The 70,580-nt window shown below is 51.7% G+C and overlaps 3 long non-coding RNA genes across 4 annotated transcripts; 2 read left to right on the top strand and 1 right to left on the bottom strand.

Moving 5' to 3' along the window:
• The first annotated feature begins 36,516 nt into the window (after positions 1 to 36,516).
• LOC109255521 (uncharacterized) lies at positions 36,517 to 45,883 on the top strand. Its single transcript, XR_002075278.2, has 3 exons — positions 36,517 to 36,791; positions 38,268 to 38,432; positions 43,960 to 45,883. It is a non-coding gene; the product is annotated as an uncharacterized LOC109255521 (long non-coding RNA).
• Positions 45,884 to 51,323: 5,440 nt separating this feature from the next.
• LOC109255518 (uncharacterized) lies at positions 51,324 to 63,891 on the top strand. 2 transcript variants are annotated; one of them, XR_008420357.1, is made up of 4 exons: positions 56,287 to 56,377; positions 59,145 to 59,257; positions 59,396 to 59,549; positions 63,177 to 63,891. It is a non-coding gene; the product is annotated as an uncharacterized LOC109255518 (long non-coding RNA). The 2 variants fall into 2 exon arrangements; XR_008420356.1 differs by lacking the exons at positions 56,287 to 56,377; positions 59,145 to 59,257 and adding an exon at positions 51,324 to 51,578.
• LOC109255517 (uncharacterized) lies at positions 63,883 to 65,842 on the bottom strand. The gene is made up of 2 exons (XR_002075273.2): positions 65,491 to 65,842; positions 63,883 to 65,042 (listed from the first exon to the last, which is right to left on the bottom strand). It is a non-coding gene; the product is annotated as an uncharacterized LOC109255517 (long non-coding RNA).
• Positions 65,843 to 70,580: the final 4,738 nt, after the last annotated feature.

The following is a 70,580-nucleotide window of genomic DNA, read 5'->3' as shown; positions in this document are numbered from 1 at the left end:
GTCCAAGCTGTTGTGTGGACACAGGTCTTCTATTCTCCTGGGTATGTCCTTAGGAGTGGAATTGCTCTCTATCTTCACTTTTTTAATGGCCGCCTAGTATGTCATTGCTGCCTATAACCACAATTTGTTGAAGCAATCACCAGCTGATTCAGTCTCTCCCTCCTTTTCTTTAGTATTTCAAACAATGATACGAGGAATAATCTTGTATATTCACCAGTTCACACACAACCATGTGTATCATTTCGTATAATTCCCGGAAGTGTAATTGCTGTGCCGAGGGGCACACGGATTTGCAATTTTGACAGATGTTGCCAAATTGCCTTCCCCCCACTCCAGACTGTGCCAATGGCAATATCTGAGATGTCGATTCTCTCCCGATCACCAACACAGCGTGCTAGCAGGCTTTTTGATCTTTGCCAATCTGGCCAGTAAGAGGTGGATTAGGGTAGTTTTATTTTGTGTTTTCTTATTAGGGGTGAGGGTAGGCGTCTTTTCCAATGTTTAAGAACTATATTTTCACTGCTGTGAACTATCTTTGTATTCTTTGTCCATTTTTCTGTTGTGCTGTTGGTCTTTTTCTTATTGATTTGTAAGAGCTCTTTATATAAGTAGGAAGTCAACACCCTACCTGTATTCAGCACCAGGTATTACTCCCAGTTTGTTGTTTTTTGACTTTGCTAATAGGTAACTTTTTCCATGAAGAGGGTTTCTATTTTTACATGGCCAATTTATCCGTGTTTTTCTGTTTGGCTTCTGGGTATCTTGTCAAAGATCTTTCCTATGTTAAGATTTTTTTTTAAAAACTCCCTCGTGGTTTCTTCCAGGCCACTTATTATTTCATTAAAAATGTTTAATCCTCTGGTCCATCTGGAATTTATTTCAGTATAGGTGTGAAGATTCATTTCTAATGGGCCTAATTTAATATTTTGTCAATGGCTTCCCAATTGTCCCAATATTATTGAATAGTTCACCTTTTCCTCAGTGACTTAAATCCTGCCTTCATCACAGACTAAGTGCTCACATGTTTTTGGATTTACCTTCGTGATTTTTTAATTCTGTTCTATTGGTGTGGTTGTCCACTCAGGAGCCACTACCACATTAATCTAATTATTGCAGCTCTAGAATGAATTTAAATAACTGGTTGGGCTACTAGCTTCCCCTCATTATGCTTCTTTTCAGTGCTCCTGGTTATTTTGCATGCTCAGTCTTCCAAATGAACTTCAGGGTCGCCTCATTTCATTAAAAATTACCAATGGTATTTTCATGGGAACATACACATATTACAGATTAACTAAGGGAGAACTGGTACAGCTTTATGACGTCAGTCCTTCCTATCCAAGAACATGGTATGCCTTTCCATTTGTTCAAGTCCTCTTTTGGGTTCTTCAGTGGCATGTTAGGGTTTTCTTTATGGTTTTTTTTGCACACTTCTTAACATTGTATCTTTTTCATTGTAATTGTAAATATCATATGTTCTTCCATTATATGCCCTAATTGGTTGCCATTTTTAAGAGAGAAGGCCATTGATATTTGTGTATCAATTTTGTCGCTGGCCACATTATTGAATTTCTTTATTGTTGGTCATAGTTTGCCAGTTGATTCTCTTTGGTATATCAGGCATATATTCATGTCTTCTGCAAATAATGATTATTTTGCCTACCGTTTTCTAATTTCATATAGTTAAGTAGTTTCTGTTATTGAATTGCATCAGCTTGTACCAAGAGAACAAAGTCAGGTAATAATGAAGATACTGGGTGTCCTGACCTTCTTCCTGACTTTAATGGGCATGCTTTTAAAATTTCCTCATTTAGGGTTAAGATGGATATATTTTTATCATGTTGAGAGGTATCTATTTATTCTTATTTCCCTAAGAATTAAAAAAAATTTTTTTTAACGTTTTATTTATTTTTGAGACAGGGAGAGACCAAGCATGAACAAGGGAGGGTCAGAGAGAGGGAGACACAGAATCTGAAACAGGCTCCAGGCCCTGAGCTGTCAGCACAGAGCCCGATGCGGGGCTCGAACTCACGGACCTCGAGATCATGACCTGAGCCGAAGTCGGCCGCTTAACTGACTGAGCCACCCAGGCGCCCCTCCCTAAGAATTTTTAAAAAATTAAGAATGGTTGCTGATTTATGCAGGTAATTTATGCTTAGATTCCCCAATGTTGTAAGTTATGTTATTAGATGTCCTGACACCTACCACCTAACATTACTTAAACCCTACTCGATCTGATCACAATGTGTTGTTCTTTTTCTGATATATTGTTCTGCTGGATTCTGTATGCTATTGTTTTATTTAGAATTGTTGCAGGGAAATTCAGAAGTGAGACTGGCCGTTGTTTTTCTCCTCTTTGAGTGGATATTGGTATGACTGCTAGAGCTATACTCACTTCATAAAAAACAAAAAAACGAAACTAGAAATGTTTTTTCTTTTTCTATGCCCTGGATTAGGGAGAAATCGATCCCTCATCCGTCCATTAAAGATCTGGTTGAATTCGAGGGGGCCCACCTCAGCCTCCTGCTGGCCCCTGGGAAGAGGGTCTTGGGGACACAGATGATTCTATACCTCTCTAGATGGTCCAGCAGAACAAGTTTGGTGGGGCTGACCAATGGTTCAGAGGTGCAGACTCTGCATCCCCAGAGTGATACCCTCCCTCCTACCATCCCGGATCTCTATGCTGGGCACCCTTGTATGATTGATTGGGTAGGTGTGTGGATCCTGAGGAAAGGCTTAGAAAAGAAGAGCACTTCTTCAATAACAAACTACTTCTTCAGCATAGATAGGTGCCGTAGGCTTTCCTGAAGGGTTAAGGCTTTGCTGGGTCTGTTGAAACAAAAGGGTCACTTGATTTTTTTTTTTTAAATTTTTTTAAAGGTTTATTTATTTTTGACAGAGAGAGAGAGAGAGAGAGAGAGCATGAGTGGGGGAGGGGCAGAGAGAGAGAGGGAGAGAGAATCTGAAACAGGCTCCAGGCTCCGAGCTGTCAGCACAGGGCCCAACACGGGGCTCGAACTCCCAGACCGTGAGATCATGACTGAACGAAGTCGGACACTCAACCGACTGAGCCACCCAGGCACCCCAAAGGATCACTTGATTTAAAGTACCATTGGGGCGCCTGGGTGGCTCAGTCGGTTGAGTGTCCGACTCTTGATCTCAGCTCAGGTCTTGATCTCGGGTTCTGGCCCTGTGCTGGGTGTGGAGCCTACCTTAAATAGGTAAGTAAGTAAGTAAATAAATAAATAAAACACTGTTTCTATACAGTGTGAAAGTAATGATTTTTAAAAAATTGATATACTGGGAATCAGCGTGGAAGTTTTAGGAATGCAAGAGAGGTCATCTTGCAAATAGGGAGTGGTTAGGTAGGGTTTCCTTGCCCATCTGGCACCGCCCCTTTCCTGGTGACCTCAGGCTTGGTGAAGAGACTTAGGTTTGCTTAGTTATGCTGGTTCTATAGAAGCAAAACTGAATCATAACCCACGAGAAATGCTGACAGGACCTTTATCAGGATAAGGGCGTGTAGGTCCTTTTGAAATAAAGATAAACCTTTCTAAGTGGAAAAAAAGGAAAAAGCAAAGCCGGGTGGGCGGACGTAAACTGGCAGGAAAAGGGCTGGATTTGGAAGGGAAAATATCTTCCAGCGGGGCTTGGGGGGTGTGGTGGCTGCTGAGGTTGGGCTGGCTCCAGGCAGCCCTCCTCATCCCTCCCTGCTCTCAGGGCCTGCCAGAGAGGAGCATCTCTAGGCCGTGTGTGTGTGTGTGTGTGTGTGTGTGTGTGTGTGTGTGTGTGTGTGAGGCTGGGTAGCTGGGCTATCCATACCCATCCTCCACGGTGGCGGTCAGTCTGCTCTTTCTGTCTCTGGGTCTCCAGTGGTCCTGGTGCTTCTGCCAGTCCCTGTCACCTCTCCTGCTTCAGCGCTTTGTGACCGGTGACCAGCAGTGGTTGGGCAGTGTTTGCTTATTTCTGTGCGCCCGCCAAGGACGCTTCTTGCCGACACTCCATAAACACTACTTTATAAGCGGCAGGTCCTTCTCCCCCCTCCCGCTCCCACCCCTTCAGGCCTGCTGGCACGTTTAATTTCCAGCCCTGGTATTTCTCCCCAGCCCGTGACAACCTCAGGTGGAAGCAATTTCACCGTCTTGTAACTCACCGGGTCATTATAATTAGTATCCGGGCACCCGGGGCGAGGGCGGAAGGAAGGAAGGAAGGGTTGATCCAGCCAGGCGGAGAGCAGCCGCTGGGGGCTGGAGTGCCCCTTCCTCCCGCTTCAGCTTGGAACTCAGATTTTCTCAGAGATCTGATTCTGCCTCCCCTCCCTCTGTGTGTGTAGGGGAGGTGGGGTGGGGAGTTACGGAATGCTAAGCCCGGCCCTGGGTTCACACAGAGGAGAGGCACCTGACCTGAGGGAGGGACCCAAGAGCCCACATCTGAGGTCAGGGTGGGGTGAGGGCCCTGGAGGGAGAGGAGGGACCATACCTTACCCAACCCTTTGTCCCAAGGGCCTGGCATCCCAGCATGCCGCCCTTCCCTGCCTCTTACCCTGCAGTTTCAGAGCCAGAGCTCATCAGAGCTGGTGGCCCACCTGGACACCACCCCAGGCACAGCCAGGAGTGCATGTGACTCCAAGAGAAGTAGCTAGGTGGGGGAACAGGACCTAGCAGGAAGCAAAAGTTCTCATCTGTTTGGTGAGGGCTTTTTGGTTGCGAACAATGCAAACAGACTTAAGCAAGAAAGGGAGTTTATGATCGGGGTGTTGGGCCACCTCAGAGTTAACCAGAGGAGAACTAGCAGCTTTGGGAAGTCAGGACCAAGGCAGCCCAGAGGATCCTGGAAGTTGGAAGAGGTGGGTTTTCTCCCCAGGGAGCAGTTCATGTGTTCATCAGCTCATGCAGCTAATGTGACTCAAGTCCACAGCTTTCCGTCTCTGTGTTTCCAAGTTAAAAAATCCCAAGTTCCTCAAAGGGGCTCATTCATTCACTTATTCATTTGTTTGTTGGCTCACTTGTTCAGTAAATATTTATTGAGCCCCCGCCCCGCACGTCCCAGCCCCGAGTGGTAGGCAGAATTCCAGCAGGGATCACACAAAACACAAGTGCTTCTCTTGCGTCTTCCATTAGGGTGGGGACAGAATCTGGATGGCTCAGTGTGGGTTAGGTGTCCACCCTGAGCCAGTCAGCTGTGGCCAGGAGGCCACCCCAAATGAGTTCTACTATAATGACCGAATAGCCCTTTAAGACACACATCAGCTCTCGGTTGACATTACAGAAAGCAGGCAGTGGGCGTAAAAGACGCAAGGCTTCATGGAGCTTATTCTTAATCTAGGCAATAAGCCTTCGCTCTAGGCAGACTGGGCACTTTCAAGGAACATTCTATCCATGATGCATCTACCAGGCTCTCCCACTTTCAAGTGGGAGGGGCAGGGGCCTGGAGAAGGGAGACCACATGTACAGCTTTCTCTGTGCACCAGACCTGACTCTGCCGGCAGCTCTGGGTGAAGGTTGGATCTCTCTGCCTTCTGTTTTCCGTCCCTGCCCTGGCTGGAAGCTTCCATGGACAGGGATCAGCCTTGCTCTTTCTGGTGTCTTTCTGGTGTCTGGTGTCTCCCGGGAGCCAGCCTGGGGTTCAGGGCAGTCTTGGTGAGGGCTGTGACATGTCTGTACCCTCCCCCGCCCCCCCTCCCCCCCCCCCCCCCCACCGCCGGCCCCTCATCTTTGAGCACCCAGCATCCCTTAGGGACTGAGTCTGTCCTGTTTACTACTGCTCCCTCCATTTCACACCCAGGTAGAAAGCTCACAAGCCCCCCTCCCCCGCCCCCCGCAAACCCTCTGGATTCCCCAGCCTGAGCCCCGGGAGACCTGGCTTAGCTGTGTTTGGTCTCAGCAGAAAGTGCCAGGGACTCCCCAGGATGTTCCCAAATCAATCACTTGGGGCTTCCCACTTTAGGCTTCCCAATTCGTCAGGTCCTGGGTGACCACCCCTCCCTGGCTGGAGCCCTGTAAGGGGACCGCTTATAATAATACCATTATTCTCCTTAGCCGGGGGCAGGCTGAGCCCTCAGTGAAGCGGGCCTGCCATTAGAACCCTGCAGAAACAAAGTAATAGCCTGCACAGAAAGCCATTTGTAATGTTGCTATAATTCCCATGATTCATTAAACAGGAATGGGAAATGATAACGTTTCCCCTGGAAAAAAACTCCTCTTGGAGTCACATGCTGAGTTCACTTGGCTCAACTATTTTATTGACTAAGCATCTTGTTGTGCCGATGTGAGGAACACACGGGCCTGGCGCCATTTAGTTTTACAGCCGCTGAAATGGAAGCAGGGGAGGGGGTCCCGCCAGGCCGGGACTTGACCTTGGAAATAGAGCCGCTGCCCTCACTCGGGTGGCCCAGTCTGGCATCTCCTGCAGGCCTGGGGCCCTCTGGGGTCCAGGGTCTATTGAATGATCCTGTCTCCAGGACCGGGAGGGGAGCAGTGTGAGAGGGCCTGTTCTGTCTGCTGAACCCCGAGGTGGCATTGCCCAGAATTGCCTGCAGCAGGACCCTTCCCCAGCCCTCTGGGCACAGGTGATCTGTGACTCCCGAGTGCTTGCCCATCGCCCTGCTTCCGTTATATGGTCTTAGACCCTCACCGCTCAGCTCCCCAAATGGGAACCTGGGTGTCATCCTTGATGCCCCCCTTCCATCAGCCACGAGCCAGCTGTCAGCGCCCCGTCCCCCCTTCCCCCCAAACCAGGAGTCTCTGGCGGAGAGACCTCCTCTCTCTCCTCTGCCACTGACAGAGTACAGACCTCACCATCTCCTGCCCGCCCAGCCATGCCCTGACTGGCTACCTATCTGTGTCTCTGCCTCCAGCCTCCCCCTCCCCAGCGAATCCTCTATAGTGACACCAGCTGATTGTTCCAAGAAGTAATTCTGACTGTATTTTGCTTGGAACCTCGGCTGGCTCCCCGTTGCCCACGCGATCAATCCAGAATGTCCTTGCGTGGCACCCAGGGCCCTTTCCATGCTGGCTGTAATCCAGTCTACCTTCTCAGCTCTACCTCCAGCCCCTTTCCACCATGCATTCCAGGCTGTACCAGACCTCAGGGTCACTCAGGGTCTCCAGGGATTACACAGGGTGTCCCTGTGAGTTCACGCCTTTTCTAGGCTGTTCCCTTAGCCCGAGATGCCCTTGCTCTTCCTCCCTGGGGAAATCCTGATTTCCTCTTGCAACAAGCCGCTCCTGTGCTCCTCCCCATTGCAGGTAATAGCGCTCCACCTTGAGGCTCAGCCCCAGGCCTTGGAGGCCTCCCCTCCCCTTTCTCTCATACCCTGTATCCTTGTATCTGATCTGTCACCAAATCCTGTTGCCTCCATCTTCAAAACATAGCAAGAATCTGACTACTTCCCACCACCCCCGTCCCCAGCGGGCTTGTTGGAACTATTGTCGTAGCTTCATCACGGGTCTCCCTGCCTCTCTGTCCCTTTTCTCCTTCCCGGGACCTTCTGAGCATGCTCCCTCAACCTGAAATGGGGTCACAGTGCTGGCAGTAAGCTGGGGGGATGTGGCTCAGACTCTGTTGCAGATTAGGTATGCGGACTTTGGCATTTCTTCTCTGGGCACTCGGACCCTGAGCTGTGGGTCGTCCATTCTCTCCCCACCCCCTCGCCCCCACCCCCCATCATCCCGTATCATTGATTCCACCCCCCTCATCTCTGGGCCCTTCTGGCTGACCTTCCGCTGTCACCTGTCCCCAGCAGTTTTCCCTGTCTCCTGTCTCTGCTCACTCGTCTGTCTCTGCCTTCACAGCTGCCAGCATGAGCTTTCTAAACTCCTGTCGCTGCGTTTTTCACTCTGCACCTGTATTAGCAGGTGTTGATGTTACCTGCTGTCTAGTTAGTATCAGGTATATGTCGACTGAGCTCAGGAGGGTGGGATCCGGGGACCCTCCCCAGACATTCAGTAGGTGCTCAGTAAATGTTGGTTGAACCGAGCTGACTGCCAGGTTGATCCAGTCCCTCCCCTGCTCCACAACCTTCACTGGCTCCCCAGGGTCTTGAGTGGAGAGCCTGACGTAAAGGCCCAGCATGACCTGCCCCTGCTGACCTCTCCAGCTTCGGGTTCCAGAAACTTCACCGCACCCCCACCCCCCACCCCCAGGCCTCCATCTGATCATGCAGGAGCCTTGAGGAGCTTTGTGTGTCCCTCCCTTTCCTTGACCCTGGCAGGGCTACAGACTCAAAGCTGGCAGAGGACAGGCTAGAAGGCAGTACGTGAAGCAGGCTGCGTGTAGGGGAGCAGAGAGCGGAAGCTACTGCAGTGAACTACTGAGAGCTCATGACCTCTGAGCATTTATGCCCAAATGCCCAGAAAACTCGGTGCCTGTTGACTCCCAGCGGGATCTGGCTGAAGAAATGCAGCCTAGGCCGTGGGCTCTGCCCATGCAGACCTCCTTGTTAGCTATGGACCCCTTTGACCTTCTCCTTGTGAAATCTAGCTCCTCCTCCAGAGTCTGGTTCTGATGACACCTCCTCCATGAAGCCTGCCGGGATTCCCTCAGCTGGCAGGACTCTTTGTCTACTCTGTGTTGTCACAACCTTTGGAACTTTCTAGTATTTGTTTCCTTTTGAAAAAAAACAAACCAAACCAACAAAAAAACAATGAGCACTTACTATGTTCCAGGTCCCATGCCAGGGGCCTTCTACATATTTCATCTCATTTAATATATACTTTAAAAATTAATATTTTGTTACTGTTTAACAATATGACATATATGCAGAAAAGTACATAAAATAGAAATGTAAAACATAACAAGTAATTATAAAGCAACATCCATGTAAATACTGTCCATGTCAAGAAATAGAATTTATTTCATTGATGAGGAAACACGGGACCAGAGAGGCTGAGTGATTGTCCTCCAGTCCTACAGTCAATAAGTGGGAAAACTAGAATTTGAACTTGAGGCCATCTGACCCAGGTTTCTATCATTCCAAAGAGGCCTCACCTATGACTGGGGTTGTCAGATTTAGCAAATGAAGATATAGAATTCCCAGCTTGTTGTGAATTTCAGATAAAGAATGCATACGTTTTAGTATAAACGTGTCCCAAATATTGTCTGAGACAAATATTGTCTGAGACATACTTATACTGCAAAGTTACTTGTGATTTATCTGAAATTCAAATTGAATACAGGGCGTTGTGTTTTATTTGACAACCCCCATCTCTTGAGCTTTCTTATGTGATGGTCATTGCGTGTGTGGCTTTCTCCTTCTCTTTTGAGGATGCTCTTCTGTGCAGGGTAGACCTTTGCCTTGTTCCCCATATACACCCCGGGCCAGACTCAGAGGGTGCTTGGTAAGTGCCGCTTGTATGGAGTGGGGCTGTTTCTGCTGAACTTGGCCCTGCCTCCTTCCTGGGCAGGCTTTGGATGTTTTAGAGAAAGGAGAGGAGAGCAGCTGGGTCCCCCTCTTTTCCCACCCACCCAGCACCCCGCTCCAGCTGCTGAGAACTGAGACCCTGGCTGCCTGCTCCTGAGACCCAAGCCCACCCTGGGAGGACCGGCTGGGTGGCAGAGCCTGGAATCCTTGACCTGGAGCACCTCAGGAGCAGGGAGAGGAAAAGCTTGTTGTTCCCCTTTTATAGATGAGGAACTGAGGTCCAGCAAGGCTAAGTGACTGCCAGAGGTAACACAGCAGGTTTGTTTGCGTTTATTTGTGTTCTAAAGGGATTTGCGTAGCTTGGTGGAAGTGGGATTTAGAGCACACGCTTCTGAGTCCGGTTCTGTCCCATTCCCTCCCCAGCCCCGGGACTGTGGATCCCAGCCTACAGGTCCCCTTCCTGGGGAGGGGGCGAGTCTTACGCATCAGAGGGTGGCGGCGGGGGCGGGGGGGGGTGGCAGAGATGGAGGTCCCCCTCACAGACATAGGTGGGGAGGGTCTGGGGACCCATGGGGGACACCTCAGCCACAGACACTCCTGGACAGGGGCCATCCTGTCCCTCTGCGGCTTCAGAGAGGACCACGTCCACCAGGATAGGCCAGGGGCTCTCCGTGTTTCAGGGCAGACTCCAGGCTCAGGCTGCCATTGTTTCATTGCCATTACACCTCATTAGCCGAAAAAATAAGCCACTCGTCAGCCACTGCTTACAGTGACAGTCAAGTCCTTGTCTCTTGGCTTTCCAGCTCTGCCGGAGCTGAAGACCCTAGGAGCTTATCTCTGCCCCCTGCCCCCCCCCACCCCCTGCCCCCCCCACCCCCCACCAGGCACAGGGCTCCAGCCCCAGTGTCCAACCCAGTCTCAGCTCCAATGTCAATGCAGGCCAGCCGCATCCTGATCCTCGTCTGCCCCAGCCCCTCTCCAGCCTCTGGGGTCCGAAGCCACCAGGATCTCCGGCTATAGCATCCTAAGGACCCTGGGCTCAGGCTTTGCTCTCTGTGGGCTCCTCTGATGGCACTCTTAGCCCGCACGCAGCGGCCACACCTATAGCAGGAGAGTCCTGGGCCGTCCCCAGGAGGGCTGACCTGGGAACACCGAGACTGCGCCCGGTTGTCAGATTCACAACCTCCTCTGGGGGCTGAGGGCCTGGTCCGGGCATCCTTCTGCTGTGAGGGCCCACCCTCCTCCACAGCAATCTGCCCTTCGATATTGCTCTGGATAGCAAGTGCCTCGATGCTGTGTGCGTGTACATATGTGTAAACCTAAGTATGTACATGGACACGTACATCTGCATGGGTGTGCCCACGTGTGCCCCCGCACCTCACTGCTCAGAGCACAGCTGGGCTTGTGTCTACTCCTGGGCCCTGGCTCTAGAGTGTGCCCAGGGGCGCCTGGGTGGCTCAGTTGGTTAAGCATCTGACTCAGGTCATGATCTTGCCGCTCAGAGGTTCGAGCCCCGCGTCGGGCTCTGTGCTGATGGCTCGGAGCCCGGAGCCTGCTTCGGATTCTGTGTCTCCCTCTCTCTCTGCCCCTCCCCTGCTCACACTCTCTCTCTCTCTCTCAAAAATAAGTGAACATTAAAAAAAAAAAATTTAGAGTGTGCCCAGAGGAGAGACCTGGGATGGGAGGGGACACATCATGTCACATGTGTGAGGGCGGGGCAGAGGGAAGACGGCAGCCCCGTGGATAGCTGGTCAGTGGTCACCAGCTCTGGGTATGGAGGATAGTATTGTCTACCCAGCCCTGGGTCAGGGGTCCAGAAGCAGGGCGGGTCCTGTGGCCTCCCACCCTGGCTGTCTCTGGTAACCAGAAGCCGTGAAATGAGGTGTTTCAGTTCCCTGAGCCAGAAATGGACAAACCATAGGGAGAGTGATTTGCTTTTCAGATAGAGCTGCTCCAGCTGGAGGCTTTACACCTGAGTGGCTGCTTCTCCCTTCCTCCCTGCAAAGCTGACTGGCCTGGGCAGGGCTGGGGTCCCAGCGCCCCGCTCCTCCTTAGCCTCCGAGGAAAGACAAGACAGGAGAGCACCCCGCCCCTCAGCTCCCACAGACCGGAGGCCTCGGTGGCCTCCCACGCTGTGTCCAGCAGGCCCGTCTCACGGCCTCAGCACCTTAACCTCAGCTCCCTCAGGCACCAAATATTTATTCTGCATTTCTTTAAAAAAAATTTTTTTTTAACGTTTATTTCTTTTTGAGACAGAGAGAGACAGAGCATGAACGGGGGAGGGGCAGAGAGAGAGGGAGACACAGAATCGGAAGCAGGTTCCAGGCTCTGAGCCATCAGTCCAGAGCCTGACGCGGGGCTTGAACTCACGGACCGCGAGATCGTGACCTGAGTTGAAGTCGGACGCTTAACCGACTGAGCCACCCAGGCGCCCCTATCCTGCATTTCTTTTGACTGAAGTAGCTCTCTGGGTGCTGGGGGACACGATACAAAAATCCTTGCTCACCTGCAACCATCATTCTCGAGGCGGGGATGATGAACCACAGGCATGAATAAGTAAAACAGAGAGACAAGTTCTGTGAGAAAAATGAAGCTGGGACGCAGGGCAGGGAGCGTTAATTAGCGTGGTGTGGGGAGGGAGGCACATGAGCTCAGTCCTGGAGTGGGGAGCGGTGGCCCATGCGATCCCTGCGGGACAAGAGGGCCAGGCGGCTCCTGGCCGGTTCCCCCGCATGGAGGGTACATGGTGAAGGGAGACTCCTCTGTCAGGGCTTGGGTCTGGGAAGGGAGTTATAAAATCAAAGGCCTGCAGGTTTATGGTCTGGCTGCCATTTCTTGAGCCTTGTTACCGGTCAAGTTCTGTCCTAGGTATTTCTACAGTGTAATCTCCACAATCCCACAGAAACCACGGGAAGTTGGTACTAGGATCATTCCCAATGAATAGATGAGAAAACTGAGGCTCAGGCATGTCACATGACCTTCCAAGGTGGCACAGACCACGACAGGGTCCTGATTGGAATCCAGACTGATCAGACCCCAAGTCCCGTGCTCTTGAAACTTTAAAGTCTCTCAAAAAGGTGAAAGAAAAAAAAAACAACCTTATTATTTATTAAGCCTAGCCCCACTCTGGGGAGATTTGAATTTAGTCCCCCAGGGTTTCCTCTGAGAGGTAGCTCCTAGGTCAGAGTTTTCTGCGTGGATGCTTCTTCCAGAATTTTCTACATCTAGGGGTTCTCTGTTTTCCATGGACCTAGGCACCCTTGGGCTGCTTGGAGTCTCCATGGGTCTACAACAAGTTCTGTCTGCCAACCTACCTTCCCCAAGAAGCCTTCCCTGATTGAACCCTTCACTTCTGGTGGTTGCCTCTCTCTCTGCTCAGTCCTGACATCGAATAGCTCTTTAATCTTGTTTTCCTGAAGTTACAGGCTGAATTGTGTCTCCCTCTACTCCCCCAATTCATATGTTGCGATCCCAACTCCCAGTACTTCAGAATGTGATTGCTTTTGGAGATAGGGTCTTTAAATGATGGTTAAGGTAAAATGAGGTTATCTAGGGTGGGCCTTAATCCAACATGACCAGTGTCCTTATAAGAAGGAGATTGAGGGGGACCCGGGGAGCTCAGTCGGTTAAGAGTCCAACTCTTGATCTCAGCTCAGGTCATGATCTCACAGTTCATGAGTTCGAGCCCTGTGTCGGCCTCTGAGCTGACAGCGTGGAGCCTTGTTGGGATTCTCTCTCTCCCCATCTCTCTACCCCTCCCCTCCTGTCTTTCTCTCTCAATACAAATAAATAAACTTTAAAAAAACAAAAGAGAGGAGATTAAGATGCAGACCCACACACAGACAGACCATGCAAAGACACAGGGAGAAGACGGCCATCTGCAAACCCAGGAGAGAATCCTCAGAAGAACCCCCCCCACCCCGTCCCCGCCGACTCCTGGAACTCAGCCTTCCAGCCTCCAGACTGTGTGTTGCTCGAGCCCCCACATCTGTGGTACTTTGTTATGGCTGCCCTAGCAAACGGCTATGTCCTCTTTCCCCTTTTCCAAATCCCTGCTCTGGACGGGAGAGCAATGCCTCACAGGCTCACTCTCCCCTGCCAGGAGCATGGCCAGCCTCCACCTCCTGGTGTCATGTGGCCCGAGTCCCGGGGAATAGAGGTCAAGGATATTAGCTCGCTGCAGCCACAGGCCTCACTGAGATTCCCATCCACCGACCGCCTGTCAAAGCAACATCCCCCCCGGCAGACGCTCCAATATGCATCCATTCTGCCACACTGCCCTGCTGACGCACAGGCATTCTGCAGCCCTGTCAGTCGGACGTGTCGGCCGTCTGCCTTGCTTACGTTTGGCCCCAGCAAAATTCCAGAAAACTGACATTTGGAAACATAGACTTTGACGGCTGCTGCGCTCCTCCCCGGCCATGTGCCACCACACGGACATCTCGCTCCGTGGACATCCGCGGCGCTCTGATACACGAGCCCTCCGTGGGCTGACCTTCCCCGGCGGAACGTCAGGGTCGGCCGGCCTTCCGAGTTGATCAGCCCGCGAGAGTTCTGTGCATTTAGCTCTTTCTCTGTCGCTAACATGGTCCTCCAGTCTTCCCTCCACCACGCCGCTTCATTCTGCTATCCACACCCAGAACCCTTGGCATTGACCTTGCCCCACACCACCTCCTGATCGGACCTATGACCCCACTCACTCTCCCTTGATGTGCTCTGTTTAACCCAAATACACTGACGTATTTCAGGCTGCTCACACCATCTTCCGGGGCCGCCCTGGCCCCATCCCCACTGAGCACACAGAGGGCCCTTTACCCAAGGGAGGCCTTGCATCACTGGCCATGACCCACCGGACTGTGTCTCCTCACAACGCTCTGATACTATACACGTGGTGCCTTCTGATACCAGCAACCAATTCTTTGATTCTGCAACACCAGCTGGGTGTCCAACCTTTCAACTCCGTTCTGACGCTGCATTCCCAGAGTCGGCGTCAGGCCCCGCGAGACTGCCCCCCACTTCAGATGCCAGTTGCAAGTTCTGAGCTTTCTGTACTTCTGACCGACTGGCTATCGGCCGGGGGCTCCCGTGACCCCTTCCTCAGGTTTGATAATTTGCTAGAAACCTTCATGAGACTCAGAAAGGCACTTCATTTACATTTACTGGTTTGCCATAAAAAATACCACTCGGGGACAGCCAAATGCGAACGGGTGCAAAGGATAAGGGGCTCGGAGCTTCCATATCCTCCCTGGGTTTGTCACCTTCCCAGTACCATGATCACCAGCCTGGAAGCTCTCCATACCCCCTTTGTTTAGGGTTTTTTATGGAGGTTTCATTATGTAGGCGTGACTGATTAAATCCTCAGCCACTGGTGTGTACCTCCCTCTCTAGCCCCTCTTCCCCTCCCTGGAGGCCGGGAGTGGAGTTAAAAGTTCCACCTTTCTTATCACACCTCCCTCCTTCTGGCAACCAGTCCCCATCCTGCGGCTCTCTAGGGATCCCCAGCCACCAATCATCTCATTAGCATACAAAAGACACTGTTAATACCCCAGAGATGCCAATGGTTTTAGGAGCTGCGTGCCAGGAACCGGGGATAAAGACCAACTGTTTACTTTTTATTATATCACACCCATGCACATGTGTAATTTCAACAAATCCTTTTTCCCCTGAAGTAATGAATGAGTCTGTCTGTTGCCGTTGAAAGATCCCCAGGTGGTCCCCAAGTGGTGCTGACTTCTAATATGGCCCTTAGCCTTTTCTTCTCCGCACCGCCGCGACTCTGGAGTCCTGGGTTCTGAACTCAGCTGCTCCACGAGCTAGTTGTGCGACCTTGGGCAAATGCCACCCCCTCTCTGAGTCTCCCTTTCTCATCTATTACTATTATTGATGAACCACCCCAGGGGGTTGCTGTGAGCAGCCGGTAGGAGATACACGTAAAGCTCCGAGCACGGACGTGGCATACAGTCGGTGCTCAATCGGCAGGGAGGTGGCTCAGGCCCTGGAGCCAGACGCCGGCTCCCCTGCCTGGGTTTGGATCCAGGAGCCACCGCTTACAGGCTGTGTGACTTTGGGAAAGTTGCTTGACATCTCTGGGCATTACAAGTAAAATGGATATACCAATGGTATTCACCTCCCAGAATGGCTGTGAGGATTAAATGGCTTAACATAAAAAGGGCTTAGAGTGCCCTGCATGCAAGTGTCAGCTCTTAACGCTCATGTTGTTATTAGTTATATCAGTGTCGGATGGATTGCTAGTTACAGGTACCCAAGTGTTACCTACTGCTCCTCACCGTACGTCCTCTGGACGACACCGTGTCCGTGGAATCCTCCCACTCACCACCTGGTGACAGAGAAAAGGCTCTTTGTGAATCCCAGAACCGCTGTCCTGCCGTAGTATCCCACCGCGTCGCCCCGTCCCCTCTGCCTGGCTGTTCTGCCCATTTTCACTCGGCCAGTCCCACCCGTGCTCTGATCTCGGGCCACACGCTGCTTCCTTAGGGAAGCCTCTCGGAGTTCTTGGTAAGTTAGCCCCGATACATGCGCTCAGGAGAGAGCACGTGCCTCTTGTACACAGCACTGATGATGACCGTTTTACCTCCATTTCTGTGATTATCTGATTCAAGCCTGTCTCTTTCCTTCCCTTGACCATAAGCTCCCTAAGATCGCTGATATGTCTGTTTACTGCTCATCTTTTACTCCAGGGCTGACACGTCGTAGGTGCCCAGTTAATATTTGTTGAAACAGAGGAGCGAATGAATGAGTGAATGAATGAACGCCTTCCTTGTCTTCTCCAGCCCCTCTCCTCGGGGCTGCGTCAGAGCTGGGCTCCTCAGTGCATTCCTCTGTGTCACCCCCTGAGCTCCAAATCTGGGGAAGGGCGGAGAGGAGTGTTGACATGGAGTCAGGGGGACCAGGGGAGCAAGTGGCACTCGCGGCTGCACACACAGGCAGGAATCCGGGAAGGTCCCAGCATCGGCGGTTTCAGCCGTACGTGGGCAGGAGATGCTCTTATCTTAAGGGGGCGCCTCCTTGTTTCTCTTATTTCTGGGCTCCCTTCCTGTTATCCTCACCCACTTCTTGGGCTTAATCTTCCAATTTCAGACGCTTTCAAGCGCGGCTGTTTTCCTCGAAGTGTCTTCCTAACCTGTCTGGGGGTGGGAAGAGGTCTGTGGAGGCTCTGGTTCCGTTCAGTCTTGAATTGAAGTTTTGAGCATGGCCGGATGGCCCACCACCCACCACTAGCTGTTCTGTGCTTGGAGAGAAGTCGCTTCCAGAGACCCTGCAACCTGTCCCGTTGATGAGCCAGCTCCAGGTCTGACCTCAGTGTCCCTCTGGCTTGTCTGAGCCTGGGCTCTAGTCCACATATCTACCCACCTCATGGGATTGAGCCCCCACACGGGGCTTGACACCAGTCAAGGTTGTGTCTGCGGAACAAGAGGGTTTGTGCTCCAGCTCTGCCACCAGCTTTCTGACCTTGAGCAAGCCGTGCCGCCTCTCCAACTCTCAGCCCTCGGGCTTAAACTTAGTCTCTTGTGGGGCTCCATCTATGGAGAGAGTGGGCGAGGATGTTTGTAAGTGATGAATGTTGAAGCCATTTGCCTCCAGCCCCACACTCGTCTGCAGGTCCTCTGATACCTTACTGGCTTCTGCGGCACCAGCCACCTTCTCCTCCTTCTCTCCTTGGCCCGGCCCAGCCCCCACCCATGTCCTGGATCCTGCCCCCTCGCTGGTCAACTGAGCCCCCGCCCATCAGCACACAAATGTGCTATTTTGTGCACATACGTGTTTATGCTCTCGTACCTACAACACAAGCTTCCCTGACCGTGAGGGAAGTCCCTTGAACATAGCACCCCCCTCTTCACCCACACGGCTTATCCTTCCTTCATGGTCAAATATCTAGAAGGAGTAGCCTAGATGTGGTTAACCCAGATTCTGGTTTTGCTTGCAGCTGTATGCCTGGGGCAAGTCCCTTGACTTCTCTGTGCCTCAGTTTTCTCGCCTGTATAGTGGAGTTAATAATATTGACCTCAAAGGGATGGTAGGAGGCTTAAGTGAGAGAAATTCACATTGAGCACATAGCACAGTCTGGCCCGTAGTGAGAGCTACTTTAGTCGTGAGAGTCTATTGTGATTGTAGTCACTTTTTTTGTTGTTGTTTTTAATGTTTATTTATTTCTGAGAGAGAGACAGGATGTGAGTGGGGGAGGGACAGAGAGAGAGGGAGACACAGAATCTGAAATGGGCTCCAGGCTCTGAGCTGTCAGCACAGAGCCCGACGCGGGGCTCGAACTCACGAGCCTTGAAATCTTGACCTGGGCTGAGGTCGGATGCTTAACCGACTGAGCCACCCAGGCGTCCCGATTGTGGTCACTTTTGTATCCCCATCTTCCATGTTACCCTCAGGCAGCCTGGTTTCCTTCTCCAGCTGAATAAAACACTTCTCTGGCTTGAATCCCTGATGCTTTTTCAGTGGCCAGTCCCCGTCTCCCTCCCCATGCACCCTCCCACCTGCCCTGCTGTGGGAATTGATCAGGGTAAGGTGGAAGGCTCCAGAAGTCCTAGAGGGAGCATCAACCTGGGGACGGTGGGACAGCCCACACTGAAGGCAGGGCTGACCCACGGCTTGTCACCTCCTCGCTGCTCCATGTTCGTGGCGTGAATGAAAGGCTCTGCCAGGAGGGCTCTGAAAATGTAAGAAACAGAATTTCCATGAGCTTCAGTATGTTTGGAAATTGTGCCGGGTGTGAGGACTGGTCATTTGAAAGATGTTCAAAAGGAGTTTGGACCGGCAGCTCCTTGAGGGCAGGGACCGTGGGTTTTTTGACCAGCACAGAGTGGTATTCACAGCTGTTTGTTGAATGCACAGGAACGGGGGTGAATGTTTTCATGGACCCAGCATGCAGCCCATTCTGTGCGGTTATGACGAGGAACAGGGGAGTTAATGCTTCCTTGGGCTGAGCTCACGGCTCAGTCTCTGCAGTTCTAGGGAGGAATCTTTTTCCCTTTTAGCTTAGGCTGCCTGGCTCCTGCGTTGCACGGAGGGCTTGGTTTGATCTCTTATTTATTACAGAGAATATTCTCTGTTATGGTGGATGCAGGGGATGGAGTTTCAGAAGACTGGGTTTTCACTGCTGACTTTGCCAGCCAGCCTGCTGGGAACCCTGGCGCTTCCGATGGGCTCTCTGGTACCGCATTCACTCTCACTCATCCGTTCTTTCTTTCATGAAATGTATTAAACGCCCATCATGTGCCAGGTGCTGAGCCAGGTGGAAGAGAGGCCAGGAGAAGAAACATGGAAACTGCCATCGGTGGGCTAAATAACAGCCCCCACAGATACCAGGTTCCTAATCCCTGTGAATGTCATCTTATTTGGCAAAATGAAGTTTGCAAGTGTGACTTAGTTGAGGATCTCCAGATGGGGAGGGTAGCCTCGATTGCCCAGGTGAACCCTGCATGTAATTACGCGTTCTTCATAAGATGGAGGCAGAGGATGATTCGGCACAGACGAGGAGAAGGTGATGTGGGCGGAGGTTGAAACGATGCTCTTACTCCTTGAAGATGGGGCAGGGGCCACAAGCTGAGGAATCCAGATGGCCACTAGAAGCTCAAAAAGGCAAGCAAATAGATTCTCCTCTCAGAGGCTCCGGAGGGAACCTCCCTGACAGCGCCCTGACTTTAACCCGGTGAAACTGATTCTGGACTTCTGACCTCCGGAAAGGTAAAGGAATGAATCCGTGTTGTTTAAACCGCTAAGTTGGTGGTCATTTGTTACAGTGTAACAGCAAACTCACATCCCATCCAGGGGAGGAAATGACACGTTTGCCCAAGGGTGCATGCTGTAATGGGGTACCAGGAGCTGCATGCTGAGCTAGATCTTAGAGAATGGGTACATATTTCCTGGGTGGACAGTGGTGGGCAGGGGAGGGGCCTTGGGAATGAAAAACAGCGTGTGCACAGGCAAACTGGGATGTGAGACGCCAAGGCGTATTTACGGAGCTGTGGATGCTGGGGGCTGGATGGGAGCTCAGAGCTTAGGAGATGGGGCCGGAGCGGTGGCTGGGTCAGCCCCTGGAGGGTCTCCGCATCAGGGAGTTGAGGCTTGACCCTGCGGGCAATGGGATGTTACAGTGGTGAGTTGCATTTACGGCCCCAATTCTTGGCCCCTTCCCGTAGCCATGCCCATTACCAAGGGGCTTTGCATATCCTTAAGGGCAGAGGTTTCCCACTTCTTGATCCTAATTCAGCTGTGTGTCTTGCTTTGGGCAATAGAATGATGCAGATTGACCATGTGTCCGTTCTGACCCTAGGTCTCAAGAGGCCTTGCACATTTCTGCTAGTCCGAGGGGTGGATGTGCCCCAGTGAAGCCAGACCAGAGCTGAGGCCCCCAGTTTACCTGCAGACCATGAGTGACCCCAGCCAACCCACAGATGCACGAGTTATAGCAATGACAGTTATCCTAAGCCACTGAGTTGTGGGGTGATTTGCTACCCAGCAAGAGCTAGTTGCTGCACCAATAGGGGGTTCACAGGAAGAGGGTCCGATCTGCATTTTGGAAAAACGTCTTCACTATTGAAGCCCTGGAGGATGATTGGAGGAGGGGAGCCTAAAGGCGTAATCCACGGGAGAGGTGGTGAGGCTCCCCCCTCCCCCTACAGAGGCAGGAGCAGTAGAAGGAGGGGACAGATATAAACACCATTAAGGAGGCACATTCGGCCACAAAGCTGAGTTACACGTTAGACATAGGGGTTGAGAGAAGAGGAGATTTGGATAATGCCAGAATCCCTGCCAGCAGAAATTGGATTGGAATCGGGTCCGTGTGTGGATGCAGTGAAATGGTAGTGGCCAGCTTTATGCTCATGGTTTGCAGTGCCATGGGTGGGACAAAGTCATCATTACAGGTCTGGGGCTGGAGTCTAGGCTGAAGTCCTGGACTAGGGGGACCGTCAGAGAATTAGTGACAGCAAATTAGTGCTGAATCAGTGAAAGTGGATGAGGGTGTTCACAGTAAGCAGAGCATAAGGTCAAGTTTTGAACCACGGGAACCCCCGCCATTTATGGAGCAGCCGGAGGAAGTGTCCCAGGGGCCGTGGAGAGTTGTCACATGGAGAGAGGACAGCCAGGGAAGAGCAGGTGTCCAGACACCCCAGAGAGGGGCCACTTGGAGGAGAGAATGGATGGTTAGCAGTGTCCCTCGCAGAATGTCACAGATGGTGAAGACCAGGGACACCAGCCAGTGGATGGTCACCGCTGGCCTTGGCGAGAACAGTGTCGGAGGTAGAAGGCGGTGGCTTGCAGTGGGATCAGGAGGTGAGGGAGCGGAGACACTTGGTTAAGGAAAACCCTTTGGAGAAGCCTAATGTAGAGGGAGCAGAGAGTGGGCATGGGACGGGGGCACTGCTTTTTCTTAGGCTGGAGGGACCGGAGCATGACGTGTTGAGTGTTCGGAGCAGGAGAGGGAAATGGTCTGATTTCTCTTGTGAAAAAGAGAAGGGAGGGGTCTGCAGCGTGACTTCCAGGTTTTTGCCTGAGTAACTGGGAAGTCTGGGGGAGAAGCAGGAACAGGTTTTGTGGAGGGGGGAGGTGTGGAATCATTTCGTCTTAGGAACGTTGACTTTAAAATACTTGTTAGGAATGCAAATGTAGATATCAAGGAAGCAGTTGAAAACGTGCATCTGGCGTTCAGGGGAGAGGTTTGGGCTGGAGATACAGATCCAGGAGTCGTCCACGAACACGGAGCATTTAAATCTGCGTGAGAGACTTCCTTGGGAGAGAGCAGAGCTGGAAGTGCTGGCTCAGCGTTGTCTCCTCTGTGGGCCTCCAAATGCCATAAAAGCAGGGGCCTGTCTGCCTTGTGCGTGACTGGGTGCCAGTGCCTAGAACGGTGCCTGGCACGTAGCAGGTGCCCGATGAATGCTGAGATTAAAATGAATGTCATAGCGGTCGGTTAGGTCAAGGAAAGGAGAGGTATGAATGTGGCGAGGGCCATCCTGTGGGCAGGAGGTTCTTGGTTCCTCGTTACTGGGAAAGAATGATCCCGAGCCATTGCTGAGTTTCCCACCGCCAGGAATTCCTCTCCTCCCCCGGGCTCCAGACCCACATCTCGTCCATAGGAAGGCTGAGAGGCTGCTAAATCCCTGGAGTTTCACTACGTGGATGGGCTGCCGGAGAGAAGGGGGATGGGGTGAGCCTGGCAGGTCTGGGGGACCCCGGTGATCATGTGCGTGACTTTTGCCTTCCCTGTGCGTACAAACCCGCGGCTTGGATCCTTGCCAGGGTGGAGGTCAAGTTAGAAAAACACTTTCCCTTCTTTTTTTTAAGTCGTTTTTGCTTATTTGGAATTTTCTCGCCACTCCTCTGTACTCCACGCCTTCTAGTGCTTTCTCATCCACCCAGATGGGAATTTTTCTGGGGTTTGGAGACGCATCTTAAGCTCTTCCTGTTCCTTTTCAGTTCCCTTGGCATTACTGGCGACCTTGGCAGTTCAGCGCTTTGGCGGTTCTTGTGGGTCTGTGAGGTTCTCTGCCTGGTCCCCCGCCTTCTGCACAAGCCCCCTTTAAAGTTTTTTTTTTTAAAGTTTATTATTTATTTTGAGAGACAGAGAGAGGGAGAATGAGCAGGGGAGGGGCAGAGAGATGGAGAGACAGAATCTCAAGGAGGATCTGCACCATGCGTGTGGACCCCGATGCGGGGCTCCCTTCCTTCCTTCCTTCAAAAAGATATTTATTTATTTTTGAGAGATAAGAGAGACAGAGCACGAGCTGGGGAGGGGCAGTGGGAGAGAGGGAGACACAGAATCTGAAACAGGCTCCAGGCTCCGAGCTGTCAGCACAGGGCCCAATGAGGGGCTCGAACTCACAAACCGTGAGATCATGACCTGAGCCGAAGTTGGACGCTTAACTGACTGAGCCACCCAGGTGCCCCAAGGGCTTCCTCATTTCTATAGTGGGAATAATAACACCTGTTGGGGTTGTTTCAAGGATTAAATAAGATAATAAATTCAAGGGCTCCTAGGAGAGTTTTGGATAGCTGCAGGCATCGAATGTTGATCTCGTGGCTCTCCCCTTCTGTCCCCTTATCTCCCGTCACCTCTTCTCCTGTGTCCTGGCTATGAAACTGTCAGGAGGAGTCACCCAAGCCCCCGCCAACATTCAAGCGTTGAAAAGGCTGTGCCACGTTTGGTTAACTTGTCCCAAGCTGCCGGCTGGAGGGCAGAGGGTGGCTGCCATTCTCCTCTCGGGGACAGTCCCGGCTGGCTCATCCCCAGCGGACCGACCACCCGAGCTTGCGTAGACTTGAGGGGGTATCTGAGACGTGCGACTTCTAGCGCCAGTGCCAGAAGCAGACTCTACCTGCTCTGTCTGTTCTGACCTCATCTCGCATGAGGTCTGCAGGGCTGGCACCGTGCTGGATCTTATGGTCGCAGTTTTGGCCAGGGGCCCCGGTTCTGGGCTCTGCCGGCTGGCTTACCGTTTTGCTATCTCTCTCCCTACTCAGCTAGGGGCGTCCCCTCTCCACCCCCTTGGGGATGGTTCGGAGCTGCAGGCATGTGGCCCTGGAACCATCAAGGCACCAGCGTGGGCTCCTTCATACCATTGGTCCCTGCCACTCCTAATCGCTTTCGGGTCGCCACCCCGCACCGCTGTGCCGTATGCGAGCCAATTACTGTGCGTCTCCCTGGGAACCCGTCCTCAGTCTGGCTCTGCTGTGATATTATCAAGACTCTCTCCCTGCTTTACCTGTCAGCTCTCGGCTGACCCCGAGAAGCAGATCTCTGAGAAGCGGCTGTCATTTCTGCGTCACCAGCCCGAGGCTGGGCTTCCCGTGCCAGGCAGGGGCTCAGACTGTGTCTCTGAACCCTTCATATCAGCTCTGGGAAGCCAGGCCCTTAGTCCAGCAGCCTAACTTGTGTCAGCTGGTGGTGCAGCCCTGGGGGAGGGCCCGTGTGAGCAGAGCCCCTTCGCATGGGTGACCCTTTGACTCAGAAAGACCTGGTTTTCATTCCCGAGTCCACCGTTTACTCACGGTGCAACCTCAGGGCCATTAACCACCCTCTCTGGTCTTGCTCCCTTCTTTATGTGGAGAGCTGGAGGCGTAATACCTTCCACACAAACCCACCGAAGGAAAAGCTCTCGCCAGAGTGCGGGTGAGGTGCTGAGCCAGAATCTGGCGGGAGCTGACCCTTTCCTTGTTTCCATTGCTGTGGGACCCTGGTTCATCTGTCTCTGGCCTCCCTGGCGTGAGACTGTCAGAAGTAGATGGGATAATAATAAGCAATGGCAGTCGTGATTTGACCTTTTTTTTTTTTTTTTTTAACAAGCCTGGGACACGTTAACCAAGTTTGACACAGCCTTTTACACACGGCTCAGTCGCACCCAGCTTCACTAGACCCTTGGGGGTGGGGCACAGGGACTTGGTGACTCAGTCTCAGGAAGGAAGAGAAGCCTCTTTCACAGACTCCTCCTCCTCTTTCTGCCTGACCATCCTGGGGGTGGTGGACCGACCTCTAGGCTGGGCCTGGCCTCAGGAGGCCCCCCTTCTCTAGTGGTGAGCTGGAGTCTTGGGAGAAGCCTCTAGGTGTTTTTGAGTTTCCACTTGGTCATTGAGAAATGGGGATTTAAATGTCTATCTAAGAAGTGTCCCGTCTCCCCCTGCTACACCCTATCTACCTAACAGAGGTTTGCGGGGGTGGGGGGGCTGTGCTCCAATAAGATAATGGGCACAAATACTCATTGCAAAAAACAAAGTGCTGAGTGCATGGCGGTGGGAATGTGGTTATTATGTGACTTTTAGGGAAGAGCCAGTTCAGTGTCCTTTTTCTCTTTTTGGGGGCATGGGATGGTCGCAGGAGGGGTAGACGGTGGGGGTTGGATAAGGGTGGGGGGGACCAGGGAGGGCCCTGGGGGTGGGGCAGAGGGGGGGCTGTAGACAAAAGGCCCACTGCCCCGTCGTCTGGGGCTCGGCTTGTCGCTGCCTGGCTGCATTGATTTACTTGAAAGTTTTTAATGGGTTATAATTGGAAAAGGCCTGGGTGAGATTTGCATATTGATTTGACATTTAAGTATATGATTAAATAAAAGCTGACTGAGGTCATCACTTGACTAAATTGGCTTAATGAGTGTTGATTACCCTGTGCATGTTAATTTCATTTGCCCTGATTACTCCATCCATCTTTCTCAGCGATCTGTTAGCACCTTTGACTGGATTGTACTTGTTGGGACGAGGAGCAGGACAGGGGTCAGTGGGGGTGGTCCCTGGTCTGTCCACCTGTCCATCTGGCTGAGTGCGGAGTTCCAGAGGTTCTAACCCCCTGTAGCATGTCCTCGGTCTCCCACCCTCTTCCTCCTAATCACAGAATCTGATCATCGACTCTTTCTAAGCAGGAAGGTCACCACCCTGCTGCCAGAGAAATCAGAGCCGCAGTAGGAAGAGGAGTGGGTGGCGGGCTGCGAGAAGTGTCCCGTCTCCCCCCGCTACACCCTCCCCTCCCAACACACACAAGGACGCACCTTCCTCATGCGGCCTCTGGGGCCCTCTTCCACAGGTGGGCAGCATTTCTGAAGATGGGGACCCCACAGCTGGCTTCCATGTCTTCTGTTTGCCTTTCCAGAGCCACTCACTCTCTGCCCTACTCCACCCTGCTCACCCCTGTGGACCCGTGAACGGACTCCTTTGCCCTCCTGACTTCCTGTTGGGTTCAGGCAATGGGGATCCCCCAGCAGGAAATTGGAGGGAGGGAGGAGAGTGAGATTAGGCTATTTCTTGCCTGGCTCCTTCCTGCTGGCCGAACAAAGGGCTGGGTGTCCAGCAACCCAGCAGGCTGGCTTCCAGGCTGTCTCTCTCTGGATGGCTACTGTCATTCCTCTCCTTGTCCCCCGCGGCACCAGGGTGGTGACAGAGTACCAGTTTCCCCACAAATGAGCCAGAAGGAGGGAACTGCCCTTCCCTGAGGTTCCCCTATGCCCTGCCCACACCTTTGTAAATAGACCCTTCATAAACTCTCCTTAAATTACCCAATTTGAGTGTGCCATCTGTTTCCTGCTGAGACCCTAACTGTTACAGCAGGCAACATATTTTCCCACTCAAAACTCAGGACACGTGGTTGAGATGTCCAAACGTGACTCAGGAACCGGGACCCAGCCCGTATCAATCCCGCAGGATTGCTGTGCCTCGTGTGCTGGGTCCCAAGCACTGGAGGGGGCTTCACCCATGCAGACTCTGCCATCACCGTCCTGCCTCCCCCTGCTACCCCTTCTCTGCACTGGCAACGCCCACTACTCTGACCTTCCTGGGGCCACCTCCCCCTCGCGCTCGCCAGACACCCTCGCCTCCAGCTTATTAGGAAAAGAGGCCAGTATTCTGTAAGGCTCCTTAATGCTTGGTCCTTTCTCACCTGTGACAGTTCATCTTTTGGGGATCATATTTTCTGAATCCTGTCCAGGACATATGTCCTCACCTCTGCCTGGTATCCTCTCCCATCTGCTTGCTGCAAGGACCCCCTGTGGTTCCTTTCCCCCTCTCTTGTCTCTTCCCTGAAGTGGGGACGGATTTCTCCCTCACGTCTCATCCTCTCCTCCATCGCAGGCAAATATTGACGGGGCTACGTCAACTCGCTTGCTCTGCTCCTTCAGCCTCTCCGCGCCCTCTTCTGTGGGAGGCTCCTCTTGCCGGCTCACCACTGACCTCCATGGTGGCCACAAGGGATTCCTCTCTGGTTCTGTTCCCCAGGCAGGCAGGGGGTCAGCAGGAACAAGCCCCCTCTCTCCTTCCCTGGGCCAGTGTGGAGATTATAGCCCAGTATAAAGGGCTTTGGACTCTGGAAGCCAGGAAGATGAGCTGGGATGTGACATTGTCCTGACATACCTGCCTGGGTAGGTCAAAATCAGCTGGCCAGTCAGCAGACGTCCCTGTGTGGAGCCCACCTTCACCTGATGTGGCACCTGGACACAGTGTCAGCAGCTCCTCTCTGTTGTGTAGACTCCCTTCCCCCACTCTCCCTCCAGCGTCAAACAGGCCATACATTCCGTTCCATACAGTCCCTTCGTCTCCATCCCAGGCAACACGCCTAGTTCTGGCCTCACCATCTCTTCCCTGGCCTGGTACCACAGACCTTCGCGGCGCCCCTTTGCCTGCCAACGCTCCGTCTAATCCACTCTCTGCTCCTGGCTGCCAGAGAGGTTGTCCGGAAGCACAGATCTGAACCTGTGATTACCCCTCTGCTTGAAGCCCTTGGCGGGTTCCCATCACCCACCGGTGCAAGACCCAACTTTTTTTTTTTTGTTAGAGAGTGGGGGAGGGACAGAAAGAGAGGGGGACAGAAGATCCGAAGAGGGCTCTCTGCTGACAGCAGAGCCCGATGCAGGGCACGAACCCACGAACCACGAGATCATGACCCGAGCTGAAGTCCGACGCTTAACCAACTGAGCCACCCAGGTGTCCCAAGACCAAACGTTTTTAGCATGGCGTGGTGTGGGCCTAGGGAACTCCTATTCATCCTTCAAGGCCCATTCCATGGTCTTCTCAGTAAAGTTTTCTCCACCCCCAGACCCAGCAGAGATCCCCTCCCACCCTCCTCTGAGCCCCACACCACCTGGTTCTTGTGTCTTCCAGAGAACACATGACAAGGTATCATAATGATCTGTTTCTACATCTGCTTTTTCCATTGTCTGGGAGCAAAAAATCGCCTCTAAGGTGTCTTTGTAGCCTTAGGGCCCAGGACAAGACCTGGCAGAGGGGGGTCATCCATTCATTTAAAACATATGTGTTTGGGCTTCCTGTAGAAATCATTGTTCTAGGATAAGGCACCGGGGTACAGCAGTGAACGAGAACAGACAAAAATCCCTGCCCTCCTGAACTTACACCCTAGCATCGGGTGGAAGGAGGCAGACAATGAACAACAAGATGATTTTTTTTAAATATATTATTTATTGTCAAATTGACTATCATACAGTGTATACAGTGTGCCCTTGGTTTTGGGGGTAGATTCCCGCGATTCAGCACTTACATACGACGCCCAGTGCTCATCCCAACAGGTGCCCTCCTCAATGCCCATCACCCACTCCCCTGCCTCCCACGTCAACCCTCAGTTTGTTCTCTGTATTTAAGAGTCTCTTATGGAAAAAAGAGGCAAAGTGCCGGGCAACTTTCTCTAGGTCACAGCAAACGAGGAGAAAAAGTAGAGCTTGAACTCAGTTCTTTCATTCAAGCCTTTTGCACATCGCCCCCCCCCCTCCCCCGCCTCACCTCCCTGCAATTGTAGACCCTGGTTGCACACTTCTCTGGAGGATGTGCCCTTGGGGCCCCTCCCCTAGCCCCTGTTCCTCCATCAGTAAGTGGGGTGGGGAAGTCATGTTTGCCTGCTTCCCTTGGGGGATGGAGTTGGTGGATGTATTACTGCCCTGGGGCTGCCATCACAAAAGACCACAAACTGAGTGCCTTCTAGAAACAGCGGTCTATTTTCTCACGGTTCTGGAGGCTAGAAGTCTGAAATCAAAGTGTCAGCAAGGCCACGCTCCCTCTGAAGGCGGTAGGGAAGAATCCTCCCTTGCCTCTCTGTCCTAGTTTCTGGGCACCTCTGGCAATCTTTGGCGTTCCTTGGCTCACAGCTGTGTCACTCCAATCTCTGCCTCTGTGGTCACATGGCCTTGTCCCCGTGTGTCTGTGTGTCTGTTCTCCTCTGGAGAGGACCCAGTTATGTTGGACGAAGGGCCCACCCTACTCCAGTATGACCTCATCTTATCTTACATCTGCAAAGACCTACTTCCAAAATAAAGTCATGTTCACGGGTACCAGGGGTTAGGGATTCAATATATCTCTGGGGAACACAATTCAACCCACTATAGCTGGTGTGAGAAGAAGAGAGAACAGACAGGGGAGGCTTGGAACCGAAGATAGGAACATTAGACCCGTCTGGGCCTGGGGCCAGGCAAAATCTGGCTTCTTGTTTGGGGGCCCTGAACCTGGGAAGAGGTCACCGGGCCTCCAGCCTGGAGCCCGGGGAAGGAACCGCAGGGCTTCTGGCTCAACCCCACCTAGCTGGGCTGTAGGTGGGGGTGACTCAGAGATGGGGCTGTCAAGCTCGAGGGTGTCCTAGAAACGCAATCCTGTGCTTCTGGCATATTTCCCTCACCTTATGGGGCCGAGAAATACAACATTTTTGGAAACTTGGAAAGCTTGGGTTAAAAAAAAAAAACACCCAAAACCTTTTATTTTTCTTTAAGGGGAAAAGAGAAATTTTGGGAAGATTGGAAACATACGCAATACTTATTTTTGTAGCGTACCCTTTTCATATCTAAAGTCACTCTCTCAATTTAGGAGTGCAAATGCAAACCTTATGTAATTTGGTTTGCTCAATCAAATGATCGTGTTTGGCAAATTCAATCAAAAACTATAGCTTGCTCAGACAATAATGACAAATTTGCTAATTGAGGCAAGTTTTCAATGTTTTAGACTTTGTGACAAATGGAACTCTGGGCAGCTGAGTGCCAAGCATAAGCTCCTCTGAGGTGAGCAGAAAAAAAAACCAGTGTGATGGGAAGATGGACTAACACATGGAAATACACACACACGTGCACACACGCACACTATATTCTCTATAATAAAAATGCCAAATACAATATAATGTTATTAATATTAAATAACCACAACTATGACTTGTTAAGCACCTGCTATCCCGTCTCGCTTCACGTAATCCTATGAGACCGTGCCATCCCCATTTTACAGAGGAGGAAACTGAGGTTCAGAGAGGTTAAGCCTCTTGCACAAGATTCTACAGCAAGTCACAGGTTGTGGCTTCAGATATATTAGAAGCTGAACTTACCAATAAACATCTCCTTCTGTCATGACACCATAAAGCTATCAGCACACAGAAGCCATAAAGCTGTAGAAATTTCTGTTTCTTGGCTTTGGTGTTGTCTACTGGGTGAGGCAGCTATGGCTGCCTTCTGCATTAGGAAGTGATCCGAGAACACGAGGGTACCTTGAGACCCTACAGGAACTAGGGCAGGGACAAGGCAAGGATGTTGGGCCCTAGGGGGATAGCTTGAGGATGCCAGACAACAGAGGCCAGGTGTTAGGTGACCCAGGGTGGGGTCCAGAGGGCAGCTAACCGTGGGAAAGGCAGCTGAAAGGGAGTGATGCGGGGGGTGCTGGCATCCCTGGGCCAGGGGCTGCCTGGGTTGGTCTCTACGAGGCCGAAGATGATGCTGGAGCCTGTACCAGAGTTGAGCTGGAAAGAGGCTATTCTTGATAGAGCACTCCAAGCTTCAGAGATGCCCAGGTTCTCCATAGAGATAGAGCAGCACAGGAGAAGGTGGAGAGGGGGGGTCCCAGTGAAGCCAGGCACAAAATCTAGAAAGGAAGCTAAGGCAAAACAGGCCCAAGTCCTGAGCATACCTTTTTGCCCCTGGACACCCTGTCCAAATCAGTCTCGTTTCTGACCCATCTGTCAGAGCTTTCTGCTTCTGTACCTTTATTATTTTACTTTGTATCATCTCCAGTGGCTTTGGAGGAAGGTGGGTCCCCAGGTCCCTGCCTCCTCTGGACTTGGTCTTCCTGCCCTTCCAACCTGTCAATGACTGGCAGAGCTGACTTCCTCCTGGGCCACCTGCACCTGTCTGGCCCCCTGACTCCCCTTCCATGTCCCCTGTGCCCTCCATCGCCCATTCTCTGGGCCCCAGACAGCCCTTCCTCCAGGGGGAGGGAGCTGGTTTCCTGGGCAACTGGTGGGGAACGGGGAAGAGGGGGAGGAGGCTGGTATTCCTGCCGGTGAGGGCTTGGAGGAAGCATATGCCATCCCGGCTGCCCTGTGAATTATTCAGCGGCCGTGAGAACTGACTCACTCCCAGTCTGCCGTCTTCTCCTGAAACCTTCCTGCTGTCTCCTCCCCAGCAAGCCCTCTCTACCTCTGTCTTGGGGAACTTAAACCCCTGTCTGGGGCCGCTACCCCCAGAATGTCCTTCTCTGCGTATCTTTAAATTTATTGTTAAAAATTTATTATTAAAAAATAAAATTTATTATTACTTATTCTTTGGCTCTCTCCTTTGAGCCACTGTCTGGCTGTTTCCTCTATACTCACCACTGTGCTCAGTGCACAGATGTGGAAACCGTACCCACTTGGGTAGGTGAAATAATGTGTCCAAGACAATACAGTTATGAAGCGACTGAGTCAGAATTAAACTTGGGTCTGACTCCAGGGCCTGTGTTCTTGGGTCTTGGCATGGTTCTAGGAGCAACGGAGAAGATTCTCTATAGAGTCTGTCCTGGGGCCGCCTTGCGGGCTGGCAAGAGGGTGTTTGATACGGCAGGCGTGGCTGGTGCAGGGTTTGACCTCGTGGGCTGGGGATCTGAATCTAGAACCTGGTGAGGGGTGTCGCCAGTGAAGCGGCCCTTCTACCGCAGGTCTATTGCAGGTTTGGCCAGAGTGGAGGTTCCTTAGAGGTCTTCTGGCCCGGCCACCTCACCCTTCAGAGGAGCAGGGCCAGGCCTAGATGCCTCGCCAGCAGCCCGCGGGCCTCTCTCTCCTGCGCCCTGGCCGTTCTGAGGAGAGGAAACCCTGCTCAGGGAAACCTGGGTGAAGTTTCAGTACTGGGGTAAAGGTTGCTCACAGAGGGGCCCCAGGGGAGACCTGGGAGAAGGGTCAAAGGAGCTGTGACCCAAGATGGCAGCGGCTGTGGAGGCCCCAGGGTAGTCTCTGGTCAGGCCCCAGGAAGCACCCTGGAAAACGCGGCAATGCCCCAACAATCCAGGTGTGGACCTGTGTGGCCCCCACGAGGGGTCCAAGGGCTGTGACCACTCACGGGCTGTCGTTCTGAGGTGCAGACAGACACGTTGTGCTTGGAGGCCAGGAAGGGGCACTCTCCCTGGCTCACTCAGGGACTCAAACACGTGTTGCAATTTTTAATCTAGTCGGTGAGGCTTCCTGTAACTAGGGACGCCTCCCTGAGAGGTTATATGCTGGGATCTCTGGAGGCCCCAGGCTCCCGAATTTGTTATCCCCCTGCCCTGCTCCACGTGCCTGATGAAGTTGGCGCGGATAATCCCATCTCCCATTATGTTCCCGAGGGGCTCGTGACCCCTCCGGAGTTGCCAGCGGTGCTGTGTTTCTGCTTTAGACTCGGTTCAGGGATCAAATCAAGAAGGGTCATCTTCACTGGAATTTTAAAAATGAGCCACCTTGTGAGAATAAGGCTTGGGTCACCGTACCATCCACCCAGCAAGGCACTTCCGGGTACCCCTGAACCTTTGCTCACAGGGTTCAGCTGTGATGAGGTTCAGATCTACGGCTGGTGAGGGAAGGGGCAGAGGCTGGTGGTCGGAGCAGAGGAGTTAGCCTGCTCAGGCATGTCATCTGGTCTCTCGAATGCAGTGGCCCCCCCCCCCCCCCCCCCAGGCCCAGGCCAAGGCTTATCTCACAGCAGGCAGGTCCCCTCCCAGTTTCCTGTGCCTGGGGACACAGCCCCCATTTGAAGCTGTCGCTGAGGTGGGGGGTGTTCTGTTGCAATCTGGAGGGCTGCCACTAGGCGGACGGTGGGGGTCTGTGGGGGTCTGTCCCCTTGAACAGAAAGCCTCTCCATGGTTGTGGATAATTGTAAGCATATTTAATGTTTTCCCAACTCTATGCATTGTAAAAACAAAACAAGAGAAAACAAAACCCCGATTCTGTGTGTGTGTGTGTGTGTGTGTGTGTGTGTGTAATATGTGTCTATGTGCCGTCGAATTTATTAAATAACAAAGCATAAAAACTAACTAATCTCTAATGACTACATATAAAAAGTGATGGCTAATTTAGAGCAAGATGTAGAAATAGCCAAATATCTGGGCAAATCAGGAATCCTCACCGGCCCCTCTGCTGGCAATAATTAAGCCTAATTTTATTTTGACTCTCAACTTCCCTCATTCTCAGGGCAATTTAATTTGGGCTTCTCTGAGGCTTGTCTGAGCCCCTGAGACCTCTGGTCAGCTAGACGAGGTGTTAAACCCTGAGCCTTTGCTTTCTGCGGCTTTAACTGTCCCGGTGAAAGAACCTTATCTGTGATTGCTTTCTGCAAATCCTGGCAAGGCCTTTGGTCCCCTTTGTCTGGGCTCACGGCCCCTTCCTCTCCCCCTTTCGCTGTGAAAAACGGACGAGACAGGGGATCAAGCTGCACACGGGCTACATTTTCCAAGGGCTGTCTTTTTTCCAATTATAAAAAAGCATTTCCTCACCCTGACCCCTTCTCCTGCCCAAACTTCTCAACCTTTGGAGATGTGTCTTGTCTGAAATTTCAGTCTGCTTTTAATTCTTGAGGTCATCCATTAACCTCGTGACTTCACGGCACTTTGGCTCAGGCAACCTCCTCTTTGTGGAACTCTGCCCTCTGTTATGGAGGTTTCGAGTTAGGGCAATTACAAGTTATCTCAGCCTTAGGTTTTTGAAACATGATGAAAAGTGCATACTGACGTTTTAAAATGAAAATGTGTGCCTTCCCCAAGGGAGCTGTGATCTGGTAGAGGATGTATCAGAGTCTAAGGGGTCTTAGGACCATCAAGGGAGCAGGCCATAGACCCCCACTCTTTTCTGCCTCCCCCCCATACCCAGGCACTTGTTGCTGTCTACCCCAGAGCCTGGCAACCTTTAAGTCTCAGGGCAGGAGGGAAGTCGGGAAGGAGCTAGAAACAAGACAGGAGAGAGGGAAGGACAGACACCCTGAGCTCGGTTCAGATAAAAAAAATTGTTTTTTCAGTGCAAATAGGTGGTTTTATTTATTTATTAAAAAATTTTTTTGGGGGCACCTGGGTGGCTCAGTTGGTTGGGCGGCTGACTTCGGCTCAGGTCATGATCTCGCGGTCAGTGAGTTCAAGCCCTGCGTCGGGCTCTGTGCTGACGGCTCGGAGCCTGGAGCCTGTTTCAGATTCTGTGTCTCCCTCTCTCTGACCCTCCCCCATTCATGCTCTGTCTCTCTCTGTCTCAAAAATAAATAAATGTTAAAAAAAATTAAAAAAAATTAAAAAAAAATTTTTTTTAACATTTATTTATTTTTGAGAGAGAGAGGCAGAGCATGAGCAGGGGAGGGGGAGAGAGAGAGAGAGAGAGAGAGAGAGAGAGAGAGAGAGAGACAGAGAGAGAGAGAGAGAGAGAGAGATACAGAATCTGAAGCAGGCTCCAGGCTCTGAGATGTTTGTTAGCACAGAGCTTGACGTGGGGCTCGAACTCACGAACTGTGAGATCATGACCTGAGCTGAAGTTGGATGCTCAACCGACTGAGCCACCCAGGCGCCCCTGTTCAGTTCAACTTTTAACATTCACAAAGCACTTGCTGAGTACCAGGCTTAGTCCAAAGTGTTGGAAATTCAGAGCATGACCAGACATATAAGTTGTGGGGTACAGTGCAAAATGAAAACATGGGGTCCTTGGTTCAAAAACTATTTCAAAATTTCAAGATGATGATATAGAATGTTAAATCAAATGTGTGTGAGGAAGGGGCCAGACACATCCCAAGGTGCCTTGGTGACCCGAGGAATATAGTTGGAAACACATTGACAGGAGAGCCTGGGGCAGGGACCCCGTGCAGGTGGTTCATGTCTGGGACCATCTCAGGGAGCAGGGAGATGAAGGCAGGGAGGGAGAAGCCACTGTAGGAGTAAGTTATTAAGGTTGCTTCTGGGGCCAATGGGAGCATGTTCCCATGAAATGACCTATGAATGTTCCAGAACCGTCTGCCTGAATGATCAGCGCCGAGGTGTATTTTTCCAACCTTCTAACCCCACTGGTTGGAGGGTGCCCCTGGGGACACTAGCTTTCTTGCATTTCTGAGTTGAGCTTTTACTACAACCAAGTGAGCTCCTAAGCTCCTGGAATGTTTGAGAAGGTCCTGGGGGGAAGCAGAAAGATGCCCGGACACAACCCCTTTGAGGTGGGACTTTTCAGTGCTGTGGACCTGAGCTTGCGGAGAACTGGCCACAGGCAGGAGGGGCTGACATCGCAGGTGGGCTTGGGGGAGGGGGAGGTGACACCCAGCTCACAGGTGTCTACTCCAAAAACTTTTGAGCAGGGGAGGGACACGGTCGTTCTGCATGTTGGGGGCTCTTCCCTGGCATCTGGCAAGGAGACAACCACCAGAAGAGGGGACAGGAGCTGCCCTGTCTGTGCCCCCACAGCCCTCGAAGGCCCCTCCCCTGCTCTCACAATTACTTCGGGCCCGTCCTCCGGGGCCTAGTTATTTCCTCCTGCTGCTGTGCTATCAGGGGCCAGGCCCGGGGCTGATTAGATCTCCCGGGCCAGCGACCGGTGGGCCCGGTTGTCACAAGTCGCTGCCTAAGCAGCCTGGCGCCTTCCCATTTGTCACCGATATTAGCACTCTCGCAATGACCTGCCTGGAGTTCGAGAACGGGTCCCGGACGGCCAATGTGGATTTCCAATTTAGAATTTCCGTCCATTTACCAGAGAATCACCCCTAAAGAACACCATTTGCGGAGCTGACAAAGGCCAATTAGATTTCAGATTCCACCGCTGAGTGTCGGTGACAGGCCGAGGGCAATGAAACAGCAGAGGGGAAACTGCAAACACCACGTTTGCAGGAAGACGTGCCGGCTCGTCCTCTCGCCCACAGCCCCTATTTCTCTGCAGCTGACCTGTTTCTCTCTCTGGTCCTATTTCTCTGAAGCTGCCTCTGCCCTTGGCTCCATGAACATTCTTAGCCCAGGTCCCTTTCTGTGACTTCTTTGGCCTGTATCTGTCCCTTTGCGTTCCAGGCATCTTTCCTCGGTCCCCTCACCCTCTCCCTGCCTTTGCTCCTTATGACCATGTTTCCCTGCATCCAGCCCCTGGACCTCTTTCTCTGGGGCTCTGCCTCACCCTCTGTCCACTTTTGGTGGCCATCTGATTCCACGGATGGAAACCTCTATTCTGTGCGATCCGAGGGCTGTGGCAGAGATGATGACACGTGTTCCCCGGAGCCTATTGTATTCCTTCCCTGGGCAAGGTGGAAGACTCTGGAAAGGGATAATGTTAGCTTGAGGCTCAAAGCATGAACAGAAGCCAGCCATGGGATGAATGGGAGAGAGCATCTTGGGCAGAAGCTGGGATCAGTGTTCTGAGGGGCAACGGTTGGCCTCTGGGGACTGACAGAGGCTGACATGACTGGATGTGCCAGAGGGAGTTATGGGTTCCAACTCCGTACTCCCCTGTAGCGGTATGATAGATCCACACACCTGCAGTGGCCTCCTGGCGGCAGGAGCAGGAGTGCATTTCGCCACTGTTTTCTTTTAGGGCTTGATCATGTGACTTGCTTTGGCCAATGAGATGTTGGTAGACGTAATGGAAGTAGCAATTTGAATTGTACTTGTGTGGTGGGCTTGTGGTCTTGGGTTCTGCCATTGCTGAGAGAAGGGCATGCCCCAGAGTGCCCCGGAACAATGAGAGATATGCGCAGGGCTCTACACCGTCCTCCTCATCTGCCTCTTGAGGCCAGATGGGGCTCCTGTGTCCCAGGCTCGTCCGGCCAGCTGCCTGGCCATCCTGCCTCCTGCTGGTGCTCTGTGTGGGTCAGTGTTGTTTCCATCAGGTTCCTGGGGTCGGAAAGGTTGTCTTCACCTCTGGCATACAAGCAGTTCCCAGGTCCTGTCACGCTGACCTCCTTAAGAGACCTGACTGATGCCCTTCCTCCTCCTCCAACATCTCCTGGGAACCTTCTCTGACCTTCTAGAGAAGCAGGGCCCTTATCATATGCTTTTCTGCTTCTCTGCTCTTCTCCTGGGCAGCACTTAATTACATTTGCAATGAAATAAATCGTCATATATTTACTTTTTTTAGTGTCTGTATTTCTGCTAGACCGTGAGGGCAGGGGCTGTTTCTGTCCTGACTGTCTGTGTATCCCCAGTACCTGGCATAACTGGTATATAGAAATACGTACGGAGGGCATGGGCAGTAACGGGGAGGGTTTCGAGACCGGGGAGCGGTGGGGCCAGTGCCCTGGTGTTCGACACCTGCTCAGAAGAGCACTTAGTACGCTCGGGTGCAGAGCCCTGAAACTCTTTGCCCGGGCTCCCCCCGCACATCTCTGAAAACAGCGGCTGCTGAGGCTTTTGTTCTATGACAGGAGGCGAAGCAGCTACAAGGTCCTTAATCACCTCTCCACAAACATGGGGAAGCCTCATTAATCCCAGTGAGCGGATGATCTATTGTTTCCAGCTCAGGTCTCTGGTGGATCGGCCTTCCTCTGCAGAGGTGGGAACCCCATGCACACACAGGGGCCGCCCATCCCCTTCTCTCCTGCGCTTGACCTGCCAAGACTTGGTGATGGGACCCCTGGTGGGGCTCTGGGCCCAGGTGAGCCCCGGACTGAGTCCAGGACCAGTCCTCCACGGTGACCATTGCTCCCCTACCCCACGGGCAAAGTTGAAAAGCTGCATTATGTCCTGTGCTGCGGGGAAAGCGGCACTCAACACGCTGTTGGCGGAGGTAGGTGTGCGTGTGCGTGTGCGTGTGTGTGTGCGGGTGTGCATGTGTATGCGTGCCATCTGGTAGCATGGGTGGTTAAACTCAACTCTGGAGCCAGACCGAGTTAAAATCCCAACACTGGCACTCGGCAGCTACGTGAGCTTGGACAAGTCCCCTGTCATCTGCGTGCCTCTGTGTTCTCATCTGTAGAGTAGGGATAATAGGGGCGTCTCCTCATAGGGCTCTTGTGAGAGCAGGTAAGCTGACGTGTGTAAAGACTAGGTTTAGGTCCTCCTCGATCGGAACCGAAACCCTGCAAAAGCCCTATTCCTTCTCCTCACCCCAAACCTCAGGGCGAGGGTTGCTATGGAAACGTGGGGTGTCACCGGCTTCTCCTCGGCCAGGGTTTTGGGTCCTTCTTGGAAGTGAGACTCTAAACTCCTCCTGGCTTTGCTTCTGACTTGTGTGAACCGGAGCCGTTTGCCTTTCCGCGAGGCTTCAGCTTCTCCACCTGCACAACGAAGGAGCTGGCCTAGAAGAGACACGAATTTTATTCCATATGCCACTTCGGGTCGGCTGGCGGCAGCCAGAGACCTGGGTTGAGAAGGATTCTGGAGCCGCATTCAAGCTCTGTGGGAGAAAGTACCTGGGATTGATTAGTGATGTCGGCGGTGGACATCGGCAGTGGATGGGAGAGTGGGACATCTTGTACTTACCGTCCCTAAGCTAGACGCTTAATTTCCGAGGGGTCCACCTTCTTGATCTAAAGGTGTTCAGTGCTGTGCATGTTCAAGATGAGCATTAATAATCTAGACATACTCTAGGCATTAGTCCCAGGAAGCCGCTGTGCTTTAATAGTATTCAGGTTCAAGGGGGGGTGGAAAGGAGTCTTCTAAAGCTCTGTCCCCATTTAGCCATAAAGGTAGCTGGTGGTCACCAGGAAGGAGAGAGAGACTTTGGCTCCCGGGAGTGGAACCCACATGGGGTTGGGAAGCATGTGGGCAGGAAATAACTAGCCTGGGAGGGGCCAGGATAGTGAGCACCAGGGGGTCCCATGGAACATGAGCAGCACTGGGAGAGTTACCTGGGGCTGGAAGGGGCGGGGATAGACACTAAGAACAAGGGAGCCAAACTTACAAGTGTTCTTGGGGCTGGCTGTGCCCAGAGAGTGGCTGGTGGTTGGGCTGGGATAGAGGAGGCCTCTCTGGGAACTCCTTCCAGAGCACTCCAGCTCAAAGCCCTACCATATTGGCCTCTTTTTATGTTTTTATTTTTAAAATTTTTTTATCTTTATTTATTTTTGAGGGAGAGCGTGTGAGCAGGGGAGGAGCAGAGAGAGAGGGAGACACAGAATCGGAAGCAGGCTCCAGGCTCTGAGCTGTCAGCACAGAGCCCGATGCAGGGCTCAAACTCACGAACCATGAGGTCATGACCTGAGCTGAAGTCGGATGCTTAACCAACTGGGCCACCCAGGTGCCCCTGGCCTCTTTTTAACAGAGCTCTCTCCTGGACCTTGGAATTGGGAAGCCAGGGCCAGGAAGCCAAGGCCAAGAAGAACTCGCTGGGCTTGGGCTGCAGCCTTGACATGGGAAGCTCTGAAAGCAGAGGGTTTTTTTTTTCTGGAGCCTCCTTGGAAGCTTTGAGGTCATTATGGATTGCAAGGTATGGAAGAGGTGGGGACAGAAGAATGTGAATAAGGTCTCTATTCTTGGTGATGGAGGTTTTTTTGGAGGACATCTGTCACGGGCCCAAGGGTTTCCTAGCCTGCAGGCAATTTTAGAATCGATAAAGTTCATAAGCACAGAGCTCATCAACAATTAAGCTCGTGTAACCATCTCTCTCTTTATAAATTCATTGAAAGTTAGGAGAGCGAATTTTCATTGTTCTTTAAATTTATAGTCTGCTAACTCAATCAAGGTTCTTTTAGTAACTTAATTGTTTCTGGATTCAGGAGCTCCGAACTCAACAAAAGTGTCAGAAAATGAAGTTGATAGTTTAAAAAACTTTATTCTGTAGCCAGCAAGTACCCCTTCATATCTTTAGACAAGGAGCCATTTTCTGTACTTAGGCTCTAAACACACAAGCCCAGGGCACGGTCTATGGAGCTATGCAGCTGGGGTCACATATAGCTCTGGTAGTCAGACAGACCTGGGTTCAAGGTTCTTCCCCTGCCCTTCACTGCCACATGTAGGTTTGTGACCTTGGGCAAATAATATAGTCTACTTACACTTCAGTTTCTTTACCTGTAAAATGGGTCTAATAATACCTACCTTGCAAGGTTGTATGATTTAGTAAGGTACATAATTGTATTTAAAGCACGCAACAGAAGGCAGTCTGACACGTAGAAGGTGCTTAACAAATGGTAGCTATTATTATTTTTGGAGTAAATGCAAATTCACAGTAACATTTAGCTGCAGGAAAGCATGACTTCAGCCACTCATGCCGTAACACCTCGATACGATAACATAAATACAGGAGCACATAGCTACAGACTATAGCTATAGCCCTACTCACGATACAGAAGTTGCCACGTATCTGTGGTTTTGCTTTCTGCAGTTTTGGCTACCTGCGGTCAGTTTGGGTTTGGAAGCAGACAGTCCTCCCTCCGACGTATCATCAGATGGTCAGCAGTAGCCTCACGCTATGTCACATGCCTGCATCGTTCACTCACTTCATCTGGTCACGTAGGCATCGTATCATCTCACGTCAGCACAAGAAGAAGGGTGAGTATAGAAGGCTAAGATATTTTGAGAGCTACCACATTAACATAACTTTTATTACACTATATTAGTATGATTGTTTTATTTCTAGTTATTGTTGTTAACCCCTTACTGTGCCTAATTTATAAATTCAACTATATATATATTTCAGTGCTATCTGAAATTTCAGGCAACCTCTGGGGGTCTTGGGACGTATCCCTGTGGAGAAGTAGAGACTACTGTATCAGAATCAGTTGCATGGTAACAGTAATAACTCATAGATGCAGTAACACACACAGCCACAGTTACATATACACATGATAACTCTCAGCCACACTAAGGTAGATATGTAATAAAGTAACAGAGCCAAAGTATCAACATGCCGTATCACACAATACAGTGATATGTATGTGATGGTAATATATAGATACAGTAAAAATAAATACTGTAAGTTTCAGCTAAGGTAATATTCCCTCTAACAGATAGATAGCTCCGAAATTACGCGGATCCCATAATATGGTTACAGCGTCTTATGGGAATTGTCCTGGATAAGTACAAGGACAGGTGGACAGAGGAATGCACTGTTAAAGACCTGTAGGAGCACTGATATAGACAGGTCGTGTTGCGTCCAGTGTTCTCTCTGCAGTGGGAGTTTTTATACTTTTTGAGCCGTATCTTTTCTAAGAATCTTACAAAAGCTATGGATACTCTTCTTAGAAAAAAAAAACACACCTCCCTAAATGCACTTGTAAATGGCAAAATTTTGTACCCAGATAGCCTTAGCTCTAGCCTGGTATTTTGGCACCCTGGATTCAAATACTTGAGAATCAGAGCAAGGAGAAATAATCTCTCAAGAGATCGGACTTCAGTCGACAGGCAGGGCACAATCCAGGCTGGTGCCTCGGTCTTCTTCCTGCTTACTGGACTCTGATCCGATTTGGCATTTAGGTGACCCAGACTCTCATTCTGCTGGGGCAAGCAGAAACCTATCTCTCTTTTTCTCTGATCATGGTTTCGATGCCCAGCTACTCTTGTTTGCTAATCTTACCTCTGCTGAGGTGATCAGCTTTGCCTGAGCAAAAGTTTCTTTTGACCAATGTCCTGTAAACCCCCAAAGGTCAGTCCCCAGTAGAGCACACATGGGCCGGTTGGGTCTTTTGTACAGGGATATTAGCGGCTCCTGCAGCCTGGCTGGCAGTGGAAGAGGAATAACTACCTAGGGGCAGATGTTGGCCCCTGGAGCCAAGCTGATAGACTTCTTCCTAATCCTATTTCCCTGGACCAGTGTGGAGACCCAAGTCCTGACTTGCTTTTTTAGTTAGCTACTGCTGCATAACAAAATATCCCCAAAGTTAGTTTAAAACAGCACACAATTATTATTGCTCATGGGTTTGCAGGTCAAGTGGATGGTTCTTCTGGTCTGGCCAGGTTTTAGCTGGACACACCTGTGCATCTGTGGTCAAATGGCTGGTCTAGGATGGCCTTGATTGGAGGAAGTGGCCCAGTTAGGAGCTCTTTCCACGTGTCTCTCACATCCCTCCAGCAGGCTTATCACACGGCAGCATCAGGATTCTGAGCGGGACAGCAGGGTTGGGGGGTGAAGGGAGAGGAGAGGCAGAGAGAGACAGAGAGACAGAGACAGAGATGCAAGTCTCTTGAGGCCTGGGCTTAAAACTGGCGCCCTGCCTTAAAACTTCTGCTACATTCTTTTAGTCACAGCAAATCATAAGATTCAAGGAGTGAGGAAACAGGCTTCACTTCCTGATGGAGGGGCTGCTGAGTTACATTGCAAGGGTGTTGATACAGAGAAGAGTAGAGGATGAGGGCTATTTTCGTAATCACTCAACCACACATGCTGTTTCAGGGGTCATTGCCGGGGCCTCTGCTGAGCCCTCATTTGGATCCTTGAGCAGAACCAGAACCGTGTTGTGGGGGGAGATTTCCAAGCCCGCATGCCTGATGCCTGGCTCCGTGTGGTCAGCGGGGCACAACGTCTGACCCTTAACCCTCACAAGCTCCTCTTCCTCTTGGCTAATTGGTCCAGGGTTACCCCACTGGGATCCCAAGTGGTGTCTCCACTGGCTTCCACCTGTGCCTTGCAGGATTTTCCTCAAACAATGAACTGGGCCACATTTCTCTCCTGGGAATTTGAAGTTGGGGTGCAGAGGTCTTGGGACAGTCAGTGGTGAGTGGACTCAGAGGGCTCACAGTGTGGTCCCAGGGTGGGGAGAGAAAGCAGGGAGACTCAGAGAGAAGCAGGGCGGAGACAGGCCAGCTGGGGCCAGAACGAAGGTGGAGGGAGAAGAGGCCAGGTCTCAGTTTCCATAAAACCTTGGTGAACTTTATCTTCTGTCCTTGAATCCAGGGGAACCTCTGTGTGTCTATACCGCAGTCCTCCCTCTTGCTTAAGAAGGTCTGACGGGGGCTCTATTCCTTTTAACCGGACACTGTTGATTATAGGACTCCTTTTGGGAGAGAGGGCAGGCCAGACATCTCAGCTTCCGTGGCAGGGTGCCCAGCTGGAGAGCGCCCAGCTGGGACCCTCCGGCTCTCCCATGTATCCCTCCACACGTGCCAGTGCGTCTGGCATTGAGAGCTCAGCCATGAGAGCACTAGCTCTTTAGATCTAGCTTCTGCCCTAAATCAGAGAGATAATTGGTATCTGACAGAAGGGATAAGAAGGTCACTGACATTCGTTTCTGAACATACTAGAAGCTCGTAGGAAGAGGGCCACATCACTCATCACAGAGATAGTTTCTCTAAACTAGGTTTGAATGTTCTTCTTCCTTTTGCTTTCATATAGGGCTGATCAAGAAACAGATACCTGAAAAGGGTTTCTACACCTTCTTTTAAACTCTCATTGAAAGCACTGTCCTTTAAATATCTTCTATACAGAGTCCTATGAGGGTGATGAATTCCTTTATTTTTTATTTTTATTTATTGTTTATTTTTTTTCAATATATGGAGTTTATTGTCAAATTGGTTTCCATACAACACCCAGTGCTCATCCCAAAAGGTGCCCTCCTCAATACCCATCACCCACCCTCCCCTCCCTCCCACCCCCATCAACCCTCAGTTCTCAGTTTTTAAGAGTCTCTTATGCTTTGGCTCTCTTCCACTCTAACCTCTTTTTTTTTCCCCTTCCCCTCCCTCATGGGTTTCTGTTAAGTTTCTCAGGATCCACACAAGGAGTGAAACCATATGGTATCTGTCTTTCTCTGTATGGCTTATTTCACTTAGCATCACACTCTCCAGTTCCATCCACGTTGCTACAAAAGGCCATATTTCATTCTTTCTCATTGCCACGTAGTATTCCATCGTGTATATAAACCACAATTTCTTTATCCTTTCATCAGTTGATGGACATTTAGTCTCTTTCCATAATTTGGCTATTGTTGAAAGTGCTGCTATAAACATTGGGGTACAAGTGCCCCTATGCATCAGCACTCCTGTATCCCTTGGGTAAATTCCTAGCAGTGCTACTGCTGGATCATAGGGTGGGTCTATTTTTAATTTTTTGAGGAACCTCCACACTGTTTTCCAGAGCGGCTGCACCAGTTTGCATTCCCACCAACAGTACAAGAGGGTTCCCGTTTCTCCACATCCTCTCCAGCATCTATAGTCTCCTGATTTGTTCATTTTGGCCACTCTGACTGGCATGAGGTGATATCTGAGTGTGGTTTTGAGTTGTATTTCCCTGATGAGGAGTGATGTTGAGCATCTTTTCATGTGCCTGTTGGCCATCCGGATGTCTTCTTTAGAGAAGTGTCTATTCATGTTTTCTGCCCATTTCTTCACTGGGTTATTTGTTTTTCGGGTGTGGAGTTTGGTGAGCTCTTTATAGATTTTGGATACTAGCCCTTTGTCCGATATGTCATTTGCAAATATCTTGATGAATTCCTTTAAAAATTCACTGATAGATACATGTCACGAAGAACATTTCACAAGAGAGACTTCTAAAATCCGATCTTTTCTCCTCTTGCCACGACTGCCAGGGAACTCACACTACTTGCAGACAGCTCCTGATGGTGCCCATGTCTCTCTGAAAGCATCCTCTGGCTGGGGGAGAATCAACGAAGGATGAGCCTTGATGAGCTTAGAACGGAGAGACTGCGGTCTCCAAGTGGGGGTTTCAACATGATCTTTTGGAAGTGGGAAGAAAATACCAGGGCTGCCGTGTATGTTAATTTATTTAAAAACAAGAGCCAAGTTCATCTTTCCTAACAGTTAACATATGGATTGACACGCTGGTGTCCCGTCATATGTCAGGCAGTCACGGGATACGAAACGGCCAAGGTAGACGGAGGGAGGAGTGGATCTCCACAAGCAAGGGGGTTAGTGGTGTATTTGGCCTCCTCTGTCACTTCTGGTTCTATATTTCCAGTTTATATGTGGTTGGTTGAGGGATCTATGGGTTATGCCATCTAGTTTGATTTTCAATTTTTTATTTGAAACTTAAAAAAAATTTTTTTTTAAATTTATTTTTGAAGGAGAGAGAGAGAGACAGAGCATGAGCGGGGGAGGAGCAGAGAGAGAGGGAGACCCAGAATTCGAAGCAGGCTCTAGGCTCTATGCTGTCAGCACAGAGCCCGACGCGGGGCTCGAGCTCACGGACCGTGAGATTGTGACCCGAGCCGAAGTCGGAAGCTTAAACGACTGAGCCACCCAGGCGCGCCTGAAACTTTTAATTGAAGTATAATCTATACACAGAAAAGTGTACAAGTCATGAGGATACAGGTCAATGGATCTTTGGGAAGTAAGCACATCCGTATACACGGCACTCAGAGTAAGAAACATAACATAAAAAAAAAAGTAAAAGTACCAGCAGACCATTTTTATGCCTCCTTTTTTTTTTTTTTTTAAATTTATTTACCATTTTTTTAAAGTAGGCTCCAAGCCCAGCATAGAACCCAACATAGGGCTTGAACTTACGGCCCTGAAATCAAGACCTGAACTCAGAGCGGGAGTTGTACACCTAAGCGACTGAGCCACCCAGGCGCCCCTGTGCCTCCTTCTGGTCACTCGCTGCCCCTGGCGACCCCCATCCTGGTTTTAACAACCGCCTACTAGTTTTGCATGTGCTTGAACTTTGTGTAAATGAAGCAACATATTCGAATTCTATTCAGCATCACGTTTGTGAGGCTTCTGCAGGTCGCATCGTTTGTATGTATTTTTGTTGATTTGCTTGTTGACTTCCATTGCCAAGTTGTTTGGATAGTTCATTGGTTCTCCCCGCTGTATAACATTCCATCGCACACATATATCTCTTCCCCCATTAACGGACGTTTCTGGCGATCCCAGTTTGGGCTGCAATGAGCAGGGCCGCCAAGAACACTTTGTGTACCTTCCTTTATGAGACAGCCCCATTCCAACGACAGCAACCCTCACGAAGTGGGCAGTGGCTTTACAATTTCCTGTAAAGACACCATGGATGGAAGATAATCCTCATGGATGCAAGCTCCAGCAAATGGCTAGAAGATGGCAAAGCCTGAGACTTCTCCACATAGGAGGGGTGGGTCAATAGCAATGGTTCAGTCAGCTCCCGTGTGACATTGGACAAAAAAGGAGGAAATCTGAAGAAGTCTCTGCTGGGTGGATCTCCACACCTGACGAGTAACGATGAGCCTTGACACCTTTGCTGACGAGGGCGTGAAGTATCTGCAGCGAGCAAGCGTGGATGTCATCGGAGCCACAGCACCAGATATCTGTGAGCCTCTACTCAACACAGGGCAGGATGGACTCCTTGGCCTGGTTGGAGTTAAGTGTGGCCATGTGACTTGTTTTGGCTATTGAAATCTGAGCAGACGTGACCTCCAAACAGAAGCCTTGAGCGCCGGTGTGCGATTGATCACATTCTCTTTTCCTTTTGCCACAAGGGCTGAGAATATTCCGGAAGGAAGCGGCTTGGTCAGGCTGGATCCCAGAGGGACGGCGCTGTGGCCCAGAGCCCACAGCTGACCTGTGATGTGCCCGGACGTGCAACAAATCAGCACTGCTTTAAGCTACAGATGTTGGGAATGTTTGTTACCGTGTCGTAAACTAACCTCTCCTTACTGCTACAGAAATAGCCTTAAAAATGAAGACCCACAACCCAGAGACAAATCTGTCATTTCTTTTTTTCAGTGACGTCTAAAGTTATGAGATGCTCCCTCTGGTTCTTTACACAATGTTCTGCTACCTCGCGACACATATTTAGATGCTTCTTTTGAGATTTTTCTCACTTAATTGTGAAAGTTTAAAAGCCACACACCATCAAGGAAATGCTTGTTCTCCCTCAGGCAAGATGGATGAAATAATCCACAGAAACCAATCCACGGATGGACTAAAATGCATTCCTTTGTCAGCAAATTGTGGCTGGAAGATGCAAAGAATATGCTGCCGTAGATGTGAAGCGACAAGTAGCAGGTTGTATCCAGTGTGGGTGATCTGCTCTGAGTTGAAAGTACAGGAGTTCCTAATATGCCTCGGTCTGTGATGTGTGTTAGATTCGGGTTCAGTGATGAGATACACAAAGAGTTACTTCTTTTTTTTAATTTTTAAATTTTTTTTAATGTTTATTTATTTTTGAGACAGAGAGAGACAGAGCATGAACGGGGGAGGGTCAGAGAGAGAGGGAGACACAGAATCCGAAGCAGGCTCCAGGCTCCCTGCTGTCAGCACAGAGCCCGACGCGGGGCTCGAACCCATGAATCATGAGATCACGACCTGAGCCGAAGTCGGATGCTTAACCTACTGAGCCACCCAGGCGCCCCGAGTTACTTCTTTTTTTTAAAAGAGGCGTACCAAGGAGATATCATTTCAATAACCAATGACTGTTTCGGGGTGCCTGGGTGGCTCATCTGGTGGGGTGTCTGACTCTTGATTTCAGCTCAGGTCATGATCCCAGGGTTGTGGGATCGAGCCCTGCACTGGGATCGTGTTGAGTGTGGAGCCTATTTGGGACTCTCTCTCCCTCTCTCTCTCTCTCTCTCTCTCTCTCCCCCTGCCCCACTCATGCTCTCCCTCTCTCTAAAACAATTTAAAATAAATAATAAAAGCACTGTTTTAAGGGAAAACATTATAAATATAACTACTGATAGAGTGGATGCTTTAACTGCAAAACATGATTCCAGATTAAAGTTACAGAGATTTGCTCCAAACATGCAAGTGACTCAAAGGCTTGCTGTTGAAGCAAAGAAGTCCGAGGCCAGAAGTGCACAAAATGATAAAGGACGCCGTTGATGTGGCTCATGTTATAAAAAGATCTTTAATATATAGTAGAATCCTTATAGTGTTTTGCAACGAGGGCGTAGAGATTTGATTATTTTGTAATGAGATACAGAGATTTGATGGTTATCTTGTGGCAAAATACTTTAATGAGATGGGGAACTTCAGGATGAGTTATGCATTTTTCTTCTATAGAAAAAGAAGTGTTTCAAACTTGCCTACTATTTTTGTAATGACAACCGGCTGTCAATACTATGTGATACAACCAAAAATGTTAAAATAAACTTTAAAATTTGAAATTATTTTAAATTTACGGCACAGTTTCAAAGATAGTAAGTACAGAGCATCCTTGCATACTATTTTCCGGGTCTCCTATAATATAACTTCTTACAGAACCAAGGTACATTTGTTAAAACTAAACAATTAACACTGATACCTGACTATTAACAAAACGCCAGACTTTATTTGGATTTCACCAGTTTGTCCACTAATGTCTTTTTTCTGTTCTAGACTCCAATCCGGGATACTACATTGCTTTTGGGTAACAAATATTAAAAAAATTTTTTTTTCTTTTTTTTACATTTTTATTTATTTTTGAGAGACAGAGAGAGACAGAGTGCAAGTGGGGGAGGGGCAGAGAGAGAATGAGACACAGAATCTGAAGCCGGCTCCAGGCTCCGAGCTGTCAGTACAGAGCCCAACGCGGGGCTTGACCTCATGAACCATGAGATCATGACCTGAGTCAAAGTTGGACGCTTAACCGACTGAGCCACTCAGGCGCCGACCCCCCCCCAAAATTTTTTTAAATGTTTATTTATTTTTGAGACAGAGAGAGAGGGTGGGGGAGAGAGCAGGGGAGGGGCAGAGAGAGAGGGAGACACAGAATCCGAAGCAGGCTCCAGGCTCCGAGCTGTCAGCACAGAGCCCGACGCGGGACTCGAACCCACGAGACAGGAGATCATGACCTGAGCTGAAGTTGGACACTCACCCGACTGAGCCACCCAGGCACCCCTTGGGTAACAGATATTTTGAAAGTAACGTGTGCGCGCGCGCACACACACACACACACACGCACACATTTTGTTTGTCCTCACAGGGCCTTCTCTCTGTTTATGTGTCTTCTCTTTGACTTTTTTTTTAAGAGAAAGCATGAGAATGTTTATTTTTTTATTTTTTATTGTTTTATCATTTTATTTTAGAGAGAGAGCATGAGTGGGGAAGACAGGCAGAGGGGGAGAGAGAAAGAGAGAAAGAGGGAGAATCCCAAGCAGGCTCTACACTCAGTGTGGAGCCTGCCGAGGGGCTCGATCCCATGACCGTGGGATCATGACCTGGGCTGAAATCAAGTCAGATGCTCAACCAACTGAGCCACCCAGGTGCCCCTCTTCTGCCTCTTGTAAGGACACCTATCATTGGATTTAAAGTCCATCCAGCAATCCAGGATGGTCTCACCTCAAGATCCTTAGCTTAATTACATCTGCAAAGACCTTTTGTTTGCTATGCAAACACTGATTGGAAGGTAAACTGCTTCCTGGAAGAAACTCATGCTATGGAGAGAGCATTTAAAAAACATTCGCAAATATTTCCATTGTTCTGTGATTTGGGGGATAGAAAATGATGTACCTACATCACGTGTAGCAACTCTCCCGTGTATGTAAACTTTAAAAACTTGGAAACGGAATTTTCAAACCTGTTTTAAAAAAAAATCCTTTGAACACGGTGTTTCAGAACGTATTTGCTAAAAATATAAAAATGTAACACCTTTTGATTAGTTTGCAAGAGCTGCTGATTGACATCAGGGAAACTGGAAATTTGCTTGCTGAATTTCAACAAAAACCTTTGCATAATTGGTGGATGAGAATGAAAAATAATGGTAAGGGTTTAGTAAGCACAGCCAGGATTGCTGTTTTCCCACTTGGATCAATGCATCTTTGCATGGTATCTGGTTTTTCCCCCCAGCCACAACAGCAATTAAAATCAAGTATCACAATGATCTGAATTAAGAACCAGGCTTTGAGCTGCTTTTCATAAAGCTTTGCCTTTGAAAAATGAAACATTCCCAGGGCGCCTGGGTGGCTCAGTCGGTTGAGCGTCCGACTTTGGCTCAGGTCGTGGTCTCACGGTTCATGAGTTCGAGCCCCGGGTCGGGCTCTGTGCTGACAGCTCAGAGCTTGGAGCCAGCTCTGTGTCTCCGTCTCTCTCTGGCCCTCCCCTGCTCACGCTCTGTCTCTTTCTGTCTCTCAAAAATAAATAAATGGTAAAAAAATTTTTTTTTAATTAAAAAAAAAGAACTGGTTGGGGTGACTGGATAAAGCAGTTTGGGATAGTGATAGCCATGGAACCAGCCCCTGGGGATGCTGAGAAGCGAGTAGCTCTGTGGAAGCTTGGGGGGGGGGGCTTCCGGGAACAGAAAGGGTCAGAGCTGCCAGACTCCCACAGCATGAGCCAGACATCAGGCTCTGTGCCAAGGAGGCAATCAGGACTGTCATGACAGCGGTGGCCCGATGTCACTCCAAGTTCAGGGGAAGGAAAGGAATCTGGAAGAGGCCTGTTGCCCCAAAGCAATGTCCAGAGAAATCCTTTGTGCACTCATACACCTATCAAGTTGCAGTCCTTCCTAACCCCACCTTTCGGAACTTGTCTGGATGTGGGATTCCCTGTGGTTTTGGTGACAGCACCCGGTGCCTTCTCTGGATCCTGGAACCTCAGGCTGCTTGTCTCTGTGTTGCCTCTGCCCAGGCCAGACAAGGTCCTCTGGAACCCCTCTCCTGTGGCACTTCACATTGTCTACAGGGGGTTCTATCATCTGGGGCTATGCCTTGCTCCCCCTTGCTTGGAGTGGGTTGAATGGTAGCTCTTTTTTTAAAAAAAATTTTTATGTTTATTTATATTTGAGAGAGAGAGAGAGGCAGAGTGCAAGTGGGGGAGGGGCAGAGAGCGAGAGGGAGACAGAATCCGAAGCAGGCTCCAGGCTCTGAGCCATCAGCACAGAGCCCGATGCGGGGCTCGAACTCACGAACTGCGAGATCATGACCTGAGCCGAAGTTGAACGCTTAACCGACTAAGCCACCCAGGAGCCCCGGAAGGTAACTATTAAAAAGATACATCTACACATCCTAGAACTTGTGCATGTGACCTTGTTTGGAAAAAGTGGCTTTGAAGATGTAATAAAGCCCAGGATCTTGAGGTGAGATCAGGCTGAGCTACCCAGTCGGTGGTAATCTGTTAAGGCAACCCCAGGAAACCAAGACACCCACTAACTTTTTAGTCCCGGCATCGATATCTGGGAAACCTTCTCTGGCCTCTCCAGTCTGGGATCTAGACCCTCCTTCGGGTTTCTGACCTGTCTCTGTGCCAGGCTTCTCCAACTGGCATTTATTCATGTGTATTAGAAAACACCTGGTCCACCTGATGAGCTGTTACTTTGCTGGGGTCACCAGCCTTGCCATTCTTATCAGCCATTGTTCTCCACCGCCCAGAAACAAGCCCACTGTATGATGACCATATCTTATGTTTGTTCAGAAGTTACCAAGTAAAAGACATTACGAGGAGCATTGAGCACAATAGCTTATGGATTCCTTGCATCATCCTTACATGGAAGGTACCCATTATTAGTTCTATTATATAGATGAAGGTAACCGAGGCTCAGAGAGGTGACATGACCTGCCCGACGTTCACACCACTAGTAAACAGAGTCAGGATTTGAACTTGGATCTTTGGCTCCAAAGCTTGCATTCTTAGCTTCTACTGCCTCAGCTAGCAGGTGCTCAGTAAAGATTTGTAAAAAAAAAAAAAAAAAAAAAAAAAGAATGATTCTCTCCTTAGGGCAGGATCCAGGCCTTCCTCATCTGGGATCTGGTACTTTTACGGCAGCGTCTTGGTCAGGGGCCTTTGCCGGAAGCCACGTGGCACACAAGTCTGGCGAATGGGTGTCCTGGCTTCACAGCCCAGAACAGAGAAATCCGTCCAAGCAGGGAAGGGTTGCAAGAGGTGTCACTGTGCCGTCTAGAAGCTTGATGGGGAGCGGCTGGGAGGGGTGATGACTCTGGAATTTAGAGCAACTCCAGGAGCCCCACCTCTGCCAGCCCCAGGGGAATGCTGGGTGACAACTTACTTTAGCAATGCGTGTTCACTGGTGAGCCCGGTATCCAAGCTAAGCTTAACTCCTGCTTGGCGTCCCCTGGTGTGTGTGTGTGTGTGTGTGTGTGTGTGTGTGCACGTGTGCGTGTGTGCACGTGTGTGTGTGTGTGTGTGTGTGTGTGTGTGTGTGTTGAGGGGGGTGCAGTGAGAGGGGATAGATACGGGGGGGTGTGATACGTTTCAGGCGATTTTTAAAAATCAAAAAGGGTTAAAATCAAAGTAGTATTTTGGTGCCTAAAGGGGGTAAACTCCAATTATCTCGAAAATTTCCTTTTGAGCAAAAGCCTGTTGCTGATAATTCTGAATAAATGAGGTGTTACCGTATTAATATTGTCGATAATGACAAACATTCGCGCAATTATTTTCAGGCTACAAGACATGCATTCATTCATTCATTCACTCACTCACTGGCCCTTGTATCATCAGATAGGAATGTCTACGGCTGTAAGATTTTGCATACCAAATAAGTGGCTTGAACCTAGCGGGTATTTCTTGTTCACGAACAAGAAATTTTAAGGTAGGAGGTGCCGGGTGGATCTGGCAGCTGAATGGTATCCCTGAGGAGCCACGTTCTTTTCTTTCTCTTCTGCCATCCTCACTAATGGTGACATTTCCTGTGGTTACCAGTTGTCATCTGCAAACACCGCACCTCCCAAAGCAGCCTGGAAGGCGTGAGGAGGAAGAAAGGTCCAGGAGAAGGAGAGCCCTGTTCCTGCACCTCCCTCCTTTCCTCCCGGATGGAAACCTGTCCCCAGATCCTCAGGTGACCTTCCCTTATATCTCATTGGCTAGAACTGGGTCACGTGCCCACCCCATTCACGGTAAAGGGGAACAGTGTCGGCATGACTTATTTAGAGCCATCAGGCACCCTTGTTGCCGGGCCTGAATTTGGGGTCTGTTCGCAAGAGAGAAGGCAGGGTGGCCATCGGGTTGGCCACATCCATTCGTTCCACAAACATCTTTCCTGTGCCTGTTCTAAGTGCAAGGGCCACACAAATGATCGAATGGAGTTCTGGTGACTATCCTCTGTTATCTCCATGTTACGGATGAGCAAACTGGCTCAGGCTACTGAACCGACCTGCCCAAAGCCCCCGTCCAATGGGGGTGATTCAGAATTCAACCCCATGTCGTTCTGAAGTCCATACTCTTTCCACCACAGGGAGCTGCCTCTTTGCACTGACCTGTCTGACTCACTGACCTGGGTGCGTGGCCCACAGCCTCCCTGGCAGGACGCTAACGGGGCTGTTTTATGCCCTGATCTCTCCTGGCATTTCTGGAGTTCCAGGATGCTCCTGTGGGATACAGATGGGAGATACCCCCTCTCTAACAAGCAGGCAGGCTCCCTGCAGATGGGCCCCAGATGGTGGCATTATCTGAGCAGTGGGATGGAGGCAGGGGAGGGGTACTGGGAGAGGGTGGGGGCCAGGCTTGGCCAGCCAAGTGTTCGGTGGAGAGCATGGCCCCCAGCCTGGAGGGACAGTGCCGTGTAGGTTCAGAGCTGCTGGCCTGTGACACGTTTGGCCAAAGTTGGCACCACTGGCCCAACCCTGACACTTTACTTTTCCCCTGGATCAGGGATCAGTGCCTGGTAAATAGTGGGGCGGTCTCTGGGCTTGTTGGGGCTTCTCGGGGACAGGAGCGCTCCTGGCTGGGTCTTCACCTTTGGGCGCTGACCCCATCTGCAGACCTGAGCTCCCGGAAGCTCTTAGGTGGCTCTCTCTCATCGCCCACCCTTCGTGCCACATGAGGCAATAAGAGTTGGGTGCAGTCAGGAGCCTGGCCCTCTGGCTCTGCCTCCCAGCTCACCACTGATTCGCTGTGCAACGTTAGGCAGGTCATTCAACCTCTCTGTTCCCAGGTTTTCTCACCTGTCAAACGGGACCAATAATGGTGCCAACGCCATGGGATTGTTTTGAGGGTTGCATAAGTTAGTGTGTGAAACACTTTGCTCAGTGTTCGGTGCATGGGGAGTGCTCTATGGGCATCAGCGGGCCTTACTATTAACACCACCCACCCGGCCTCCAGCACCGTATGGGTCTCACTAGCTTGTTCAACCCAGATGTCAGCTGGATGTCTCCTTGCTCTTGTTTTTAAATTTTTAATTTATTTTTGAGAGAGCGCGCGAGAGAGAATGAGAGCATGGGAGGGGCAGAGAGAGAGAGAGGGAGACAGAGGATCCAAAGCAGGCTCTGTGCTGACAGACAGCAGCACGCCCGAGGCGCGGGCTCGAACTCACGAACCGCGAGACGGTGACCTGAGCTGAAGTCAGACGCTCAACAGACTGGGCCACCCAGGTGCCCCACGGATGCCTCCTTGCTCTTGCATTTGAGTTAAAACTGGGGGGATCTTCCCAACTCCTATGGCTGGGGGAGGTCCGTGACTTCTCTGGGACTGCCATGAGATCTGGGCACCTGGGGTCTCTGGTCCCCACCACGTCACCTCAAGCCCACCCGGCTGAAGAATTCAGGTGGTTTTCACAGCCTCGCCAAGCATTTCAGGAGAGAGAGCGATGGGGGTGGGGACGTCACGAGGCCCCGCTGGCCACATGGTGCCATCTCACTGCCCATCCTCCCGCCTTTCTAGTCCCCCCTCCCCCGCCCCGCTCCTCCCTCTGTTCAGCCAGGATGCTTCTCCCTGAGTCATACCAGGCGCTACCATTTGTCAAGCACTGGTTGTGGGCCAGGAACCATTCTAAGCACTCTGCAGTCACCTCATTTAAACCTCACGCGATGTCTGTGACTATACGCTTTTCCTAGCCTCATTTTGAGGGGCAAGGAAATGGGTGACACGCTCGGCCCAGGCAGTGGGGCCCCGAGCCGGGGGTCCAACCATCCGCTGCACTGCTTGGCTTTTCTGGAAACCCTAGCTCTGGGCTCCGGGGCTGAGCTGATACCCACGTGAGCGCTCTGACTTGTCCCTTTTTCACTCTGTCTGTCTGTACCCACAGGGAGGCAGGCAGGTGCATAAGAAAGAGGATGAGCTTTGGTGCTGCTCAGATGGGAGTCCTGGGCCTGGCTCTCGGGCCAGTCACCTCGCCTCTCGGAGCCTCAGTTTCTCCTCCTGTGAAGTGGCTTAATGACAGTATACAGGTTGTCGGGAGGGTCAGCATGGGTGACTATATAATCAGCCTCTCTGTCCTCAGCTCCCAGCCTGGGTCATGCCGGAAAGGGCACGTTGGGTCACATTTCCATGTCTTCAGGGCTGGCTTCTGTCTGTGCAGCTGGCCTACGGTACGGTCTTTCTTGTTCTATCCCTTTCTCGTTTCTGTCTCTGGCTGAGTCCTCTCTCACAGTGAACTCCCGTCTCCCTGTGTTTGGGGTCTCCAGGGGCAGAGGGGCTGCTCTCCCCAGTGCCTCCCGACCCCCCTGCCCCACAAAGCCAGCCCGAGGACAGAAGGAACAGGCTTGTGGGGGACAGACAATCTCTGAGCGGATGGGTGTGCCTGGCCCAGCCCGCCGCAGGCTGAGAGGACAGGGCAGATGACCCGGGGCTGGGCCGTGGCGGGCATCTCCCGGTGGCGTGAGAGGCAAGCAAAAGCTCCTGTGCCCACAATCTGCCTAGTTCCCTCTGTCGGCCCCGTGGCCACCTCCCCGAGTAGAGCTGCGGAGTCAGAGGGCGACGGGGCTGGGAGTCCTCGTTTCCATCCCCAGGCCCGAGCGGCTTTCTCCGGTCTGTTCTTTCCACTCCTCTCCCATCAGGGTGGTCCCTGACCCTCCCCCACTCCTCTTTTCCCGTCTCTGTCTCTGCTTCCCCACCTGCCTCCCCTCGCCGTCTCTCCCTTCCCCGTGCCCCTCTGTCTCCGCCTTTCCCATCCCCAGCCACAAAAACATGCTGACAGTTGCTTCTCCGGGAGGCGTGAAGAGAGAGCTGGCAGCTGAGGAGCTGTGGAGGGGGCAGAGCCAGGAGCCTGGGGGGTGGGGGGACGTTCGGCATTCGGGGTGGAGAGCGGTGGTGTCCCGGCCAGCAGCCCCGGGAAGAGCCGCGGGGTCCAGTAAGGTCAACGCTAGGATAGCACTGAGGTCTGCAGGGAGCTGGAGGCAGGGCGGATAGGGGGTGAGGTTCTGAGGACGGGGTGTGTGCGCGTGTGTGCCCGCATATGTACGTGGGGGGTGGGAGTGAAGCCTGCAGGTTCTGCTGCTTTTCTGCGTCTTGTCCCTGTCCGCGCTAGCCCACCTTGGGCCTGGCCACTAACACATGGGGCCATAGCAGATGGCACAGGAGACCGGTTCCTGTGAGCCGTGGGGGCAGCAGACAGGAGAGGCCTGCGGGTTTGGGAGCAGAAGGGGCCCAGCGTGCGTTACAGTGCCGTCAGTGATGCCAAGGGGCTGTGGAGGAAAACTGGAGGAGCGAGATCCTTGGGTCTCCTGCTCTCCAATGCCCTGAGCACGCTCCACGGCACTGAAGCTGTGACCAGAGGGCCAAGGGATCAGTCATCCCACACTCTTCAGTGCCAGGGAGCTCACCGCTCACAGATGGGTTTGGAAACTGGTGTCTCCTGGAAAGAACAGACAGGGTGACAAACTCCTATTCATCCCTCAAAGCCCAGCTCAGATGTACCTTCTCATGGGAAGCCCTTCACCGCTCTCTGCCTAGAGACCTGCCGTGGCACCGAGCCCACCATCTGGTAACATTGCTGTACCTTTGTGTCTTCTTTATGAAATGTGCAGCCCCTTGAGGGTAGGGCAAATATCTGATTTACCTCTGTGTCCCCAGTGTTCAGCATGGAGTGACCCAGAGTGGGTTCTGAGTCACACAGATCCTTGGGTCACTCACACTGGGCCCGAGGAGTGGGGTTGTGTGAGCAACATGCTTCAAGCCCCGGGGTCCCTAGGACTCCAGGTCTTGGTTAGTCACTTGTGAGCCCTGGGGACTGAGGGCCCATTCTAGGTACAGCTGGCCCCGGGACCCTGGGACGGACCCTGGGATGGCGGTGCTGGGAACCCCATTCTGAAGGGAGGGATGGCCCTGACAGGAGACCCTGCCGTCTGAGAAGGACAAAAGTGGCCCGTAGGCAGAGTGTGTCCCTTCACCCTCCAAGCTGGCTTGTCACCACAAACCTGGATGATGTCTGTCTGTCTGTCCTTCTTTAATTCAGTTCTAAAGTGATTCCTGCACTCCCAATCCTGTGTCTAACGAACCTGACATTCAGAGAAAATGTCTTCGGGAAAGGTCACCAGAGGGAGGTGGCGTTCTCGCTGACAGCACCTGTCCTTCCGGCACGGGCAGACTCTCCTTCAAGACAAGTGCCCGTGCTCCTGTCCCTCGGAGCTGCCCCTCCCCACCAGCTGCCTCTGCTCCTTCAACCCTTCATCTGGAAAGACACAGCTCAGGACCCGCCTCATTTGTCTGTTCATGGTCCCTACTGGCCATTGAGACACAGGGACGACTCCGATCCCAGCCCTACCTGGCAGGGCACCCGGGAGGGCAGATCCTGGGCATGGCTACCCTGAGATCACGGCTCAGGGGCGGGAAAGAGACGAGGCGGGCAAGGGAGGCAGACCCTCGTGGTGAGACATCACATGCCCTGCGCTCAGAAGTTTGACCTTCGTCCTGAGGACAATGGTGAGTGACTGAAGAGTTTAGGCAGGGAGGGGCCCCTGGGTGGCTCAGTCGGTTAAGCTTCTGACTCTGGCTTTCGGCTCAGGTCATGAGCTCACAGTTTGTGAGTTTGAGCCCCGAGTCGGTCTCTTGTGCTGATGGTGTGGGGTCTGCTTGGGATTCTCTCTCTCCCTCTCTCTCTCTCTCTGCCCCTCCCCCGCTCATGCTCTCTATCTCTTGAAATAAATAAACTTAAAAAAAAAAGAGTTTAGGCAGGGAGACGTTGGTCATGTCTGTGTCGCAGGAGGACTGCTCGGGCTGCGGGGTGGAGGATGGGTGCAGGGGGGAGGTGAGAGGTGATGGGGCCCCCTCGCTTTTTGAGAGTTCTTCTTTAGATCCTATTTCCTTCTGAGAGTGTACTGATTACTCAGCACTACAAGCTGGGGAGCACCTGCCATTGTGCTCCCATTACCGATGGTGGTGGTGGGGACAGTTTGGATGACAGGCTGCGCTTTGTCTCAGAAGGTCATGCCTGACTCCCCATTTGGCGTAGTTGTAATCTTCGCTGATTGCTGGTCACGGATTTGCCTTGCAGCCGTCAGCTCTTGGTGTTCCTAGAGAGTTAATGGGGCTGGAATTTGTTGTCTGACATCGTGGTTCAAGTCCGTGGGAACTGAGGCACCAGGCTTGGATCTGTCATGCCTCCGGTTCCTCGTTAGTAAACCGGGCACGGCGGTAGCCCTCTGCCCTGCACGCCCAGGACGGTAGTGAGAAGGACCCGCTTGTAAATGTGCAACGTTTGGCTGACGTGTTTGTCGTGTTGAGAAGCTGTTAACCCAAGTGCCGCTCCCGGGCTCTAGGAGACCATACGGTTAGGAATGTGTGTGCTTTAATCTTGGCTTTGTGGTTTCCTCACTGCCTGTCTCAGCCTCAGTTACTTAGTTTATAGCAAGGGGGTCATGGTAGGTGCCTACCTCAGGGTGTATTGAAGAGAAAGCTCTTTTCAAACCACAGCTGTGGACGGGCCCTTCCTTCTTTTGGGAAAGGGACACAGGTCTTGGAGCGACACGTCCTATGACTCGATGGCTGCGTTTGGAGCGCAGATTGGCTGCCCCCTCCATCCAAGGGCGTGGACTCCACGGGTGGCGTGTGACCTTGCCTCGATCCGTCGTAGCAGGGGCTGTGGCGCCCTGCCCAATCCCCCAGCCGTCAGTGCTGTCCTTCTGCAAGGTCCCGCAAGCCTCCGACGGAGGGCTCTCTCTTGCTTTGCACCAGGTACAGGCTGGAGCTGGTGCCGCTGAGAGCAGCCCTCGGCTAGCAACGGATGCAAGGTGACAGCTAAACACAGCTTCTCTGACCCTTGGGGGGGCCACCTGTGAGGCGTGTTCCACACCGTCTTCCGGGGGTGTCCAGTGCCACCGAGCCCACGGTGACAACCCGTTTGTTAACACTCTCTGTACCGGCTCCTTCCCTCCCCCTGTCATCCCCATCCCCTTAGCTTTGCCTCCTGGGGGCACTTCCCAAATGAGCCACTCGTACCCAAATCCTCAGCTCTGCCTCTTGGTGAACCCAGTTCGGGACACCCGAGATGGTGGGGGGGGGGTGAGGGATATGCTTCCCCCCGGAAACGAGGGAAGAGATGCGAGGAGGCTTTTGAGAGACAGGGGGTCCGAGCAAGATGGCGAGCACCCACAGGCTTAAAGACAAAAGGTGGCGACGAAGCATTACCGGGAACGGCTGAGGTCAAGAGCACTGGTTGACTTCTAAGTCACATGCTGTGCTGTGTAGCCACTGTCATGGTCCTCAGACCTCCAGGAGAACTCACTCGGGTGGAACAGCACGGCACTCACGGTTGCTTTGCGGAATCAAAAGGAAAGGCTGCAGCGTTCTTTGGGTTAGCTCGGGGCAGAGGGAAGACTCCAGTGACGGGGGTGGGGGGTGGCGAGACCCGGATGAGACAGAGAATTCGGCCACGTGATGTCTAGGAGAAATAGAAGTCCCTGCAGGTATTGTTGGGGTTGCGGTGCCCCCCACCACCTGTGGCATACATGCTGGGGCCATTTTGCTTACCTAGTAAGAGCAGGGTGAAGCCACAAGATTGGACAATGTGGGGACACCCAGGTGCCTGCCAACAGGAGGTTATGTGTGTGAAGCACCCAGCTCAGTGCTTGGTTCACCCTCATCACTCAGGAGATGGTAGAGAGGGCCCCTTCTGAGCAAGATCGTATGCTGTGCCAAGCAGGTGCTCCAAGAACATGAAAGCTTGGCCTCGTAGAACCGGATTTGAAATAGTTGGGCCAACCCAGTGGGCTGAACCCCAACCCATCCCCTGTCCTTGCCAAGTGCCTGGGGATCCTCTCCATGCCTCACCTTCTCCTTTGTTAAGCAGGAAACTCCAGCACAAAATACGTGTTCTTTTGGTCGATTTTCTGGACATCCTTCATTTGGGAGCATCCAAATCTCACACTCTGGGGGCATTTTATTTCTAATTTGTGGCTAAACATACATAGCCACAAATAGGACTGCCGGTGAAAGTTGCTAAACGACCAGGAGGCAACTATTTTCTGTTTTTCCTTTTGTCTTGAAGTTGTGGTATCTTCCTGCCCGCCACAGGGCCTTTGCACACACCGTTCTCTCTGCTCAGAATGCCATCCTGCAGACACCACCCCTCCTTGCCGAGTTAATTCCTACCTGTCTTTTGCGTCTCAGCCCGGGTCTGGCTTATGAAGGAAAACCCTCCTTGATTCCGGGTTTCCTCTCTTACGGACTGTGTTCTTTCCCTCAACCTCAGCCTATGTGATTATGTGAATGGCGCCCGTGAGCCAGGAAGCACTACGAGGCAGGAACGGCGTCTGATTTTCTCCCTATTGTACTGCCAGCACCAGCACAGCTGGCCCAGAGAAGGTGCTCATTAGATATTTGCTGAAGAAATCAGTGGAGATATTTTTAGTTCCAGGGTAAAGGGGTAAACTTGGACCTCATCTGTGGGTTCCAGGGCTAATGGGGCCTCTTACGAGCCATCCCTCTGCCCTCTGCCTCCAGGTGAATCATTGCTTAAAATGCAAACATTCCCAAGTCCTGGCTCAGCTTCCCCCCTCCCCACCCGTGTGCCTGAGGAGCAGTAATTGTGCAGGGATGCAAGTGCTCATTACATGAACAGAGGGCAGTGTGGGACATAAATCTAGAAAATTGAAAGGTAAGTGTTCTTTGTTCTCTCTCCCTCTTTCTCTCTCTCTCTCTCTCCTCCCCTTTCCTCCCTTCCTCCCCTCCTCACTCCCTCCCTCCCCCTCCTCTCTCTCTCTCTCTCTCTCTCTCTCTGTCTCTCTGTCTCTCTTTCTTCTATAGGTTCTTCTCTGAGCTTTCAAATGCTAATGAACATGGTGAATCCCCAGGAGGGTCTGCTCTGTAGCATGTCCCAAGTGTGTTTGATCCTAGAATTTATTGATTCATTGATTTTTTTTCTTTTTTTCTTTTTTTTTTTTTTACGGAGCAAATTTGAGATTCGTGTTTCACAAGACATTCTTGGGAAAATACTGACCTACAGAGTTAAGTCCAAGTTTCTTAGCTTTAAGTTTAAGGTCCATAAAGACCTGGGTCCTGTACGTCTCAGTGCTCCCCCTCCCTCTCCAGTTACTCCGCTCTAACCACACAGGGAAGGGTGGTTTTCCCATCACCACATACTCTCTCATGTCTCCATTCCCTCTGTCAGGATGTCAGTAACTCTGTTGTCTGCTGGCTGACCTCCTGTTCAAGACCCAGACCAAATATCACCTCCTCCGTGAAGCTCTCCCTCACCCTTCAACTGTGTTCCCAGAGCCCCTGATGTATCCTTCCACCATAGCATGGCCATGATTGGCTATAAGGAGCTGTAGTGTTTCTGACCTCTTTTTAAACTCCCCGGGGTCAAGATCAAAGTCACGTATTCACAGCCGTGTCCCCAGTGATCAACACAGGACCTATCACATTATTCATGAATAATGGCATGAATGAGGGCTGAAACGGAAATGTTTCCAGTCTTTAGAAGGGTGGAGACAGAGATGGCCCAGCCTCCCTTGCCAAGATCTGCAGTGAAAATCTCTATCCCTCCATCCTTGTCTTCTGCTTCTATGGTTAACCCCATCCTGGGCAGCTGGAAGTGATATAGTCCATTCTGGTGAGCTTTCCTTTGGCTCAGGGGTGGATGCTGCACACAGTGTTTGCCCTAATCAAGGTTATGGGCTGGATTCTTCTGGTCACTTTGGGGTCTTCACCGAACTTGGCCTCTCATCGACACTGAACAGAATTGCTCACTCTCTCCTTGAAACATCATCTCCTCTAGGCTTCTAGGACACCACATCCAGCTCCCCAGTCCTTCCCCTTCCCCCGCTGGACCTCCAATTGTTGCGGGGCCCAAGGGGCTCAGTCCTGGGCTCTTCTCTACATTCTCCCCCAGGACATCACGTCTACTCCACTGGCTTTGAGTAGCACCTCTGTGCTGCTCTCTCCTGTCCTGACCTCACCCCTGAGATCCAGGTGCATTCACCCAAAAGCTCCACTGGATGTCTGAAGGCATCCAAACCTCCCAAGGCCAAAGGGGGATCCTTGGTTTGCCCTACCCCCAAATGGCTTTCCTCTCTGGTCTTCCCATTCCAGAAAATGGCCCCATTACTCACTTAGTTGTTGAAGCCCAAAACCTCTTAGCAAATGAATCTGTCAGTAAGTCCTGCATAGTTTATTCCTAAATATGGATGCGATCTGCCCCTTTTGAACCCTTCCTCTGCTATTGTGCCACCACGAGCTCTCACCTGGACCATTGCAACAGCACCCACACTGATGTCTCCGCTGCCCCATCTGCCCTACACTCCTTCCCATTGCCACAGGCCAACCTCATAGAGTTCGTGAAAGAGTGAGGGCTTTGGGGTCAGACGTGGGTTTATGTCCCAGTTCTACCACGTATGATCTGTGTGACCTTGAAGGAAGGACTCAACTTCTTGGAGCCTCAGTTTCTCATCTGTGAAATAAATATTCAAGCAATCAACTTGCTTTGGAGCTGAGGTGTCTCTGGGGCCTTCTTTCCTATGGTTAAGATGATGAGACAGAGCTACAGGGTAGACTCCTTGAATTTGATTTCACCAGGAAAACACAAAGTCAGACTAAATACCCGGGGAGAATTGCATTTAGAAATATGTGTGTGCTAATTTTTGTGACCATTGTAATTGTATCTACTAAATGTCAAGCCCTGCTTTGGGTAATTTACATACATTGACATATGAGGTTTAAAACAACCCCGTGAGGATGCTTGGCTGGCTCAGTGTGTAGAGCATGGGACTCTTGATCTTGGGGTTGTAAGTTCGAGCCCCACGTTGGGTGTAGAGATTTCTTAAAAATAAAATCTTTAAAACAAGAATAAATAAAACAACCCCATGAGATATACTCATGCAGGAGACTCAGAGTAGTTAAGTAACTTGTTCAAAGGCACACAGCTGCTAAATAGCAGGGTCAAGTTTTTGAACCTTGGTTCCATTCTTTGACCCTAAAGAAGCTGGTGCCGCCCACAGAGAGGTGGTCTCATTCAGCAGAGGGAGCCCTGGACTCGGAGTTGGCCCTGGGTTCGAGTCTAGACTCTGCTGCTCAGAGAAGTTGCCTCAGTCAAGCCACTACATCTCTCAGAATCTCTATTACCTTGGGGCGTCTGGGTGGCTCAATCAGTTAAGCATCCAACTCTTGGTTTTCGTTCAGGTCATGACCTCACAGTTCGTGGGTTCGAGCCCCACATCAGGTTCTGTGCTGGCAGCACGGAGCCTCCTTGGGATTCTCTCCCCCCCACCCCACTCATGCTTGCACTCTCTCTCTCTCAAATAAATAAACTTAAAAAAAAGAATCTCTATTACCTTGTGAGAAAAAAAACATGAAGACAATAGCAGTTACCTCCTTAGGTGGTGTGAAATCAGATGTGATATGGTGTGCTAACGTGTTCCACAAACTGTAAACACGTGAATTATTATTTCCCCCCTCGGTATTTGTGAGCAATATGGGTCAGAGAGGCTGCTTTTGGGGGCCCCCGTCCTGCATCCTAGAGTGCATCAGCGTCACCGCGGTGTCCCCTGCCTTGTGAGCCGGGAATCTCACTTCTGCTCACCCTCCCCTTAGCTGCTATTATTTTCTTGACTCCGTTTCTCTCTTGAGCCATTCGTCTCTCGGTCCTTATGTTCCATTGTTCCAGCCTCCTGGAAAACCTGCCTAGAGGCTCTCACTTGTAAGACAACATCTGCCTATCCAACTCCCAATTTGTGTTACTGTATTATTCTCACTCAAGGGAAGACAGCCGTATTCTTAGCCCCCATGTAACAGTAAAGTTTTTGTTTGTTTCTTTTTGCATTTCCAGAGATGTTTCTTATTGGGATGGGGTTGTGAGAGGCTGCCTCTTTTCAGACCCAGGGCTTCCTCTGCTTCCTCATTCGGGTCCCTGGGACGTAGCCCCCAAACCTACCCTGACCCCAAGAGTTGAGCGCATGATGGCCTGTGGCCAGCAGGGGGCAGCAGAGGGCAGCAGAGTATGACCTAGAAGGGGCTGGCAGAAAGGATGCGTGGTTGGTTCTGTCCCTGCTGGGCCAGGGGCTCCAGGGGAGCCAGACCAGGGTCTGGTCACTGGGTCTGCCCTGCTCCGAGTCTCTAGGCCACACCCTCTGGGCTGGCCTGGAATAGACAGCAATGAAATGGGAACTGTCTCCAGAAGGCTGGTGGAAAGAATGCATCTCTAATAGGGTAAAGGAAGGCTGGTTGCAAGTGACAGAGATTCCACCGGAAATAGTTAAGACGGCTTTCATGTTTTATTCTCCTGCAGATTGGCTCCTTCCAGGAACGGGAACCATGGTCACGAGCAACTCCTGCCTCACGTGTTCCCTGATTCATCGTCTTCCTTTGGTTCTGATTGGCCAAACCTCAGGGGGTGACTTAAACTCTGGAGTTGGGTTATGCCCTGCCCATGTGGCTGGGGGGCGGGAGCGTCCTCTGACTGACAGCCAGGGCTGCATGCTGGCCTGGGGGAGGAGGGTTCTCCAGATGAAGGGCTTTCTCTTAGGGGGGCATAGATGGGCACTGAGCAGACACAACAATATGCATCTGCCACGGCCACGGTTGTGTGTGACAGTGTCCCTTTGGTACAAAGGCACCTGCCATTTCTCAGATTCACGAGCTGACCTTCAGGGCCCAGGTTAGCAACCTTCGTCCCCAACCCCCTTTCTGAAATGAAAGGGTAGCATCCCAGGAGGACGACAACCTGTCTCTCCACCTTAAGTCGCCCTCCCCTCTGATCATGTGATGAAGGGGTTACCACGAGCTACAGTCTTAGCTGGAGGGCATGAGAGGAGAGGAGGGGCCTGACTACCTCACTGAGGTCTCAATGAAGATCTGAAGATCGGCAATAAGGGATTATTACAAATGCTCTGCTCAAGATGCATTGTAAAGAGTGATTCACTCTGTGCCCGACATTTCCTGCTAGCCCTGAAAGCTAAGCAGGGGCTGCCTGTGCCGCAATAAATGCCACTATATGAGCATTATTAGTGGTATCTTCTGATCTGCGGGGTCATCTGGTGAAGCATGGGGGGCAGAGGGGTCCGTGCAGGCTGGAGGAGACCAGAGCAGTGTCCTGGAGCCCCCCTGGAGGACGAGGCAACCGAGGATGGGGACGGTGTGCCACACACCTGGGGCAGGCTCCGCCGTGGGTCCCATGGCGGGGTGGGGGCAGGGGGCAGACGGGACTCAGGGGATCTGGCCAGATCATTGGGCAGTTTTCACCCAAATTCCTTAAGTGTGTAGAGTATCTGCCATATTTGTTCCCATTTCACCGTTGAGGAGGTGGAGGCTAAGAGAGAAAATGATTTGTTTCGATTCCCAAAGTCAGTGGTCAAAGCTAGGATGGGGTCCGGGGCTCCTGATGCTCAGACCAGGTCACACTCTCTGTTGCCTGGAGGGTAGAACATAGGCGGCTGGAAGGGGGAAAGAGAAGGCAGCTGCCGGGATGCGTCCCAGACATCTGGGGGCGGAGGCCAGTCCGTCCCGCAGCACCCTGGTGGGATGCACGAGGGGAATTCTGTAAAGTGAGTCATTGGGATTGCTTTAGTGACAACGCTGACTGCCGAATGCTACTGGAGCAAATGGGTGTGCTCCCGTGGATGACTGCATTCCACCTTCCGGCACCTTCTTCAAGTCCAGACCTCTCTCCTGAGCTTCCAGTCCGCGTGTGCACAAGGACATTCCCTTGAGGAGCTCTCAGTCCTCTCTGTCTCCTTGGATCTCAAGCTCATCTCTCTTTCTCCGTCCCCAAACCGCTCCTCCTCAGGACCCCCCACCTCAGTGAATAGGACCATCTTCCCCAAGTCATTTCAAGTCAGAGCCCCAAGTGTCACCTTCAGTTTCCACTCCCCTCTTCCCCACGTCCAGCCGATCCCTGGTCGCCTGGACTCCTCTTCCCTAGTGCCACTCAGATGCATCCTGGCCCGGGTCCCATCCAAGGGACCCAGACGACGGAGGCTGGTGTGGCTTCTCCAAGCACCTCTGGGGAGGTCTCCTCTTGCCGGGGCTGAGAGTGAGGCATGACGGGAGATGCCCCCATCGAGGGAGGGGCCAGCAGACTTGGCATCCTTTGGGGAGGGGAAGTAGGCATGGAACAGAACTGTTGACAGACTCCGGGCTGCTATATTGGGAAGATCTGACAACACACACAAGGAGAGAGTGAGGGCGTGTTGACGGCTGGTGAGAGGCGCGGGGGCCGGCTGGGGACGTGTCGCCACCACCCACGCAGGAGGAAGTTGGGAACAGATGGCTTGGGACCCGTGCCAGCCTCCTGAAGAGTCGTCCGCTCCCTCTCTCCCGGTGCTGGCACCTGCCGAGCAACTGGGGAAGGGACTGCCGCGTTCTGAATGTGCGTCCCGAGATGAGAGTCCAACTGTGCACGGAGAGGCCTCCCTACCATGTGGCCTCAGTTTCCCCAGCCCATCCCAAGCCATCCGACCCTAACATCCTGCACCTTTATGTTCCCCTCCTGTGTTATCTCCTCCCGTCCCCTTACCTCCGAGGCTCCCACCGTCTTATTCCATCCCACATCCCACAAATGACCCACAAGACATTTCTTCCAGTTGCATTTCATGGTATCTCACCTTGAGTGGATGCGAACAAGAGAAAGAGGTTCGTGTATTATTTTAGGGCTCTGCGCCCCACGCTGGTTTGGGACCCGCTAAGCACTAGCACAGGAGTCGGGCAGATAGAGTCATGGAGAGGGTGGCTCGGAGGACAGTGGTCTCGCCCCTTCTCCTGACTTACCCTCCAGGCACAGACAGACCTGGACAATCACAGGCCTCTTCTCCAGGGGCAGCCCCGCGGGGTTAGTCCACAGTCTGGATTCCTTCTGCCCGGTCTCCCACTGGACAAATCATTCCCTAGGGCGATGCGAGGGATATCTGTAGTTGAGTATCTCTGGGCACACGGTGGATTGAAGCTCCTGGCGGAGCGGACCTGGCTAGGAGGGGAGAAGCAGAAGTGCCTTGTGAGTGTTAGCGCAGCCCCGCCCCGCCCTCCACCGCAGGTGACAGAGGGGTTGAGGGGACTGCGACTTGCCTCCCACATCACTGACTGGATCTGAGGAGGAAATAAGAAAATGAGAAGTAACCTCCTTGTAAAGTGCCTGATGTGAGCACTCAATCCATCAAGCCCGTGTCGGTGGTTTGGGGGGAGTTGAAATGCCGTCTCTACTTCCTTGAATTATTTGAGCGGCTGCTCTGCAATGCCCCCCCCTCCCCCATCTCCTGGATCCTCTGAAATGGGATCCCCATTCCCACTGGAGCTGTTGTTCCTCCCGAGGCAAGGGGGCGGGAGGGGAGACAACGGATTCCGAGAGACTGGCCAGCCTCAGCCCCCCATCTTCTCCCCCCCTCAGTGAAGGGTGGTCATCCGTAAGGGACAGGGCACCTGCTGGGGCCGAGTCCATGCTGGCCCCTACCTTCCTCCCTGGGCTCCCCTCCCCTCCTTGCCTCAGCCCCCTCCTTCATGCTCACATGGCCCTTCCCACTCCTCCTGGGAGGGGGGGGGGTCCCACCCTTCCTGGGAAGTTCACACGGACCCTATTCTCTGAGAAACTGCCGAGGGGACCTTGGCAATCAACCTCCTTTGTAACTCCTTTTCCGCTATGCCTCTCAAGTGACAAGGTCATGAATGCAGTCCATAGACTTGGGACTAAGCTAGCAATTACTGAATTCCTGAGGGGGAGGACCTGAAAAGCACTTGAGTGTGTGTGTGTGTGTGTGTGTGTGTGTGTGTGTGAGTGTGCTCGCGCGTGTGCGTATGAATGTGTGTGAGTATGTGCATGCATGCCCGGGGAGTGGGGCACAATCTGTGAAGAACTCTAAACAGACCAGTTAATCATACCTAGAAGTAACCGGGTGATGAGAGGGGATTCCTGGAACTAGCTGGCCATTCAAGTTTTGGCTCTGACCGTTAGGAACTGTGTGGCCTTGGGCATGTCAGTTCACCTCGTGACTCCACTGTCCCCACTCCCGTGGGCACCACGGGTAGATGTGACTCCTTGTTGGGGGCAACCAATGACATCAGGGTGGGGCAGGAGCCCTGGAGAGTCAGGTGCTGCATGATGGCCGTTGTCATCACCAAGTGGCAGTTGGGACCCCCATCCCCGCTGACGTTCTAGAAGACAGCTCCACCAAGTGCACAGGACAACCATAGGGCTTCAGGCTGGGGATGTCTGGAGGCTCAGGACTTCCACAAGCAGAGATGAGGGTGGCCTGGAGGACATTTCATGGGAGGGCAGAGGCTCACCTGGAGGTTGGAGGGTTGCGAGGGCAGCATCTAGCGGTAGGGGTTCCTGCGTCTCAGGAGAGGTCACCTGGATGGGAAGATTGGCCAAACCAGTTGCAGCTCAGGCTGGCGAGAATGGAGAGCTCAAATTGGCCAACCCACCCTTTTCACAGATGGGCACGCTGAGACTTGGAGACGGGCAAAGACATAGAGCTGCTGCAAAAGGAACTGGGGCAGCTCAGGTCTGAGCTCCCTGTCTCCACTTCCTCTAGTTCCAGAGGCCTTGAATGTCCAGCTAGAGCACTGGTCCACCTTGCTGCCCCGGGAAATCACTGTTGCCTCTCAAGCTGGGGAGTGTGGCTGAGAGATGATAGCAGACAGACTGGATCAGCTTCCCTTGAGTGTTGGCGCCCCTTGGACACCACTGGGAGCTTCTGACTGACGACGCTGATAGGCTGGAGTCGGCTCAGGATGCTGGGCTGAACCGTCAACTCGCATCTAGATGGGAGGCCCCCATCCTGACTGCATGTCGGGGTCACCTGGAGAGCGGAACAAAGTGCCCTAGGCTCTCCCAAGCCCGCTCTACAGGTGATTCTTCCCCAGCCAAGCTGCTGGCCATCAGGGCTCCACGGGGCCATCACACAGTCCCCTCCAGAGCCAGGCCTGGGGAATGGGTTTCCTGAGAAGAGCATGCCGGAAGCGTGATTTGTTACAGCTGAATTTCCATGGGAACAGGAAACCCGTGTCAAATGCCCCAGCCGGTCCCTCCCTTACGCACGTTTCCAATCACGTGCCACTGACCTGTCTGAAGCGCCTTACCCTTGGGCTGATTCTAATGAGACAGCACGCCCCGCCGTCCCCATTTGCTGGATCCCTAACTACCGCTGCCTTCGGGATGGTCATTAGCACCTCCACATTAATATCTCCCGTGTCCATCACGGCAGTGATTAGGGTCTGCGACTTGCCCGCCAGCTCCGGCTCCGGGGGTGTGGGGTGTCCCCGGGGCCTGGCTGCCATGCCCGGAGTGGGTGGGGGCAGCAGGGGGACAGGCCAGCTTGTTAAATCTAATTACCTGGCTGCAGACGGTGGGCCTGAGCCCTTCTGAGAGCCGCCCGGCCCACCGCCTAATCCTCTGCCTGCCTTTCGCCATAACGAGCCTGTGCCACCAGCTGCCGCGCGGCTAGATGGGACTGAGTTTAATTGCTACCCCAAATGTCAGCCCTTTCAAACCCACAGTATTTCATCACTTACCTTTAAAGAAGAGGGGAAAAAAAATCAATTTGGACCGTGAGTTTCGGCAGCAAAGCCTGCAGAAAGGGCTGCCCAATTCTTCAGGAGAGCTGTTCTTTTCATTAAAATAGCTATTTTTAAAACTCCCTCTCTCTCTCTCTTTAACACGAGATGAAAAATCCCAGCTACAAGGAGAAACCCTTTCATGAGGGAATAATAATATAAAAAAAGAGTTTAAAAAAGCCCACTTCTAAAATGGGTCCTTTTTTTTTTTTTTAACCTCTCAAAGGTTAAAAAAAGAAAAGAAAGGGTTTTATTCTCAAAGGGCTTTCACACCTGTGATCTCATCCACTCTCAGAGCAGCTGGGGGGTGTTGGGGGTGGGCAGGTGTCATTGTCCCCATTTTACGGATGAAGGAATGCCCCCAGAGGCTAAGGAGTTGCTGGGGGCGGGGCGGTGGCTGTCACACATCTATTCAAGCACCAGGAAAGAGGATCCCCACTTTCTGTTCCCCAGACTGGCCTCTTCCTCTGGGTCCATCTGGTGCTGTCGCCAGATACACCCACCTCCTAAATTCAAGCTATTTACCTACTAGTCAGAAAGTACAAGTAAGGGGCATAAGAAAACAACAACAACAAAAACAAAAACAACCAACCCCAGAGACCCATTGGAGTTTAACACTCATTTAACTCTCCGTGAGATCACAGCCATCCTTTCTTCCCTAGGGAGAATTTCCCCCCTTTCCTTTCAGAAGAAAGGGATGTAATTCTTTTGGAGATTACATTCCCCGGAAACTGGTTTCTTAAGCTCCCGCCTGAAGAAGTGTTCCAAAGTCTGCAGACTAATTAACCCCATTGTTCAGAATTAATCACCTCAGGAATATTTGGAGTCAACAAGAAATGTATCAATTGGGCTCTTAATAAACCTAATGAAACGACTCAACATAAAGGCATATGAAATAGACTGAAAACATTAGCATAAACCACCGACCTCCCCCGAGCTCTTAGCAGCACAATCTTAATTGACACTTTATTAGCACTGAGAATTGCTATCAATTTGGCAAATCCCCCCACATTGCCTACTGAAGTGATAGACGTTTTTTTTTAAAAAGAGAAAAGTGGGGGGGGGGGGGGAGAAGTGACTTGGAGTTCTGGGAGCACGGAGACAGAGGAGACATCGCCTCCAAGTCCCGGCTGGAAACGGAGTGACCTTCCCCTCACTGGTGTCCAGCCACGGCAGGGGTCTGCACCACCGGTCCCTTCAGGGTTGAGCAGCTGTCACGGACACAGCTAGAAGCAGCCCCAACCGTCTGCCTGGATGGTTTGCCAGCATGGGCGCTCTGCAGGGTTTGGGGTGGGGAGTCTGGGCACAGGTGGGAGTGGAAGAAGGGGTGAGTCATGAGGAGACTGGAATCTTCCTTGGGCTTTAGCTTCTTCTGGGATGAAACATCTGCTTCCAAACATTGGGGACTGTTTCTCGTCCCACGTTCTCTAGTCCCTATTAATTTCTGATAATTCTGCCCCGAGTTTGGGGTAAATGTCAGAGGGGCTCCAGGTTCTCCTTAGCAATCCCAAATTAACAATGAGCCAGGAAGTCAAATCCCCTGAGGTTTTTGTTTGTTTGTTTGTTTGTTTTCTTTACTTTAACGGACTTGACACGGTTTGGTGTTTCTGTCCTGGGTGTCTGTGACCACCCTGACATCGATGATCTGCTTCTCACCTTCTTCCTCCTTCTCCTTCTCTCTTTCCTCTGCCTGTAATTCATGAGACACGGTTTTAGGGCTCAGCCCAGCTAGGCAAGGTGGCCCCACATGTTTTGGAGTGGCTCCTGCTTGCTTGGAGCGGCCAGAGGGGAGGAAGTCTTGAAGAACACGATGCTGTCCCAGACAGGGCAGAGGCAGTGGCAATGTCCAGCCCTTGGACAGAGAATTGGAGAAATAAAAGGGAGACAGCTCCTGCTTGATTTGAGACTGACAGGGGAGTCTGGCAGTTCCTGCGTAAGCCCCCAACTTGGCTTGAGCTCTACATTGTGCAGCTATTACGGGAACGGGCCCGGGGCCACACTGCCTGGATTTGAATCCTGGCTCTGCCACACCTTACGGATGTGACTTTGCGTCGGTCTTCTCATCCGCAAAACGGGATAGTAACAGTGCCCCCCTAAAAGGATTGTAATAAAGTTTGCGGGGTGCCTAGACGGCTCAGTCGGTTGAGCA

The sequence above is a fragment of the Panthera pardus genome, unplaced genomic scaffold, assembly GCF_024362965.1.
Source record: "Panthera pardus isolate Hobbes unplaced genomic scaffold, ASM2436296v1 HiC_scaffold_11, whole genome shotgun sequence".
In the NCBI taxonomy this organism is placed as follows: Eukaryota; Metazoa; Chordata; class Mammalia; order Carnivora; family Felidae; genus Panthera; species Panthera pardus.
Note: the sequence above shows the minus strand (reverse complement) of the source record. Positions and strands in the feature narration are given on the sequence as shown.